This window comes from Bidens hawaiensis, unplaced genomic scaffold (assembly GCF_021521415.1).
Source record: "Bidens hawaiensis isolate Kalapana, Puna unplaced genomic scaffold, B.hawaiensis_p1.1 tig00008797_1, whole genome shotgun sequence".
Classification (NCBI taxonomy): domain Eukaryota; kingdom Viridiplantae; phylum Streptophyta; class Magnoliopsida; order Asterales; family Asteraceae; genus Bidens; species Bidens hawaiensis.
The window spans coordinates 217422-289510 of record NW_027491635.1 but is presented as its reverse complement, the minus strand read 5'-3'; positions in this window follow the sequence as shown (position 1 = coordinate 289510).

Sequence of the window (72089 nt, the reverse complement as noted above, 5' to 3'; positions counted from 1 at the left end):
CCAGATTGTGATCGAGAATCATCTCGATCAGTTTGGAAGCTCGCATCTGTGTAACCTTTTATAGCGAGTTCCTCCTCACCAGATCCATATATCAGAAACATATCCTTAGTTCTCCTAAGGTATTTCAATATGCTCTTAACAGCCATCCAATGACTGTCTCCTGGATTCTGTTGGTATCTGCTTGTCATGCTCAAAGCGCATGACACATCCGGTCTAGTACATATCATCGCATACATGATGGATCCTATAGCAGAAGCATATGGGATTTGTTTCATCATGTCTTGCTCACCCTTTGAGCTTGGACATTGAGCTGAACTCAATATGGTCCCTCTTTGAATAGGTACAAAACCTTTCTTGGAGTTTTCCATCTTGAACCTTTTCAAGATTTTATCAATGTATGTACTTTGGTTCAAACCTATCAAGCGCCTTGACCTATCCCTATAGATCTTTATTCCCAAAATATAGGCAGCTTCACCTAGATCCTTGATGGAAAATCTACTTCCAAGCCAAGCCTTAACGCTTTCCATGGTTGGAATGTCATTTCCAAATAGTAGAATGTCATCGACATACAATACTAAGAAGGTAATTATACTCCCACTAGCTTTCTTATACACACAAGCCTCATCAGCGTTCTTGATGAATCCAAAACTTTTGATTTCTTCATCAAAACGATGATTCCAAGTTCTAGATGCTTGTTTCAATCCATAGATTGATTTCTTTAACTTGCATACTTTATTAGGATGTTTTGGATCGACAAAACCTTCAGGCTGAACCATATAGACATCTTCCTCAAGATATCCATTTAGGAAAGCGGTCTTGACATCCATTTGCCAGATTTCATAATCATAATGTGCAGCTATGGCAAATAATATCCTAATAGACTTTAGCATTGCCACAGGCGAAAAAGTTTCATCATAATCAACCCCTTGAGTTTGAGTGAAACCTTTAGCTACAAGTCTTGCTTTATAAGTATCCAAGTTTCCATGCATATCAGTTTTCCTTTTGAAAACCCACTTACTTCCAACAGCTTTGGAGTTGAGTGGTGGTTCAACCAATTCCCAAACTTGGTTGTCATACATGGATTGCATCTCAACGTTCATGGCTTCAAGCCATTTGTCACAATCATTCTTGGACATTGCATCACGGTATGTGGTCGGTTCATCCGAATCTACCACGTAGCAACCTTCTACAAAAAATCCATATTTTTCAGGTGGATTGCTAATTCTACCAGATCTGCGAACGTTTTGTGTGTTTTGATCAACCACTTGATCACTTTCAACAACCTCTTGTTGAGTGCTAGTATCAACCAATTGTGTATCATCTTGTGATTCTTGATCCTCATCAAATTTCACTGTTCTACTATTAGTTCCTTCCTCAAGGAACTTAGTTTCCAAGAACTTACCCTTTCGAGCAATAATAACATTTTGCTCACTAGGATCGTAAAAGTAATATCCTAAATCATCTTTAGGATAACCTATAAAGATACACTTAGTGGATCGGACTTCTAATTTGTTTGGGGTGTATTGCTTTACATAAGCTTCACAACCCCAAACTTTTAAGAATGATAGCGATGGAGCCTTTCCATGCCATACTTCAAAAGGTGTCTTCTCCACTTTCTTGGTTGGAGCCATATTCAATATGCGAACAGCGGAAAGTAAAGCATAGCCCCAAAATGATAGAGGTAAAGTGCTTCTAGCCATCATCGATCGAACCATATCTAATAGGGTACGATTTCTCCTTTCAGACACACCATTATGTTGTGGTGTTCCAGGTGGAGTAAGTTGTGAAATAATTCCACAACTCTTAAGATGATCTTGAAAAATACCACTTAGGTATTCACCTCCTCTATCACTACGAAGTACTTTGATTGTGGTCTTGAGTTGTCTTTCTACTTCAGCTTTGAAGTCTTTGAACATTTCAAAAGCTTCATCTTTGTGTTTCATTAAGTACACATAACCATATCGACTATAATCGTCAATAAAGGTAATGAAGTATCTTTCACCATTCCTAGTCATTGGTCTAAAAGGACCACATACATCCGAATGTATGATACCCAATAATTCTTTTGACCTTTCAAAAGTTTTATTAAAGGGTTGCTTTGTCATTTTGCCTTGTAAACAAGATTCACATACATCAAATGAATCAAACTCATTGGTTTCTAGAATACCACTCTTGCGAAGAGTTTGCATGCGATTCTTGTTTATATGTCCAAGGCGACAATGCCAAAGATAGGAATCACCCAAGTCCTTCTTGAGTTTTTTGGTGTTGACATTGTACATTGAACTACTATGTGACATACCACTTTGATCTATTTCATATATACCATTCATGGGTATAGCTTTAAAATAAAACATGCCATTCATCAAAACATGAATATCACAATTTATAAATTTAAGATCAAAGCCACATTGTTTTAAAAGAGACACGGAAATAATGTTTCTCCTTAACTTAGGAGCATACAAAACATTCTTCAAAATTACTTCCAAACCACTTGGAAGCTTTAACAAGTAGTCTCCTTGGGCTTGGACTTCAACTCTTGCTCCATTGCCCATAAAGAGACTAATGTCCCCTTTGTTGAGTTGTTTACTTCTTTTGAACCCCTGCAACAAATTGCAAATGTGAGTTCCACATCCGGTATCAAGTACCCATGTATTTGAAGAAATAACATTTAGTTCAATATGTATAGTAAAGATAATACCTGAGGTATGCCCCGCATCCCTCTTATCTTTTAACGCATTGAGATAGGTCGGACAATTCCTTTTCCAATGACCTATCTCTCCACACTCAAAGCATGGATCTTGCGCCGCAACCTTTTGCTTCTTTTCCTTCGGTTTGGTGGGCGTGATGGCTTTCCTCTTTCCCTTTCCTTGGACGTGGCCCTTGCCCTTAGCAACACTTGCTTTGGGGTTGGAGTTATGTCCCCTTTTTCCTTCATTGATTGTTAGAACGGGTAAAACCCTTTTACCCATTCCCGCTTCGGCCGTTCTTAGCATTGCGTGAAGCTCACCAATGCTTTTGTCCCACCCGTTCATGTTATAGTTCATGACAAAGGTTTCAAACCTTTTGGTCAAAGAGTTGAGGATCAAATCCGTAGCCAACTCATTTGAGACGGGACAATTCAACCTACGAAGCTTTTCAATGTAGCTTTTCATCTTTAGGACATAAGATGAGACGCTTTGGGTTTCCTCCATACGACATGCATGAAACGCTCGAACCGTTTCGAAACGTTCCGCTCTAGCTTGTTGAAGGAACATTTCCTTCAATTGAGTTATCATGTCGTATGCCCCATGATGCTCGAAATCCTTTTGAATTTCGGGAATCATAGTCGCTAACATGAGGCAAGAGGCTTGCACCGAATCTTTGGTGTAGTTGACCCAATCGTTATAAGCCTCCTCATCTTCCACGTTAGGCTCGTCGGGAATGGGATCGTCTAAGACATATGATATCTCTTCTTGCTTGAGAACTATTCTCAAGTTGCGATACCAATCCATAAAGTTATTATGGTTTAGACGATCCTTTTCAAGGATGGTTCTTAAGGATAGGTTACGGGTGTTATGGGTAGAGGTGTTTGCATTGTTAGCGGCCATCTACAAAATTTAACAAAGTTCCTTTTAGTATTATAAACAATTTAATTATTAATACCCTCTTATTCCAAATTTTAAAATAATAATTAAATTCTAGAATCCAACGATAAATCAAATTTCGGTTAGGTGACCTTTATCCCGTTATTTGATTTAACAAGGTAGTCAACCTTGACAATTGCAACCCTTTGCAACTTCTAGAGGTATGGGACCATTCGAAATCCTTATTTCGTGTTGGCATGTTTATCCCATCAACACCATTGGACCCCATGCTTAGGTGACCTTTATCACATGGTTTCCAATTCAAGTCATCCTACTTGTATAAACGTGTAAGATTAACATACAAGTGGTTAGGTGACCTTTATCCCACAAATATGTTAATATTACCTTAAGTATATTAGTTTGCTCTAAAATGGTTAGGTGACCTTTATCCCATTTAAAGTTTCCTAATACGTTAAGTGTCTTACAAAAGGATGGTGTTAGACTTGTTTCCTTGGTAATTATGAAAAAAAGGGATTTTAAGTTTTCCAATATTCTAGATTTAGGAAACTATTTACCATGTTCTAACATGCATTTAGTAACACGGTTATATGAAAACGATTTTCATCGGTTCTAATTATAATAAAACCATTTTTATTATAGGCGTGAGACGGCTATTTAATTATTTTATAAATACTACGTGTCACGTCAATTACCAATAATTATTAGAACCCATTTTATATGTTTGTTTTAAAAGATCTATGTGACGGATTGATATCCTATATCTACCATTCAAACACAATCAAACATAATCATACAAGCATACAAACATCATAAGGTCAACCATAAACACGAGCCTCTAAGCGGACCACACTTGTTGGCCGAAACAAGTGTGTGTCCTAGTCTTATCCTAAGGGACAAAACATGACACAAGGATGAGTGATATGCTCCCACTTGATCTTGCATCCAATGCTTCAAGTGTCTCCTCTTTAATTTGTTGTGATTTCAACTTGGGTTTCTTAGTGGGCCTTGGACTTCCATAAGCTTCCTTGAGCCCAAAATGTGAATTTGGGCTTTAATGGGCTTTGAATCCCAAATTGGGCTTGTGAGGCCCAATTAACCCAAATAAGCCCAATAGGCCCAATCCACCAAAACCTTGTAATTCTTCAATTTACAACAAATATATCCTAATACATTTGGTCTAAAAATAAAGAAAATTACAAACAACCTATTTACTATTACAACCATTTGTAAAAAATAAATACAAGCCCTAATTACTATTACATTCCAAATGAGTAATAATATAGATAAATCACAACACACAATCACAACATCCACATCGGTCTAGGCTCGGTTTAGGGACTAACTTACAAATAAATACATATCCAAATATATATTTAAAGACTAAAAAACCCCTCACGGTGGTTATTGGGCTTCGGCCCAACAAAAGTTATTGGGCTTCGGCCCAATTAAAAAAAACGGCCCAAAGGGCTTCGGCCCATTTTAACCTCACGGCCCAAATGGGTTTCGGCCCATTTGGCCAAAAACCAAATTTTTTTTTTTTGAACTTTAACATCCATATGTTAAGATCTTGGGTTTTATAAAATCTCATGCATGTTAATTTTATAAAACCAAAGGGGAAAAACTAAAAGTAAACCTATGTCCTTGTAACCGGCTCTGATACCAATTGTTGGGTTTTAGTATCTATTTTAGAGTATTAGTTGAAACATTTTTACTAATCTAGCAACGGAAGCATGATAATATCAACAACCTATTGTTAATTTTATGAAACATACCAATATGTAACAAGGCTAAAACCCGAAATAGGATCAATCTACAAGAACAAAAGGCTTACAAAATAAATAATAACAATAACTCTTTTACCTCAAAAGAGTAGGATGATATGAAGAGGAAGATGGACTAGCCTCCAAGAGTAGGATGCCTCAAGAGGTGATACCCACGAGCAACACCGGATGAGTGTTAGGACAAGAACACTAGAAAACCGAGCACCCGAGCCCTCCTTCCTTGCTTGTTTCGGCCGAGAGGAAAAAGAGAGGGAGAGTGGGAGTTTTCTTGCACTTGAAAAATGAAATGAAAGGTACACCAATGCATGTGAAGGCTAGTGGGATTTTAACCAAAAATATAACCAAGAGACTTTGATCATATTGGCTTGTTGGGGTGGTGATGGGTCCCACCCAAAACCGGCCACCCATTTCCTTTTTTTTTTTTTTTTTTTTTTTTTTTTGATTTATATATTTATATATATCACATATATAAAACTAGCCTACACTATTATAAAACTATTTTATAATCTTTTCTTAATTATTTAACCAATTAAATAATTAAATAAATAAATAAATAAATAATCCAAATTATTTATTTTAATCTTTCAAGTGCAATTTTAGAAAAACCGATTTCCTAAACTTTGTGTTCGGTATTCGTTTAAAGATCATATCTTAAACAAATACAATCCGGTGTCTATCTAGCTCGTTATTGGGTATGACCCGACTTGGATCAAGCACAGTTAGCCACATTAATCTAAATACGTGTCTCGGGCATACGTAATTCCAACAAAAATATCATTGGAGATATAAATGAAAGAGTTATTAGAAGTCATTCTAAATCTACAAACATCTATTTATACTCCTGCTTTCTATCCCAAATAGAACCAAAGAACATTGTTCAAGCACTAAAAGACAGTAGTTCGGTGGAGGCAATGCAGGTGGAACTGGCACAGTTCAGAGATCTACATGTTTGGGATCTTTTTGACAAGCCAAGGAATAGATCTGCAATTCGAACAAAATGGGTTTTCAGAAACAAGAGGGATGAGAGGGGTATTGTGATTAAGAACAAGGCTAGACTTGTGGCATTGGGATTCTTTCAAAAGGAAGGAATAGACTTTGAGGAAGTCTTTGCACCAGTTGCAAGACTTGAAGCAATTAGGATCTTTCTTGCATATGCTGCCTCAAAGAACATTAAAGTGTTCCAGCTTGATGTAAAGTCTGCATTCCTAAATGGAAAGATTGATGAAGAGGTGTATGTTGCTCAACCACCAGGTTTTGAAGATCCAGTGTTTCCAAACAGGGTGTATAAACTAAATAAAGCCCTTACAGATTGCATCAGGCTCCAAAAGCATGGTATGATGAGCTGTCAAATCATCTTCTTAAAAATGGTTTCAAAAGAGGAGCCATTGACAAGACACTCTTTTACAAGTGAAAGGGATCAGACTTGCTGATATTACAAGTCTATGTTGATGATATCATCTTTGGTTCAACAAATGAACAAATGTGCACGGAGTTTGAAGGGGTAATGAAATCCAAATACAACATGAGTTCAATGGGGGAAACGAACTTCTTTCTTGGATTGCAAGTTCAACAGAAAGCTGATGGGATTTTCATCTACCAGTCTAAGTATGTGCAGGACATCTTAGACAAATTCAAATGTAATGATTTGAAGACTGCTTCAACTCCAATGGACACCAAAGAAAAGATGGTAGCTGATGAAAAGGGGAGCCAATAGATGAACATTAATACATAGCAAAGATTGGGTCTCTATTGTATCTTACTGCTTCAAGACCAGATATCATGTTTGCTGTATGTGTCTGTGCAAGATTCCAAGCAAGTCCAAAAGTCTCCCACATGAATGCTGTTAAGAGAATATTCAAATATTTGAAGGGAAGACCAGACTTAGGGATTTGGTATCTAAAGAACCAATCTTTTGACCTTATTGCCTACACAGACAGTGATTATGATGGCTGTAACATGAGCAGAAAGTCAACCTCAGGAGGATGTTAATTTTTGGGTGAAAGGCTGATGTCATGGCAATGCAAGAAGCTGTTGGGACATATATTTTAGACCGACTGATCGAATTTATATGTGGGTGAAAAATATATTATTTGGTCTCAACCAAGGGTGGATGGCTTGAAGACCAAGTCATGTTAGACTAGTATAAATAGATGTTTTTATTCATTTGTCTAGTATGAGTGACTGTATTGTGTATGTGTGAGATTTAGGGTTTTATCCCTTTGAGAGAGTCTCCGCCTCCAGGATGAGCTCTCCTGGTGGCGGCTGATATTTCTTAATCGATTGTATGTATGAATGTATATATGAGTGTTTCATCTTAATGAGAATCATTAGGCTAATATTATCATACTACCATTTCTATCTTTTGTGTTTTGATTACAATTTTTCATCCTACTTTATTGTTAATTGTTAATCAAATCAGGCTCTCTCCCAATACACCTCATCCGTCCAAACATCATTCAAGAGTGAATACGAGTGAGATTCGACCCTAACCCAAGATCCGAGCTCCACACCGCTGTTTAATAACGACTATTCACGCTTCCGCACTGGGGTTCGGTTCTCACAATTGGTATCAGAGCATGGGTTACCGAATCGTTCAGACTAACCGCTGAATAGAATCATTTCGCTCTTGAATCCGCCATGGACGTTAAACGATGAAGTTCGTTGAAATTAATTTTGGGGGGTTTTGAAATTATTTGATAATTTGGAGAAAGTTTTATGGATTGATGTTTGGGTTGATGATTAGTTCGGAGATCCAACATCAATTTCATGTTTATTTGGTCAGAATGGTCCAGATCTGATGTAACATTGTTATTTGGCTCGTTTTGCGGCAACACTGTTCATCTGATTATTTCTAGATCTAAAAAGGCTGATTATGATATGAAGATAGGTTTCTTTGATTTTGAGATGACTTGGATGATGCTACAATGATTTATTTCAGATGCCGAAACTTGTTATTGGATTTGAAAAATTAGGGTTTTGTGTGCTCGTGCTGCACAAACAGTAGATGTTTGTTGAAAAATATTGCCGATGGTACAAACTAATAAGGAGAATGTACAAGTCAAGAATGAACAGGTACTAAAGGCAATTTCATCATTGTTTGTTGCAGCAGATGCAAAGTGAATATTCGAGCAGGTTCTGCAAGGGCAAATCAGTGACTGATGACGCAGAAATGAAGTTTTGATGTCTCAAGCACACTATGAAAAAATAAGATTGGACTCGAGTATCGAAAATGAATAAGTGTTGCTTCGAGCACAAGAGGTGTTTTGCCCAAGCACATCTTTGTTTGGCTCGAGCACATGTTATTTCGAGCACATCTTATATCGAGCACATCAAATCCGAACACACTTTGTGAAACCTAGAGCTTATCATTTGTCTTCTCAAGAAAACTATCTTCTTTAAGTCTCGAGCACACTTTGTTATTTATTCGAGCAGACTTTTTTTTCGAGCATACTTTGTTTTGTCTTGAACAATTATGCTTATGAAGAGAAAACTCAAGTTTGTGTCGAGCACACCCTTGCTACCGATCACACTTTTGCTCCCGAGCATGTTTGGTGGAAAATGAAAAAGCACTAAGTAATCCGAGCACACTTTTGTTTCCGAGCACTAAGTAATCCAAGCACACTTGTGCTTCCGAGCACAATTTGTGCTAGTTGAAAATTGAAAAATCACAAGTGTTTTGATTTCCGGGTACACTTTGTGCTAGGAAAGTGCTTCCGGGTACACATTGTGCTAGTGCTAAAATTGAAAAATCACAAGTGTTTTGCTTTCCGGGTACACTTTGTGCTAGGAAAGTTACTCCGAGTACACTTTGTGCTAGGAAAGTGCTCCCAGCACACTCTGTGCTAGGAAAGTGATCCCAAGCACACTTTGTGCTAGGAAAGTGATCCCAAGCACACTATGTGCTAGGAAACAAAGTTTGTGAAACATTTCAAAGTTTTGAAGAACTTTTGAGATTTTTGGTGCCGTTAACCGTTTGACCAAGCTGTTCTCTACGGAAGATATATACCAGGGGTATTTTGATAATTTTTCTCCAATCATCAACAAGCTTATGGAATTCAAACCTCATCAAATTTCACGACTTCATCAAGAGCTTTACAAGAACAAGTGTTGACCAAGCTTATGGATTTAATCACTCTTAGTGTCAACCAACATTTGAATATGTTTATCTGAGATTTTTACAATCTTGATGAGGATAATCAATATTGTTTCACCCACACTTGATTTGAAGACACATTTATTAAAGACAATTGCAACGAAATTGGGGGAGTAAAAATCTTTGAATTTCGTTGCAAATGGCATGCTTCAAATCAAGTAAAAGACTCGAGTTAAGGAAAAGTTGATCAAGATTAATAATCCAAGGTTTTTCAAAGATGTTTCATCGTTTGTCAGTTTTCAGATTTACTAGTACGGATGAGAATATAGAGTCGTCTCAAGCCACAATATTGAAAGGATGATCAGTAGAGTTTAACCTCCTATGAAATAGTCACTTGAACAGTTAAGAACGGGTTATGGTTGACTTGAATGCTATCTTGATTCAGGGAATGGTTTGAAGATGATTTACAAGGGAAGAGACAAATTTGAAGAATTGAAGATTATTTGACGATCACAATGAGTTTATTTATTTTTGTGATAACCTTGTTACTTGAATTAGATCTTTGAAGTTCAAAGCCTCCTTCATATTCCCATACAACTGTATCCAAAAGTGATATAAGAGTGATGATTCGACATGAACAACGGGAGAAGCTTAACGTGAGGGGGAGAATTTCAACGAAAGACAACGAGCTATGAGGTGATCATGGAAGAAATTCGATGGCATCGGTCTAAAGGGGAGATTGTTGGGACTTATATTTTAGACCGACACATCGAATTTATATGTGGGTGAAAAATATATTATTTGGTCTCAACCAAGGATGGATGGCTTGAAGACCAAGTCATGCTAGACTAGTATAAATAGATGTTTTTATTCATTTGTCTAGTATGAGTGACTGTATTATGTATGTGTGAGAGTTAGGGTTTTATCCCTTTGAGAGAGTCTCCGCCTCCAGGATGAGCTCTCCTGGTGGCGGCTGATATTTCTTAATCGGTTGTATGTATGAATGTATGTATGCGTGTTTCATCTTAATGAGAATCATTAGGCTAATATTATCATACTACCATTTCTATCTTTTGTGTTTTGATTACAATTTTTCATCCTACTTTATTGTTGATTGTTAATCAAATCAGGCTCTCTCCCAATACACCTCATCCGTCCAAACATCATTCAAGAGTGAATACGAGTGAGATTTGATCATAACCCTAGATTCGAGCTCCACACCGCTGTTTAAATACGACTATTCACGCTTCCGCACCGGGGCTCGGTTCTCACAGAAGCAGACTACTGTCTCAATCTCAACTGCTGAAGCTGAATACATTTCTGCATCTGCCTGCTGTGCCCAAGTTCTATGGATTCAGAACCAGATGCTGGATTATGGTTTGAATTTTCTGAATACCCCTATTCTCATTGATACTACTGCTGCATATTTTACTGTTAAGAATCTTGTCCAATGTTCAAAGACTAAGCACATTGAAATCATACATCACTTCATTAGAGATTGTAATGAAAATGGTTTTATTGAAATGAAGAGAGTTTATACAAGTGACAACTTGGCTGACCACTTCACCAAGCCACTTGACAGAACCAGATTCAACTTTCTTCTGAAAACTCTGGGTATGATCAACTCAGATGAGGTCTGATTGAGGATGTATGCTAATTGACTATTCTTACTTGAGGTCACATACTTTGAATATTGAATGAATATGTTAAATGAATATGTTATGAATATGACTTGTTTGATGTTAACTGTTGTGTGCTCAACTGATTATCTGTGCTATTTATATGTCATTGATGCTAATGATTGATTATTAGTTAACTTTTTTGACAGTATGATAAGTAGTTTGGATTGATTAAACTAATTAAATGCTTATCTGATGTCATGAGTAATCACCTAATTATGATTGATTGAATATGTATGTTATCTGATCATCTTAATGTTATTAGGATAGGTTAGACTATGAATGTTAAGAATGTCTACTTGTTTTAATGAGGTTAAGAATGATTGATTTAAATATGTTACAACTGTTTGTGTCAAAATATGTCTTTATGTCAAATTTTAAGGTTTTAAATGAATTATCAAATGAATTTTTGTATAATCACAAATTTTGATCTAAACATGAGCAAGTTGTTAATTGTGTGGAGATATGATAATACTATTCAGCTCAAGCTTTAAAGAAGCTTAAAAGAGGATTTTTCAATGAAAAGTCTCAGGTAGTAATCTTTGCTGAAAATTATGTCATTTTCCCAGTTGGAAGGACATACACTTGTGTATGTTTGGTCCTGCAATTTGCAAAGATTAAAATGATAGCCATTAACCAGTGAACTGAAAGCATTTGGGACAATTAAAACTTGTTTTCTATTCCTTCACTTAAAACTAAGTCAATAGCTCTGACTTTGAAAGGACATATATTCTGTCACACCCCGACTAGGTAGTTGCGGAAGCGTAATACGGGAATGTAACAGATAACACTGGTATCAACAACATTGTTTATAAAGAAATTCATAAACTAATTTACATCATATTACATGGGTTGGTTCTAAGTTTACACACTAGATGAAAAACACATAACCGGTTTACGAGCTTCTTATTCAGTAATATAACAGCGTCTATTCACAGCTATTCAACTTTCCTTCTAACACCAAGCACGTAAGCAAATCATTCCACTTTTGCTTTACCTGAAAAGCATGTTAAAACGGGTCAACTACGTCTAGTTGGTGAGTTTCAAGTTTCACGAGTATCAATGAAATCAGTTCACGAGTTCGTAAAGTTTACAGTGTGTATGTATATATGTCTGTGTATGATGCATTATACTAAGCCACAAGTGAAACCGAAATGAGCTAAAACACATGGCCTCCACTGCCCATGCACTCCCGTTGGCATTTAACAGCCATTTTGCCCCAAGTATGTACTATGTCTAACACCACATAGCAGTATGTAAAAGTATAATGACAATGTGCAACTGGGTTTACATATGTTCCGGCATACCCCTCCGTCTCTGTCAGTTGGGTTTGTCAAACCGATAGTACTATCCACACGTCACCGGCACGAAGTTAATCACTTGTGTTTGTGGGGACTTGTCAAGTGTTAGTACTTAGATAATCCACATCATCACACGTTTTCAAGTATATCAGTTTATGTAAACATGCTTTTCACCCCAAAAGTTCGTAAAACAGTTTAGAAAGTGGGGGTCGTGAAACTCACCTTATCGTAGTTCGCACAGAAATCACGTATCAATAAGTCAGATGCCTCGTTTATAGCCTGATTCCTATAAACGGTATTGTATCGTTAATACTAGTACAGTGTTCAAGCTAAGTCGGGCTGTATAGATAATCTGGGTATAGCTGTTAGGCCCAGAACATGACCATAGTCTTAGATTGTGACGTTGTATACTATGAAATGTTTAAAACTGGATTTGGCTCAGTTTCACCGTTTCCTGAGCCTAGCTCAGTTGATCGTTTATACGTTTCGGGATTAGGTAAGATCACATAAAACTAAAGTATATATATTGATTGATAAAATGATTTGATTTATGAAAGAATTTTAAAGTTTCGGTGTCTGGTTTGATTGCAGGGTTCGTTTCCGTTTTTACACGTGTTTGATTATACAAAACGCGCACAATCCATCCGAATTGTCCGGAATTCTCGTAAAAAGTTTGTTTTTATTAATATCATTCAAAAATATGATATTTGGCCACTTTTGACATTTTGACATACCAGTCAGTCCGTTAAACACAAAACTGCCGTTTCGTTAAAACAATTATAATTTAAATCTTTGATTAATCATAACTACATATGTACTTATATATAAATTATGTAAATTTTTGTAAAAATACATTAAGACATGGAGAATTTTATAAAAATATTTTCAGAAATTTTATGATTAATTATTTATTTATAAAAATTCATTTAATAGGTTATAATCGTGTAATAAATGGCCCGTTTATATCAAACGACCTCCGAAAAATCTGATAATTTTTACCAATGACCTCAATGTTATTAAATATCCCCTGAAAAATTTCCAGAACCTAACTCTTTTGAAAAAATGCCTTTTTGTGCGTTTTTCGGCTGTTAAAATTCGGTTAAGCCATGATTGCACAAACCATACTTAGACATTTCCAATGATTCCCAAACTTTACCAGTGATCTTACCATCACATATTAAACTCCAAAACCAATTTTCATAATTTTTCAATATGTTTAGCTATTTTTCCCAAATAAACGCTCATAAACGGAAATAAATTCACCAAATATTCTCCGTTTATCGAAAAATTACCAAATTTGAACAGGGACTCATTTATATGATCCCTAATGTCCCTGCAAGTTTTCACAAGCTAACAACAAGCACATCACAACCTAATACTAAACAGCCCCTAAACGAGTATTACGGGTTTACCTTGTCGGTTTTCGATGAATTTTGCTAGCTTAAACGACTTTCCGGGTCTCGGGTTGCAAACTCAGTATATCTACATATCATATAACATCAAACTAAGCATAAATCATCCATGTAACAGCCTTGATAATTAGGGTTTCGGTTTTGGGTTCAAACCGAACTTTCTAACCGTAAAAACGTTGTATTCATGTTCTAATCCGCGTTTTTGACCAAAAAAGTATATGTTTCTGGTTTGTAAACATGTTTAACATCAAAACATGGTTTTACTTGATTTTTAGGGTTTTTGGATGGTTAAACATGTTTAAAACTAACTAAAACATGTTTATATGTTAATTATAGTTAATGAAATCAAGTTAAAAATGATGAAATAATCAAAATACCTAGAGTTTTGAAGGATAGTTGATAGAGCAGAGTTTGAGCTGCTTGGACTTCAAATCTTATAAGTTAGAATGAATAAGAATACTTAAGATGTAAGTTTTATAAAACAAATGTATAGTTTGGTGGCTAGCGATCGGAATTATGTAAAGGCCCGTAATGGGCTGTTTTGGCCCATTACTCCAATCATACAAGCCCAAACACGAAAAGCCCACTTCAAATTTAGTTCGGGTTCGGTTTTTCGCAAGAAAATTAATTCGGGTGTGAGAAATAGCGCAAAAACGCGTGTTTTTCAGCTTATTTTTGTAAAATAAGAAAAACGTACTGACTCGTTGTAAAATTCCAAAATATTTTCACGGATTGCTTAGAACATGTTATATAAGTGTTTTATAAATCTTTTTCGGCTTAACGGATGCTACAATGCTTGTTTTGATATTAACGATTGCGTTTAAGCTTATAGCGTATCGATAAACGAAACCTTTTTCGTTTAAAGAGTTTTAAACGTACCGGGGCCTAAATATCAATATGTTAGCCTCTATAACATATATATAACTCGTATATGACCCCTCAGTATGTATACGGGTCATAATTAGTGTCGGTCGGTTACTCGTTTAAGTACTACGAATTAACCGATTTATCGTTTACTTGTTACGTAACGAATATAGTATACCTCGTTTTGTCAAGAATGTCACATTCTCCCCCCGTTAAGAAATTTCGTCCTCGAAATTTAATGTGTTATCGGTTTTCTAGGGAACAGGTGTGGGTATTTCTTTCGGAATTCGTCCTTTCGTTCCCAAGTATATTCGGGTCCTTGTTTTGAATTCCACCGAACTTTTACCAATGAAATTTTGTTATGTCGTAACTGTTTGGTTTTCCCGTCTACAATTTCTACCGGTTCTTCTACGAAGTTGAGCTTTTCGTTGATCTGAACATCTTCCAGTGGTACTATTGTCGTTTTATCAGTCAAACACTTTTTCAGATTCGATACATGAAACACGTCGTGAATAGTGCTCAGTTCTAAGGGTAGTTTTAATCGGTAAGCTACGGGACCAATTTTTGCGACAATCTCAAAAGGTCCGATGTATCTCGGGGCTAGTTTACCAGTCTTTCCAAATCTTATAACACCCTTCCATGGCGATACTTTTAAAAATACCTTATCACCTATTTCAAAAGATAACGGTTTTCTGCGAACATCGGCATAACTCTTTTGTCGGTCACGGGCTGCTTTCAATTTTTGTTTAACTTGGTGAATCTTATCGGTGGTTTCCTGAATTAAATCGGATCTTGAAATTTGAGTATCACCCACTTCTGTCCAACATAGTGGTGATCTACATTTTCGCCCGTATAGAGCTTCATAAGGTGCTGCTTGTATACTACTGTGATAACTGTTATTGTAAGAGAATTCAATAAGCGGGAGGTGTTGATCCCAGTTCTCTTTGAAGTCCAGTACACAAGCACGAAGTAAATCTTCTAAGGTTTGGATGGTTCGTTCGGATTGACCATCGGTTTGGGGATGGTAAGCCGTACTTAGGTCAATTCGGGTTCCCAAGGCTTCTTGTACTGCTTGCCAGAAATGTGAAGTAAATTGACTGTCTCTATCGGAAATAATCGAAAGAGGTACTCCATGTCGAGATACTATTTCATCAATGTAAATTTGAGCGAGTTTTTCGGTGGTGTAGTTGTTACGGATGGGAATAAAGTGTGCGGATTTGGTTAATCGGTCCACAATTACCCAAATTGCGTTGTGTCCTCGAGAGGTTTTAGGAAGGTGTGTCACAAAGTCCATGGTAATTTGTTCCCATTTCCATTGTGGAATTTCGGGTTGTTGTAACATTCCCGAAGGTTTTTGATATTCCGCCTTTACCCTTGCACATGTTGCACATTTACTTACATACACGGCTATATCCTTTTTCATACCAGGCCACCAGTAAAATACTTTAACATCCTTATACATCTTATCAGTACCTGGATGAATAGAATATTTGGATTTGTGTGCTTCATCAAGTATCAGCTTTCGGAGTTTATGAAGTGTTGGAATCCAGACCCGGTTTTTGTAATAATATACTTCATCAATTTTCTTCTCAAAATTCCTTTCATTTCCATGTAGTTCTTCTTTTTCTAGCTGATCTGCCTTCAAGGCCTCATCTTGTGCAACGCGAACTTGTTCGGTTAGGCTACTTTGAACAATCATTCCGAGTGCTCGTACCCTTAATGGTTTGATTCTGTCTTTTCGGCTTAAAGCATCGGCTACTACGTTGTCCTTACCCGGATGGTATTTAATTTCACAATCATAATCATTTAACAGTTCTACCCATCTCCTTTGTCTCATGTTTAGCTCTTTCTGATCGAATATGTGTTGTAGGCTTTTGTGATCAGTATAGATGGTACATTTAGTGCCATACAAGTAATGTCTCCAAATCTTCAATGCAAAGATAACTGCTCCCAATTCCAAATCATGGGTCGTATAATTCTTTTCATGTACTTTTAATTGTCTGGAAGCATATGCTATTACTTTCTTTCTTTGCATCAGTACGCATCCTAAACCTTTACGAGATGCGTCACAATATACCACCAATTCATCAGTTCCATCTGGAAGGCTTAATATTGGAGCCTCACATAACTTCTGTTTTAACATTTGGAAGGCCACTTCTTGTCCTTCTCCCCATTCATATGCTCGATCTTTTTGAGTTATGAGGGTTAGAGGTTGTGCAATACTTTAAAAGTTTTCAATGAATCTTCTATAATACCCGGCTAGTCCTAAGAATTGACGAATTTCTCTTGGTGACTTAAGCACTTGCCAATTCTTAATGGCCTCAATTTTACTTGGGTCTACTTGAATCCCTTGATGGTTCACAATGTGTCCCAAAAACTGTACTTCTTGTAGCCAAAACTCACATTTGGACAACTTTGCGTATAACTTCTCTTGCCTCAATAATTTTAAAACTTCCCGCAAATGTTGTTCGTGTTCCTCCTTACTTCTCGAATATATCAAAATGTCATCGATAAACACTCTCACGAACTTGTCAAGGTAAGGTTTGCAAATTCGGTTCATGAGATCCATGAACACTGCGGGTGCATTTGTCAACCCAAACGGCATAACCAAAAATTCATAGTGACCATACCGAGTTCGGAAAGCTGTTTTTGGTACGTCTTCTTCATGAATTCTTACTTGATGATAACCAGATCTAAGATCAATTTTTGAAAAATACTTCGCACCTTGGAGCTGATCAAACAAGTCATCAATTCGAGGTAAGGGGTATCTATTCTTTATAGTCACTTTATTCAATTCCCGGTAATCAATACACATTCGAAAACTCCCATCCTTCTTCTTTACAAACAATACTGGTGCTCCCCACGGTGAGTAACTAGGGCGAATAAAACCCCTGTCCAGTAATTCTTGTAACTGGTTGGACAGTTATTGCATTTCAGAAGGTGCGAGTCGATAAGGTGCCTTAGCAATGGGTGCTGCTCCTGGTATCAAGTCAATACGGAATTCTACTTGTCGGGTCGGTGGTAAACCAGGCAACTCATCGGGGAATACATCTGAATACTCGTGTACCACTGGGATGTCTTCCATTCGTTTTTCCTCGGGTTCCTTAACTGTTACGCTCGCCAAGTATAAAGTACAACCTTGGCGTAAATATCTCAATGCCATAAGTTGAGATATGAGAGGCAGTACCTTACCAGATTTCTCACCTTGAACAATCATAGCTTCATCATTCGAAAGAGGTATCCTAACGGTCTTATCCTTACAGACAATTTCAGCTTTATACTTAGATAGCCAGTCCATACCGACTATAACATCGAAACTTCCCAATTCTACTGGAAGTAAATCAATAAGGAATGGGTGGTCGTTTAGGATAAGGGAACAGTCTCGGACTATTCGGTTAACAAGTATAGACTTACCGTTAGCGAGTTCTATAGTATATGGTTTTGTTAGTTCACTAACCGGCATATTTTCTAAAGGTAAGAAATTAACAGATACGAAACTTCTATCGGCGCCCGTATCAAACAAAACTAAAGCATACTGACCTGAAACTAAGAATGTACCTGTCACCACATTCGGATCATGACGCGCTTCACCCGGTCCTAATACAAACGCGCGTCCCTTAGCTGCATTGGAGGTTGATGCTTGTGCTTGGTTCTGCCTTCTCACTGTACCCGGGTTCAAATTGGGGCAGTATCTCCGAAAATGTTCTGTACTGCCACATTCATAGCAGGCACGGAGGTTCGTAGTTGGTGGGGTTTGTTGGTTGAGTTGTGGGCGGGTTGGTTGAGGTCGAGGGAGTTGAGTTGATTGCGGTGGACGGTTAACAGTGTTGGTGGGGGTTCTACAGTTAGGGGCATAGTGTCCCGTTCTTCCACACTTTTGACAAATGATCGGTTTGCAATCACCCACATGATGAAAGTTACATCTTCTGCACTTCGGTAACGTCCCTTTATAGATCTCTTGTTTAACATTAGAACTGTTCATGGCATAACTTCGGGTATTCGGACGAGTCCGCTTGTTTTGAGAGTTTCCTTGCATTCTTGTCCCATAATCAGTTCGTTTTAAACTTGTTGTTTCACCTGGCATCCTTATCACTCCACTTCTCATCAGATCAAAAGTAACGACACCCGTTTGAGATATAGCACTTTCTAATGTCGGGTGGGCAACTGAATTCACTATACTTCTCACAGCAGGGGTCAATCCCCAGATATAACGTTCAATTCGCTTCGCTTCCGGTGTAACTAACCACGGAACTAAGCGAGACAGTTCGTTAAAATGATTCGCGTATCCCACATGGTCCGCTCCTTTCATTTCCAGATTCCATAACTCGTGTTCCAACCTCTGAATCTCACTTTTAGGACAAAAATGCTCTAACATGAGGGTTTTTAATTCAGTCCATGACATACGATTAATAGCATCTTGTCCCCTTATTTGGACTACCGTGTTCCACCACATCAGCGCTTGGTCTAGAAACATACTGGTAGCAAATCTGACCACGCGGTTCGGTGGACACTCACTGATATTAATTACTGATTCGGTCTTTTCTATCCATTTGACCAGTCCGCTAGGTCCTTCAATACCCTTAAACTCAATCGGTTTACATGATGTAAATTGTTTGTATGAGTACTCCTGACGCGGGGGTTCTCGGTTATTATTATTGTTATTATCGGTATTGGTCCGAGTATTATCATTATTAGTTGTGTTAACAACCGGTACAGGGTTCGGAATATTATCAGGGTGTACAACAGGTTCTGGGTTCCCAGTGACATTCATAGTTGGGAGAGTGTTATTATTATTTATGACATTATCAGTATTCACCGGGGTGGTAACACCCGGGGCTACATTAATGTCCGGCGGAGGTGTATTAACAGTGGCCGTGGTGGTGCTCGTAGGTTGATTAACAGTATTGTTAGCACGTATGCCTGCAGTGACTTGTGCTACAATTGTTGGTATCACTGCTTGTAGTTGACGAGCAATCATTGCGGCCACTTCCGCCTCAGACAAAGGGTTTGTTTTCTTTTGGGCCATTCTATAAAATAATCAATTATATAATAATCACTATCGTTTCACTATGATCAACACAACTTTACAATATTACAATTTCACAACACATAACTATGCCAAAGAAAACACGTTTGTATTAATTATAATCATTACTGTACATATGCATCCAAAATTAGCGCATAGGCTTAGCCTGGTATAGACCAGCGCTTGTATATGCGTATCAAAATTTGTCACTAAGTGACATGTAGACTTAACCCGATAAGGGCCAGTGCTTGAAATAGTACTAAACCATAAACAACTCCCAAGTCAGTCCAACACGCTGTAACAAAATGCTGCTTGGGATATCAAAAGACTATATACATAAGACTAGACTATTATGTCCTATCCATTCTTTGCAACATGGAGCCACAACCAAACAACAGCAGCCACTAGGGCCGCATTAACTGCTAAGCATACCCCCAGTAGTATCATCGCTCGATCCTGACGCCCGTGGCTGTGAGCACTGGATCTTTGCACAATTCTGATTTCTTGCTGCATGTACCGCATGTGATCTTGCATATCATGTCTATGCAGGTTTAAGTTATTTATAGAATGTGAGTGGTCTAAAAGCTGATCAGTCGCTAAACCAAACCATGCTGAATCAGAATAACGAGGTGGCTCGGGTACCTGGGCGGGTAAACCCCAAGTAGGAATAGGTATCTCAGTGACCTGGACACGTGATGTTTCTCCCCTATGGTACGTAGATCGAGGTGGGAGAGAAGTGTGCTCAGGTGGACGCACTGAAATACGAGCGGTCTGACGGTTTCTAATAGTGGGTGGGGGTACTGGTGTATGCTGTACAGGTGGAGTAGGGGATCTGGGTACTCTAACAGGTGAATGATAAGCACTAGTAGCTCCCTGTCCTGCAACATTCCTAGGGGATTCCCTAGGGGGATAGGTGTCACAACGGTAACCCGATAAGTCGGGTTGATCTGGGGGTACTTCGCGTGGAATTACCGCATCTGCACCTTCTTCCATTTCCTCTGGTTCCTCCTCCTCCTCCTCCTCAGGCCCTGTTGGTAGGGTATTAGGTAATCGATCAGTAGATCTTGACATATTCCTGCACAATTGTTAGTGATAAGAATAATATCCTTCTATATTAATCATAGTAAGATACGTGCAGGTATTTATACACATAAGCACAAATAATCGTTTACATACACAAATATTTATCTATTATTATATTTTATACACATATGTTGTTGTTTTTACCTATTCGATTGTTTATCGAATTCTTCTCGAATTTCCTCGTACAAACAAGTCTGTTATTACGTCCGGACCATAATAACCCACTTGTCCATTCGCGTTCATCACGAGAATCATTCGTGTATATTATTTAATAATATTTTATTCCCAGAGTTAATCGAGCCTACGGTTATCTTAGGGTATCCTAAGGGACATCCTAATTCTTTATAACCAATGGCTCTGATACCAACTTCTGTCACACCCCGACTAGGTAGTTGCGGAAGCGTAATACGGGAATGTAACAGATAACACTGGTATCAACAACATTGTTTATAAAGAAATTCATAAACTAATTTACATCATATTACATGGGTTGGTTCTAAGTTTACACACTAGATGAAAAACACATAACCGGTTTACGAGCTTCTTATTCAGTAATATAACAGCGTCTATTCACAGCTATTCAACTTTCCTTCTAACACCAAGCACGTAAGCAAATCATTCCACTTTTGCTTTACCTGAAAAGCATGTTAAAACGGGTCAACTACGTCTAGTTCGTGAGTTTCAAGTTTCACGAGTATCAATGAAATCAGTTCACGAGTTCGTAAAGTTTACAGTGTGTATGTATATATGTCTGTGTATGATGCATTATACTAAGCCACAAGTGAAACCGAAACGAGCTAAAACACATGGCCTCCACTGCCCATGCACTCCCGTTGGCATTTAACAGCCACTTTGCCCCAAGTATATACTATGTCTAATACCACATAGCAGTATGTAAAAGTATAATGACAATGTGCAACTGGGTTTACATATGTTCCGGCATACCCCTCCGGCTCTGTCAGTTGGGTTTGTCAAACCGATAGTACTATCCACACGTCACCGGCACGAAGTTAATCACTTGTGTTTGTGGGGACTTGTCAAGTGTTAGTACTTAGATAATCCACATCATCACACGTTTTCAAGTATATCAGTTTATGTAAACATGCTTTTCACCCCAAAAGTTCGTAAAACAGTTTAGAAAGTGGGGGTCGTGAAACTCACCTTATCGTAGTTCGCACAGAAATCACGTATCAATAAGTCAGATGCCTCGTTTATAGCCTGATTCCTATAAACGGTATTGTATCGTTAATACTAGTACAGTGTTCAAGCTAAGTCGGGCTGTATAGATAATCTGGGTATAGCTGTTAGGCCCAGAACATGACCATAGTCTTAGATTGTGACGTTGTATACTATGAAATGTTTAAAACTGGATTTGGCTCAGTTTCACCGTTTCCTGAGCCTAGCTCAGTTGATCGTTTATACGTTTCGGGATTAGGTAAGATCACATAAAACTTAAGTAAATATATTGATTAATAAAATGATTTGATTTATGAAAGAATTTTAAAGTTTCGGTGTCTGGTTTGATTGCAGGGTTCGTTTCCGTTTTTACACGGGTTTGATTATACAAAACGCGCACAATCCATCCGAATTGTCCGGAATTCTCGTAAAAAGTTTGTTTTTATTAATATCATTCAAAAATATGATATTTGGCCACTTTTGACATTTTGACATACCAGTCAGTCCGTTAAACACAAAACTGCCGGTTTCGTTAAAACAATTATAATTTAAATCTTTGATTAATCATAACTACATATGTACTTATATATAAATTATGTAAATTTTTGTAAAAATACATTAAGACATGGAGAATTTTATAAAAATATTTTCAGAAATTTTATGATTAATTATTTATTTATAAAAATTCATTTAATAGGTTATAATCGTGTAATAAATGGCCCGTTTATATCAAACGACCTCCGAAAAATCTGATATTTTTTACCGATGACCTCAATGTTATTACATAGCCCCTGAAAAATTTCCAGAACCTAACTCTTTTGAAAAAATGCCTTTTTGTGCGTTTTTCGGCTGTTAAAATTCGGTTAAGCCATGATTGCACAAACCATACATAGACATTTCCAATGATTCCCAAACTTTACCAGTGATCTTACCATCACATATTAAACTCCAAAACCAAGTTTCATAATTTTTCAATATGTTTAGCTATTTTTCCCAAATAAACGCTCATAAACGGAAATAAATTCACCAAATATTCTCCGTTTATCGAAAAATTACCAAATTTGAACAGGGACTCATTTATATGATCCCTAATGTCCCTGCAAGTTTTCACAAGCTAAAAACCTGCACGTCACAACCTAATACTAAACAGCCCCTAAACGAGTATTACGGGTTTACCTTGTCGGTTTTCGATGAATTTTGCTAGCTTAAACGACTTTCCGGGTCTCGGGTTGCAAACTCAGTATATCTACATATCATATAACATCAAACCAAGCATAAATCATCCATGTAACAGCCTTGATAATTAGGGTTTCGGTTTTGGGTTCAAACCGAACTTTCTAACCGTAAAAACGTTGTATTCATGTTCTAATCCGCGTTTTTGACCAAAAAAGTATATGTTTCTGGTTTGTAAACATGTTTAACATCAAAACATGGTTTTACTTGATTTTTAGGGTTTTTGGATGGTTAAACATGTTTAAAACTAACTAAAACATGTTTATATGATAATTATAGTTAATGAAATCAAGTTAAAAATGATGAAATAATCAAAATACCTAGAGTTTTGAAGGATAGTTGATAGAGCAGAGTTTGAGCTGCTTGGACTTCAAATCTTATAAGTTAGAATGAATAAGAATACTTAAGATGTAAGTTTTATAAAACAAATGTATGGTTTGGTGGCTAGCGATCGGAATTATGTAAAGGCCCATAATGGGCTGTTTTGGCCCATTACTCCAATCATACAAGCCCAAACATGAAAAGCCCACTTCAAATTTAGTTCGGGATCGGTTTTTCGCAAGAAAATTAATTCGGGTGTGAGAAATAGCGCAAAAACGCGTGTTTTTCAGCTTATTTTTGTAAAATAAGAAAAACGTACTGACTCGTTGTAAAATTCCAAAATATTTTCACGGATTGCTTAGAACATGTTATATAAGTGTTTTATAAATCTTTTTCGGCTTAACGGATGCTACAATGCTTGTTTTGATATTAACGATTGCGTTTAAGCTTATAGCGTATCGATAAACGAAACCTTTTTCGTTTAAAGAGTTTTAAACGTACCGGGGCCTAAATATCAATATGTTAGCCTCTATAACATATATATAACTCGTATATGACCCCTCAGTATGTATACGGGTCATAATTAGTATCGGTCGGTTACTCGTTTAAGTACTACGAATTAACCGATTTATCATTTACTTGTTACGTAACGAATATAGTATACCTCGTTTTGTCATGAATGTCACATATTCACAATGTATGTTTGGTACTGTTGACTTCTTGTGGTCAAACAGAATAACCATTTATCTGCCAATTAAGAGACATTGGGGTGATTGAATATTAAACTAAATATAATGGGAAATGATAGTACATTGACTACTTAGCCAATCATATGGATTTATTAGGCTAAAAGGACTCTTAGTACAGTCATTACATTTATGGTTGCTTTCTCATTATATGTAAAATCTAAGGTGATATAAACATAAAGCAAATGCCAAAATTTATGTGGAGTTACATTGTTGTCTATGTATGTTTCTATATAACTCTTTTCAAATGATAGGCAGAAAAGTGATTATCCAGTCATACACAAGCCTGTTGGTTTTTGGTTACACAAAATGTATCATCTTTTAAAGAATGACAAAGAACAGTTGTGAACTACTTTCATTTTCGATATTTATTCAACCAAAAGTTGATACATGTTCACAAAGTTATAATGAGTAAATGCAAACATGAGGGTTAATTTCAGAACTACAAGGGTGGAGGCAATAATATAAGTCCTTTAAACGTCCTGAATGAAAGGCCTGTAAGTCCGATTTGCGTGGCATGTAAGTCCAACGTTCAACCTCACATATGTTTGTAGATTTGAAAAGATATATCTTAAAAATTTTCAAAATTATGTTTTGTCATTATAAGTTTTAACCAAAACCAGGGGGTCAAACTCAAATTGGGGTGATCTGGAGAAAGTCAAATAAGCCTTGAGGACAAATAAGGAGCATCAGAAAACAATATGTGTTATCCATTAAATTATCTGCAAGCGTAATTGAAACTTAATAATATCACCAAAGAGATGAAAATCATGTTAAGTCTAGACCTGCTGTTGACCTGTCTTTGTAGTCATAATAATGCTGAGAATGAAGTATTGAGAAAGCTACTGAGTCAATATGATCCCATTCCTGAGATCTTTTCAGTTTATAAAAGAAATTGTTTTGAAAAGAAACATAACTGAAATTTGATCTCTAAATGCACCATTTGCTCTTAAACTATGGTCTGAAATGTCTTTGACAAATGGTTCAAGTCAAAAAGTGTTGCACTTTGCCTAAAATAGGTTGAATATGTAAGTTCGGGCAAGGTTTGATGTTTTCTAACCTTCCTGGGCACAAAACAGTTGAAAATGATTGAATATGTATTTTCAGGTAAGGTTTAATATTTTATACCCTTTCCGAGTACACTTAGATGTTTTTATCGAAGTTTACCATTTTCGGGCATGCTATTTGACACTTTTCGGGTAGAGTTACTATTTTAGTCACTTTCCGGGCAAGCCTGATTGCTTATGATTGTATACTTATTTTCAGGTAAGGTTTGATGCTTTATAACCTTTCCGGGCACACTTAGGTACTTTTATCTAAGTTTGTCCTTTTCAGGTATGATTTGATAATTTAAATTGTCTCGGGTAGATTAAACAGATTAATTTAGTTCCCAGGCATACCTGATGTTTGAATATGATTAGCCTAGCAAGCTTTGAAATTTTAGCCTGTAGCACACTTAGATGTTTTATATTTAATCTATTTCCGAGCATGCTATGTATTGTTTGTGATTATGATCTCTTTGAAATTACAATTTTTTTTAGCAGACTTTGTCGTCCGGGCACACTTTATATTCCGGGTACACTATTGTTCCCTCAATATACTTGGTAATTTCAAAATCTGACTTTTCGAGTACACTGTCTGCTTGATATCTTTTCGGGCACACCTTCTACTCAAGTAAAGGTTATTCGGGTATACTTTGTTTATGGAGGTTGTTCGGGCACGCCATACATTAGGAAGGTTGCCCGGGCACACTGTTCATCAAAGTATGTTTGATTGAAAGTGTTTCTATTTTGATAGGGTTTTTGCTAGATTGAGTTACTTGATTTATATGTGAGAAATTAATTTGGGTATCTTAATTGATTCCTAGCAAGGATGCTCATTTGATATTTTATATTTGATTGTTTGTCTTGTGATTAAGTTATCAATAAATCTGGTATTTCGAGTAAGCTTTCTTCATCTTTACTTGACTTTAAATTAGTTAACTTGACCAAGCAAGGTTTGTAAGTGGAAGATGCCGAGTAAACTTTGTCAATTAATAATGAAACTTTTTCCGAGCAAATTTTAACTTATTAATATTTTTGGGTAAGGTTTTAAAGTGGATAAAATTATTATGTTTGACAACTAATAATTCAATACACGACAAAATGCATTTAAAACCCACTTTCAAAAGGTATAAAAGGGGGAGTTAAGGATATTTTCAACATTATTTTCCCTCTCTCTCTCTCTCTCTCTCTCTCTCTCTCTCTCTCTCTCTCTCTCTCTCCTTCCACTGCAACTGCTTACTCTCAAAGAAACCTAACCGACTTATCATATTCATCACTAATACAAACCCTAATTTTAATCAGCCCCTAATTCTGACTCGGTAAGCAATGATAATGTGTTTTCCAATAACGATTAAACTATAACGGGCTTATTTATGTACTTGATTACTAATACTCTGTTTTTGTGTTTAGGTTATTAATATTTCGAATATCAGGTTCTTAATAAAATTTCTCTCTTTCTTCTACAAATTTATAACTTGAAATTGCTTAAAGTAATGAACTTTTATGCTAATTTCACTTTGAATATGTTTGATTGTGTGGTTCAGATATGGCAGAAGAAGAAGCAGTTCAACCAAAGTATGCCTTTGAACCAAAGCATAATATGTGCGCACTGCTAGAGGTCACTCCCAACAATGAGCCAGTGGAAAGGATGATTTCTTGGATGACTAGATCCAATGTGAGATTTGCTTTCACATAATGCCCAATCATCTATAGAAATCATTCCCTAGATTTCTGGCGTTCTGCAAGACTTGTGGATGACATACATGGGAAAAGAATTGAAGCAACTATTGCGAGCCATGAGATTCATGTTACAGAAGGAATGATAAGAAGATGTCTGCAGTTACGAGATGATGACAAAAACCACATTAATTTCAAGACTGACCATTTGATGAGAATCTTTGAGCAGACAATGGGGTATCAGGGAACTGTCCATGATGGACAATTTCAAAAGGGGATGTTCCCAATGTTGTATAGATTCTTGATTCACCATGTGATACAAGGATTTGCACCCAGAAAAGTATCATGGACTCTGATGAGTCGTGATTTAGCAAATGCCACTGTGGCATTATATATGATCTTCCTTTCAATTTCTCTAAGATGATATTTCATGGTATGATTGGAAATTTGAAGAAGGCAGAAGAGGATAGATTCTTGCAATACCCTAGATTCCTGCAGATAATCTTTAATAGGGAATTACATGATTTTCCCACAATTGGTATGACACATCAGCAACAGGATCCAGACACATATAGAAGAATTGAAAATCCAGGAAGGGCAAACATATTCAATTCCAACACTCCTTTTGAAATATTACCATGGTTGTTGAACCATGATCTGGAAGTTATGCCGGTGCCTGAGTTAAGTTTGGAGGAGGAAGGAAGTGAAGATGATGTTGAAAGAGAGGATGATAGTTTTGAAAGTGGAAATGATGATCATGATGGAGATGAAGGCAGGGCTGGAATAGCCATAGATGATGTTTCCCGGGATCAGAGGGAGCAAATTGATGAACCTGAACAACCATCACAAACCCCACCACACCAACCATTACCAACTGACTTACCTATTCCAACACCACCACAATCACCATTACACATTGATCAACCCATTATACCATCACCACCACAAACTCCATAACACCAAACCACTCAATCACCACCTCAAACATTAACCTTGAGCCAACCTAACACAACAACTCTTATATCCCAAACATCACAAACACCACTAACCACTAACCCAATTCACACTGACCCATTTATTTCAAGCCCACCTCATACACAATCACCACACCAATATATTATTCAAACCCAAATCACAACCCAAGAACAACATGAATATGAACCTTTTTTCTACATCACCACCTACAACCCCGCAGATAGAAACAGATATATTCCAACGAAATTTGGATTTAATGGTTTAAAATGCTGAGTTGAAGAGAAGAAATGAGGAGGTTACCAATGAAAATGTCATGTTGATAGATCAGTTGGTACGTGCAAAATTGAGAATTCAAGCCCTGGAGCAGGAGGTTGAGAAGACCTCAGCTGCCCCAAAAAAGGGGGAGAATGAAAAGATGGCAACTGACTCTGAGGTAAATGTTAAGAATGTAGATAGTTTGAAATTGATTCTGAATGCATATAATGATGGTGAGGAAAGTGATGAGAGGAGATTAGAGGATGTTGATTATGAAGGTGATAAATCAGATGTTGGAGAACAAAATTATGATGTGAATGATGAAGTTCTGAATGTAGTATGGAGTGAGGATGAGGAAAAAATGTGAAATGAAGAAGAAACTGGAAATGAAATTGAAAAATTAAATGATAAAGATACTGATGTTCTGACTGATGTGGCTACTGATAATCTATCTGATATTCAAACTAATGTAATGAATGAAGAAGATGCTGCTACTGAGGAGTTGATACTCACTGAACCAGAAACTGAACAAACAGAAACCTCCAAGACTGTAGAGCATGATGAAGAGTTGGAAAGACTGGATAGAGAAATTGATGATGTTGAACCTGAAATTGAAAAAGAGATCCAGAGAAGATTAAGTAAAGGAAAGGCTAAAGTAACTGAAAAATAGCATGTTGAGACTTATCCAGAGAAAGATATTTTGTTTAGGGATGATTCTGAAGCTGCTGCTGCTGCCAGAAGAGAACAAGAAAACTTATTGAGAGAGACAAGGGAGAGGGAAATCTTGTCCCAAACCTTGATTCCAGTGGAGCTGGAAGAGCAGGAAACCTTGATCAACCAAGCCAATTTGGCAAAAGTAATTAATGAAGAGGTGGCTGATCAAGATGTGATTGAGGCTTTGATAAATCTGAAAAGAGATGAGGAAGTAGATAATTCCTTAGCCATAGTGGTTAGCATGTTTCAAACCCAAAGTCAATATGAAAAGAATTCAAATGAAGCTGCTGAACCTAAAAATCTGAATACTGAAATGATGAATGAAGAAGAGATTGGTGAGTCCATTGCCTCAATGGCTGCAAAGAAATGGGCTCAACAGATTAAAGATGACATTAGACAAAACCCAGATGAATGGGAGTATGTGAATGATCACAAGTATGGAAAGAAATACTCAAGAAAGAGGCATAGACCAGAAACATTTATGCCAGCTGAAGGTACTGAACCTGTAATGAAAGGAAGATGGGATGATCAAAATAAATACTATGTAGAGACTCCTGATGATGAGGCAAGTCCAATCAGGGCAATACCTTTGCAAGCATTAAGGCCTGAAGAATTTATGCAAGGAGTGCCAAATGTGCCAATCCCAGAACATCCACCTTCAGATGAACCCAAGATAGATGCAGTAAATGACTCAACTGAGGATGAGTCCGATGAATCTGATAATAATAATGACAGTGATGGAAAAGGTGTTAAAGATGCCAGTGTTGTGTCCCCTCAAGTCACAATGACTGAGGAACAAGGGCAAACATTGAGCTGAGTTTGATGGAAGCTAAAAAGAAACATCCATTGGTTGTGGAATTGAAAAGATTTGGGATAAGTTTGGAGACTCTGGCTGCCATGAATGATGATGAGTTGAATCAGAGACTTGAGGAAGAAAATGAAAAGATTAAAAGAGCAATGCAACAAAAGAATAGAGATGCTCAGAAACATAGAGAATATCTAAGGAGGCATGGATATTCTGAAAAAGTTTTGAGCCACTTCAATCATGATAAGCTCCAAGATCTCTACAATAGTGAAAGAGAGAAAGTAATAGAAAAATGTGTAAAAGAAAATGAAAAGATTGAAAAGTTGGAAACTTTGAAAACGAAGTTTGGAGGTATGTGTGGATACCTGCTGGAGAAAGGGTTAAAGCCTAAGATTGTTGGGAACTTATCAAGAGAATCAGTGTTGGACCAATATAATAAACTTAACAGAGAGGAAAAATTGAAAAGGGTACAAACTGAGAGCTCATCCAAGCAGTCTAAACCAAATGATGAACCTCAAACAAAGAAAACAAGAATTCAAACCTTGAGGGAAAAGTCAAAAGAACAAGTTAGACCAGTTGAAACCCCAACTCCTCAAGAAGTTAAGCCTGAACCTAAAGATGAACTAATTGTTTTCTGGGAAAATGAACAGATGATAAATATTCTAAGGGGCATAATGATTAATCAAAGGGGAATGGATGAAGCTTCATTTAATGCCTTCGAAAAGCAAGACTTGAAAGAACTTTTCTACATGCAAAAGGCTGACTGGGAAAAGGCTCTATGGGAAAGTGATAACCCTAGAAGCTTTGTTGATGGAGTGTTTATGCCTGCAGGATTGTCAAACAATCCTGGAATACAAAAAATGATAAAAATTCTATGGAAAGAGGCAGGACACAATGTTGATGAACTTATTCACATTCCACCTGAAATAGTAGAATCAATCTACATTAAAACTTTCAACTTGGAGCTTAAAAAACCCAAGAAGTCTATTCCTTTCAGGCCTCCAATTTCAAGAAGATATCCACAAGGTGTAAGAGGTGGAAGAGGTGAATCAAGTAGGAGTGTATCACAAAGAACAGAAAGGCCACAATCTGATGTGGATCTTCCAAGACAACTCTACTATGATTCTGTTACTGAGTCTCTTAAAATAATTATGGAAAGTGGACATTGTTGTGAGGAGTGATTTTCTGGAGAGAATGGCAGGTCTCAGTTTGTATGATTACAGAAACAGAAGCAGGAGAGCTGGGAGATAATAGAATGATCTATCCAAGTACCTGAGAGAAGAATCTGACAAAGGTTTCCCATTCCTGAAAGAAAAGAGAAGCTGGAAAACTGTCCAACTTCATAGGTCTAAGAGAACTGCAAAGTTAAGAATGATGTACATTGCTGAAAGGAACTACAAGATAATTGTCAAAGATAGAAATTCTTTATCAAATATGAATACATGCCTCAGTCTTCAAAGAAGAATGACACGCCCCAACTACACAGTTCAAAAGAATGGCATCATTACTGAGATTGACTATAAAGAAGATGTTCACCAGTATGTGCTAAGGAACTCTGATGGAAAGGTACTGAAGATAATCAAAACATATGAAGACTTGACTTACCTGCATGATGAAGATCTGATGGATATAAGGGATTTGGTTATTCCAGAAAGTCACACTCACTACCAGTTCCTTGATATCTTTAAGCTGAGAGCTGCATCAGTAATAGTTGACAGAAGACAGGCTGCCTACAATGAGAGGAAGAGACAAGACTCATAGAGTAGGATTTACTTTTTAATGTATTTTGACAGCTTCTTAATATGTAATTGTTTATGTAATTTGATTATGTAACTTTGATTTTGAATTTGATATGTATTTTTAATCTTGTGTAAGTAACTATAGATGTTTTTTGGGACAGCTGAGATGTTCCAATCTAGGGGAGATTGTTAAGTAAAGATTTGACCCAAGAATGATCATATTGAAGATTGGAATCTTCTCAACCTCCTCAGAATTAGCTAAGTATGGAACCGGGCACACCTTAGACTTTCGAGCAAGATTTCACTTAGCCGGGTACGATATCTTGTCTATCGGGCAGGGTTACCTTCTTAAAGTATTCTTTAGTGGATATCCGAGCATGGCTTGCAAATTAGTGTATTACCGGGCAAGGTTCACTAGTTTATGCAAGTCCGGGCAAGGAGCACTTTATCAAGCAAGGTTGTTCTTCATAGCCAAGTAAAGCTCACTTCCGAGTAAGCTTTAGGCTAACCAAGCTCATGAAGCCAAGTGATTGGAATACCGGGCAAGGTATTCATTAATAAGTATGGTCCAAGTATGCTTGATGTATGAATGGAATATCTTAAGAATCATCGGGCAAGGTTCAACAAAAGCAAGGAACAGTGCCACCTAGCACTCTTTGCTAATAAGCTTTTCACTAGCGAAGGGTTGAAGGGACCATTAAAGAACAAGGTTGCTCGTAAGGCTTTGTCGGGCAAAGTCTGGCAAAGTCAAGAAGATTGAAGTCTACCCGGTGTGTATTTTACTTGGTAAAATACTCTTCAAGTAAAGTCTACCCGGAAACTGATCTCGGGCACACTTCTATGTTACCAATTAATGAAGGATGGCAGAGCATACTCGGAAAGACAAAATTGATGCAGAGCCTACCCAGAAGACTTGTTTTACCCTTAAGATTATTTCTGAATATGTAATTTTGAATATGTTTTATCATTTAGGGTGTCTAAAAGTAATGACAGCTGTCCAAAGGTGTCGGCCTATAAAAGAATAATTAGGGCACACCTGAGGACAGAGATGACACACGGAAAATAGGCGGCTAAATACGATAGAATATTTATTGAGCCACTGCCGTTTTCTTACAAGAAACCCTAAATAGGTTATCCCTTTTGTATGATGATCTTCGTATGAATGGAAATATTTTGAGTGAAGTTTGTGTGTGTTACTTACATATGAATATCGATAGCAACTACCCTGTTTACTATTGATTCCGCCTTTTGTAAACAGTAATCTTTCTAAATATAGCAACCCGTCATTAACTTCCTTGTCGACAAATTTATTTATGTGAGTTATGACAATATTGGAGTAAGATCTAGCTGAATTCGGGGACCTGAAAATCTATAACACAAAATTTTTGGTAAGAATTTACCCCTTGGATGTATGTTGGGAGTTTGATGTCCCCCAATGTCTTATTGGTTTCGCCGCTGAAGCCAACTAATACCGACGTTCTCGGGATGATCTTTGAATCAAATCGTGTTGGATTATGTTGATCGAGCTTCCACCATCGACTAGGATCCTGCGTACATAATGGTTAGCAATAAACAAAGTAACAATCAAACTATCATGATGTGGACCCTGGATGCTTGATTTATCTTATTCATCAAAGAAGATCCTTTTGTTAGTCGTTAAAATGGTAGATATAACCGGTCGTTCCCCATTATCCAAATTGGTTTCCTTGGCCAGCCTCTTAGCTGCAGAGAAGGAAGTTCCACATATATCTGAGTCACCGGAAATGAAGTTGATTACTTGAGCATCTGGTGGGGGCGGAGTTGCTTTTCGAGGAACCTCTTCAGGATCTTGGATCCTGGACTTTTTTCTTCCCAACAGTTCCTTAAAATGGCCCTTACTTAGGAGGTATCCAATTTCCCTCCTCAAACCGATGCAATCGTCCATCATATGGCCAAAATCCTCATGGAAGGTAGACCATTTGGATTTTTCTCTGAAGGTGGTTGACTTCTCGTTTTTTCGGGGCCACCTTGCGTTCTCTCCTAGATCCTTCATGGAACAAATCAAGCCATGGGTGTCTACGGAGAAGCAATATTTCTGAAATGCTGGGGTAATCTTCATCATCATCTTCTTCAATAGCTCGAACGTTTTGATTGTTTAATTTGGAGTATGGCTTCGAATTGTTGTTTCTGTATGAGGATCATTTATTCTTGTTAGAGGATTCTTGCTTCGTTTGAGCTCCTAACCGTTCCTGGATCCTTTTATCATCTTCCAGCCGTATGAACATCAATGCTCTATTCCTTACTTCATCTAGAGTCCTGCATGGAGTCATCACAAGAACATCATAAAATGGGGAACCCTTCTGAATTCCCATCTTGAATGCTTCAACAGTAGTAGTCATCTCAAGATTAGGGATTTCTAGAGCTTCCCTGCCAAACTTTGTAACCAAATCCCTAAGGGATTCATCACTGGGTTGGATAACGCGGTATAAATCACTAGTTAACCTCTCAAATTTCCTGCTACAGGAAAATTGACTGTTGAACAAGTTAACCAAGTGTGAGAAAGAAGTAACAGAAAAGGGAGGAAGACTTAGCAGCTATTTCAAAGCAGATCCTGATAGTGTAGCACCGAAACCTTTGCATAGACAAGCCTCCTTCAGCCTCTCAGGAATTTGATTAGTTTCCATCCTTTCCCTGTATTGAGCTACATGCTCTTCAGGATCAGTGGTCCCGTCATACACTTTCATGTTGGGGGATTGAAAGCGTTTCGGGATTTCCTCGTCACAGATTGGTGGAGCAAATCTGGACAATTTGTGGCTTCCCTCAGGTATCTCAGGAATTGGACGGATCACCCCTGGTACGTTTGGATATCATATCCTTGAGTTTCTGCAGTTCCTTAGCCATAGCTTGGTAGATACCTACATCCTTCATGGAACCACGGTTAGCATTTAAGGATTTAGGATCGTATGAGTTACCTCTTTGTTGTGTAATGGTCGGCATTCCAGAGGAGTGACTGAGGTAAGAAGCGTCTGCTAAATGAGTTGGTCCACCATAAGCTATGGTTTGCATGGGGATTATATCTCCTTCATGGTCCTAAGAGTATCCTTGATGTTGAATCCCTGAGGATCCTTGATCCTGGTAGAAGGATCCTTGATTGGGGATAAAGGATCCCAGTGGTTGAGGGTTGAAGGATCCTTGAAGATATGATCCGGAGGATCCTAGTTGAAGGATCAATGGTCCTTGCTGAAAGGTTGAGGATCCTTGAGCTGGTTGACCCATGGACACCTACTGAAGTATAGATGATCATTGCTGAAAAGTTGCGGATCCTTGAACCTGTTGACCCATGGACCCCGAGTTAAGGATATATGATTCTTGTTGAAAAGTTGAGTATCCTTCAGCTAGCTGACCCATGGACCCCGGTTGAAGGATGGATGATCCTTGTGCATGTTGAGCCAAGGATCCTGGAGTAATAAAATCCAGCATCCTAGGCACTAGAGGGGGCTGATCCTCTGCTGGCCTCTTAGTCCTCTTGAGATCTTCTATCTCCCGAAGGATCCTCTGTTTAGTCTTGTTTTGTTGCTCCATGTATGCTTTGACCTGCGAAAACATATTAGAAATATCATTGTTAGTAATAACTACCGAAGTGGCTACGGTAGTTTTCGAGCTCTGGAATACTAGTACTTGCGTCTTGTTTCCAGCAGCAGCAACAGCCCTTGGAGCTCCCGTCAATGGAGGAGGCATCGGTGGCAAAGTTCTTGAGGAGAGAGGAGTCGAAGATAGCATGGTTGATGAAGCAGAGGTTGATTGAGAGGCCATTGAATGTGATATATGGGTATGAAAAGGTTGAAAATCGATAGGGTATTTTTTGGACTATAGCACCAATTGCCCCACGGTGGGCGCCAAATTGTTTTGGTCAAAAATCTGCTAAGGATAATGTATCCGAATCTGTAATTGTGAGGTATAGTGCTATGATGTTAACAACGATTGTATCAATGAAATAAGGATGAACAACGTGATTTGTTGCGAGGAAAAACCCCTTGATCTTGATTAGATCAAAGGAAAAAAACCCCGGGTGATGAAAAATCATCTATCATCACTTTATTAATGTAAAAATCGGGTTACAAGGGTGGAGTTTATTGTCAAAGATTACAAGAAAGCTAAGTGTGTGTGTGATTACAGAGAGAGATCTGAGGTTGATGATGAACGTGTATATTGTGTTGTGTCTACCCTAATTTTGATCATAAACTCAGTTTATAAATAAAAATAACAACTAACTAACTCCTATTTTCATGGCACTACTCCCACTAGCTGCTCCCATCAATTTGACCACGTGCATAAAGGAATATATGGTAGACCAGGTCCTTGAGCCGTTATATCTATCAAATATTAATCTGCACATAAGAAACAATCGTTAGCAATACCAATTACTGAGGATCCTTGATCCTGACATAGCTCTGGAACTCTTCAGAAGGATAATTTATCCAGACACGTATTCAAGAATAACATATCCTCAGTACTCAATTATTTGTGACTCAACAAGAAGTCCTATAAATCCACCATTATCCCCACTAAACGTGTTACAGCCATTTGACCATGTGCCATATCTTCTTGACAGTGAGTTAGTGGACAGACTGAGTCTTCTAACCGTTACACCTGCTAAATACAAGACTACACATGAGAACAAACGTTAATTAGTAATAAATACTGAGGATCCTTGATCCTAATATGATCTGGAATAGATGTTAAGGATAATAGATCCAGACATATGCCAGGATAACGTATCCACAGTGTCAAATTTTTGTGCCCTAACTCCCTAACAACTTCGGCTGCGAATTTTGAAACACGTTGATCATTTGTCAAATACGGCTAGGGTTTATCGGTGTTTTGGTTTTAACATCTAATAACAAGTAACCTTTGTTCTTATGTGTTACAAGTTCTTTACGTCTCTCTAGGATAAACACTCGTATCATATACGTAGGGGATTCCGCACCCTCATGTTACGAGATACTCCCGTGTAGATCCGACTGAGAACCTACACCTATCCTGTGAAACAATCTACAAGGGTAATGTGAAACAATGAAACCTAAGCAAATAAAACCAAGTAATCATATGCATCAATTTTATCAAAGTCAACAATTTACTTAATACATAAAATCCATAACGAACAAAACCCCAATCAAAATTAAACCAAACAAAGGTTCATCATGACCTAGGTAGTTTATAAAGTTTAGCCTATCATCATGTAATCAAAATCAAACAAAGTAATCAAATAAGAAAACATGGTGAAAATAATAAAGAACGGAAAATCAAAGGTGATAAAACCAGTAATCTTCACTCTTGAACGTCTAACTCTTCACCGGATGCTCTATTTCTTCAAAAACTGCCAAGAATCTCAATAATAATAGCTCTCGTAAACTTCAAATTCGTATGGTGGATGTAGGTTACTTTTCAGTTTAAGGTTAAGGGTGTATTTATAGTGAAACAAGGCCCAATACTGAACAAAAACGAGTAAACTATCTGAAATCTGATGGTTGCCACACCCCGTGACCATGTCTAACACCTGGTCGCGCGATGCGGAGATATCAATATGTGTGTGGGGGGGTCAGACCGACCGGTTCATTTTCTGATGCATTCTGGGTTCTTGTTTTGGCTACTTTGACTCGTTTTCGCCCTTCTTTTTTCCACGATCAACTCTCTGAACCTACAAAACACAATAATATTTGTAGTATACAAATCTTAACTAAAACCGAACAAAAACTAATTAAATATTAAATAAAATGTTCAAGGGAAACATATATTTTTTGTATTATATCATACAGACGATAGGGTTTTGACGATGGTTAATAGTTGATGGGTTTTGATAATAATGTAGTGGTTCCCTGTTGTGGAAAGTGGCGGTTTCATGGTGGCAGGTTGATGATGGTCAGTGGTACCATGGCTATTCCATTTTTTTTATTGTGTTCTTCAATTTTTTTTAAATACCACATCATTTAAAAAAATCTCATATCGGCATTAAAAAAACGGAGTTAGTGTCACGTTAGTTTGGGAATGCCAGATGAAAACAAGGTGAACCAGGAAGTGGTGGGAAAAAATTGGACTTGTGATTGTTCTTGGTCAACAAGTGAAAGTTGTGAGAATTTAAATTCAATAATATTTTTAACTAAAATTTAGTTCACAACCCAACCAACCCAACTTTTCAATAAAAAAATAATATATTTATTTTGCAATTAAATGAATCAACCCAAATCAAATTTCACTCACATTCATAACTCAAGCCAATCCCACTTTTTATTATTTGTATATGGTTTATGATTATTTAATATGTATAAAAGATGTATAACTTTTATATAATGATAAGTTTGTGAACCGCTAACATTATATCAGTACGATATTAAAAAATTACAATTTTATTTACAAAACTCTGATTTTAATAAAGTTGAAATAAAAATGTTAAAAATAAATAAAAATAGAAGCCATATTTTTACATTTATACAAAGGTTAAGTAATAACTACCTATTTTATTAAAATAAAAATAATTGTGTTACATGTCATCACCAGGTTTGCGGTTATGCACCACACGTGGGACTAGGAGACCAAGAAAAGAGGGAGTTTTGGGATTGCCTAAATGGAGTAGTGAAGGACGTATCTAGGGAGGAGACCATTTTCGTAGCAGGTGATTTCAATTGTCATATAGGTAAGGACAGTGATGGCTTTCAGATGGTTCATGGAGGTTTTGGTTTTGGGGATAGGAACGAACCTGGTAGGGATCTTTTAGATTTTGCAGTGGCCCATGACCTAGGTATTCTTAACTCTTTCTTTAGGAAGAGAGATTCAAACCTAATCACTTTTACTAGTGGGGGAAGGAATACACAAATCGACTATATCTTGATGAGGCGAAACGATCGAAGACGGTGGAGAGACTGCAAGGTGATTCCAGGGGAGACCGCAGCAGCCCAGCACCATTTACTGGTGGCAAATGTAGTACTGAGAGAGAAACTGACTATGATGGAGAGAAAAGGGCGGTCTAGGATAAGATGGGGAAATTTGAAGGGCACAAAGATTATGTTGTTCAAGGACAAGGTCATCTCGACGACAACAATTCATCCTGTTGGGGACGCAAACCAGATGTGGGAGGATATGGCAGCTTCCATCACTCAAGTGGCAAAGGAGACGCTAGGGGTAACGACAGGCAGGACAACTGGAAACAAGGATTCTTGGTGGTGGAACGAGGATGTGCAGAGCAAGATCAAGGATAAGAAACAGAGTCTTAGGGATCTTTTAAGGTGCACAAACGAGGGGGAGCGTTGGAGGTTGAGGGAGAAATACAAAAACGCTAGGAGAGAGGCGAAGAAGGCGGTGACAGAGGAAAAAAACACAGCGTATAGAAGGATGTATGCACGTCTGGAAACAAAGGAGGGGGAGCATCATATGTTCAAGATTGCTAAATCTAGGGAACATAGAAGACAGGACCTAGGAGTTGTGAAATATATAAAGGGAGAGGATGGGCATGTCCTAATCAAGGAACAAGACATTAAACAAAGATGGCAAAATTATTTTAACAGTCTTTTTAATGGCAGACAGACCGACCAACGAGAAACAGACAACCCAGTTGCGCAGAGACAACAAAGGAATAACTCCTACTGTAGAGGTATCACACAGGGAGAGGTGAGGATAGCACTTAGGAAGATGGGAAGGGCTAAGGCGGTTGGTCTAGAAAACATACCGATTGAGGCTTGGAAGTGTTTAGGGGATGAAGGAGTTCAGTGGCTCACTACTCTATTCAACCTTATTTTCAAGAATGCAAAAATGCCAGACCAGTGGAGGATTAGTGTAGTAGTTCCCCTATACAAGAACAAGGGAGACGCACAGTGCTGTGGAAATTACAGAGGAATTAAGTTGTTAGGTCATACTATGAAATTATGGGAGAGAGTAATTGAGGCCTGAATTAGGTGACAAACGCAGGTTATGATTAACCAATTTGGTTTCATGCCATGACGGTCAACCACATATGGTATTCTCGATACACATATTGAGAAGTCTAATGGAGAAGTATAGGGAGAAAAAGAGGGACCTACATATGGTATTCATCGACCTTGAAAAAGCTTATGACAGTGTGCCACGCAGACTAATTTGGGATAGTTTAGAAGGTAGAGTGTTACCTGGAAAGTATATAGACTTAATTAAAGATATGTATGACAAGACTAAAGCTAGTGTTCGTGCGCCGGTAGGAGATACTGATTTTTTCCAGGTGGAGATGGGACTCCACCAAGGATCGGCGTTAAGCCCGTTTCTTTTCACGGTAGTCATGGATGAGCTGTCCAAGTCGATTCAGGAGCCTGTCCTATGGTGCATGCTCTTTGCTGATGATATTGTGTTAGTGGCTGAGACTAAACAAAGCTTGAACGAAAGGCTAGAGGAGTGGCATGTAGCTTTAGAGGATAAAGGTTTAAGAATTAGTCGCTCTAAGACAGAGTACCTTTGTTGTGACTTCAGTGGTGTTGGTGATAGCGAGGACACCCAGATCACTATCGAGGACTAGGTGGTTCCGCAGATAACGAAGTTTAAATATCTAGGATCATTTGTCCAAAGCAATGGAGAGATAGACAGTGACATAACCAACCGCATACAAGCTGGATGGTGTAGGTGGAAAGCAGCCACTGGGGTTTTGTGCGACAAGCGGTTCCTATCTATATTAAAGGGGAAATTCTATAGACTCGCAGTTAGACCTGCAATATTGTATGGAACAGACTGTTGGGACATCAAGAAGACAAAGGAGCGCAGGATGGAGGTGGCAGAGATGAGGATGCTGAGGTGGATGTGCGGACACACTAGATTAGATACGATTAGAAATGAGGTCTTTAGGGAAAGATTAGAAATAGTTAGCATATCAGAGAAAATTAAGGAAGGGAGATTGATATGGTTTGGGCATGTGAAGAGGAGACCGACAACAACGCCAGTTAGAGTAGTGGAAGCCTTCGTTGTGGAAGGAAAGAGGAGTAGAGGCAGACCTAAATTGACTTGGGATGAGAGAATTAGACATGACTTGACAGAGTTGCACCTCTCTGAGGACATGGTCTAGGATAGAGATTCGTGGAGACGTAGGATTAAGGTTAGCGACTTCTAGGTGAAGGCACCTAGTTAGCTTAGCTTTCTATTTAGGGTCTAGTTGGCTAGTCTTGCTCCTTGTTGTTTATGAATATTTTTTTGTTTTGATGCTGCTTTTTGTTTCTTATGCCCTTTTCTTAGTAGGTTACAGATTCCTTGCTTTTTTGTTAGTTTATTATCTATGTATTGCTAAGTGTCTTTTACTTGTAGGATGTATGTTTACTATGATTACCTGTATGTAGCTTTATGAGTCGGGGGTCTCTCTGGAAGCAGCCTCTCTATTCTCTCGGATAGAGGAAAGACTTGCCTACATCCCACCCTCCCCTGACCCTACCGATAGCGTGCTATGTGGTGGGATATACAGGGCTTGATTGATTGATTGATTGATGTCATCACCATGTTTAATCTAACAATTTTTTAACATCAAAACAATTTTCTTTTATATCTCATATATTAAAATTTTAATTATAATTAATATATATTTGTTATATATAACTTAATCATAATATATTATATCAACCTAAATCTTATATTTAAGTTTAAATTTTAGTTATAAAAGTCAACTTAAGTCTCTATATAATTTCCAAATTTAGGTCATTTTTATTTTATATAAAATTACATTTGGTTAACTAATGTAATTTCTTTCAACAAAAAAAATCCAATAGTTATATTCCGATAGTAAAAAGAATGAAAAGTTCATATTAAATGTTCATTATTATTTAAATAGAACTTATTATAAATAAATAAATAAACAGATAAATAAACGTGTTTTTGATGTTTTATTGATTGGCAAAAATCCAAAATTAATGTTTTTCTTTAATAATGTTCATTTTCTCTCTTTTTATGTTATTTGATTAAAAACCATTTAGTTATATAAATATTTGACAAAACTGTTGATATTCTAATTTAAAGACATTTTTTTAAGTCATGATATATAAAATTTACTATTTAATTCTTATGACAAGTTATAATTTGTTGTATATTTATAACAAGTTATAATTTGTTGTATGAATATATAGGCAAAATGTAGGTCTTAAAGTTAATCAAAAATATAATTTTATGTCTAGGAAATGAACTGTCTAATATGATATGAAATAAACAAAGATCTTTGCAAATTGGATTCTGGAATTAGGTGAATGAAAAATTGAAGGTTTGAGTGACGGAGAGCTGGTTATAGATATACTTGATCATATTCTCATAACTGATTCATTTGATACTATTCCATATCGAATTAATTCTGTTTATCGTATTAATTTTTGTGATGCATCTAATGCATAATATTTTCAAGAACATGTAATACTTTCCCCCAAATTGATGTTCAACAAGTTAATAACCACTTAATGTCAATGACTTTAGAAGATTCAATGTAATATTTATGTGTATATGGTATTTACCAATCGAGCAATTTGATACTTTTAATATTATTAAATGAATTAAAGTATCAGGTTTTTCAAACAATAAATTATCAAATATCAATTTGATGATTGTTCTAAAGGTCAGTGTTTAGTTATGTTATTAAAAGAATGTTGTTTAATAAAATGGTTAATAAAATGGAATAATTCTTTATGTCAAAACAAATGGAAATCATGTAATAAAAGTAGAGAATATATCTTGAAACAACATTAGCCATCACACTTTTATTAAATTCACACTAGAGAACTCCATTTAAATTTCAAAGACGATTTCAGTTTATGTATATTTTGAAATTACTATAAATAAACATCAATCTTAATGTTAAATACTTAGATTTAATTCTTCATGTATGTATTAAATAAGTTTTAAAAGTAAAACTAATTTTTTTTACACTATTTTTATCTACTTTATACTTTGAACATTTTCATTTTATTAGTTCTAACTGTCTATTATATAGTTATTTCATTTGTTTGTTCTTATCTTAAGCTCAATATATGAACCTATGTTTGTTAATTGGGAATGAAAGATAAATACAAAAATAATTAGATTATCACAAATTATTAAGAAGTTTTATATGCATAAGAGTAATTAGTTGTTTAATTTATTACTAACTCAATAGATATTACTCATATTTGTATATGAACGTAAAATGGATAACTCGAAACATAACCCGAACACAACACGAATAAAAAATGGGTTGAGTTAGGGTTGAATATTCTCAACATGCTAACCCACAAACCCAATACCCATCAACCAAACACGATTGACACCCCTGGCGTTTACTAAATGTTAGTTATATGTTGCATTATTTGGAGTAAAAAGTACAGATGGACTCAAGTTATTAATCTTTGATAAATTTGAGAAGTTATCCATACCACTTCAAGTTGTATACCAAGAAGTATATTCAAATATAAATCTTATTGTAAAAACTACAAGACTTATATATTAACGTGGAGTTTATTTTCAAACCTCTATTTTTCAACTTTAATTTGATTAATATTTCATGATGGGTTGCCATAGCGTTCCTTGGAATTTAACAATATTTTATTGATTTTGTTTCCATTTGCTTTTATTTTGAATATGTTTTGAGAAGTTTGCTTATTTTATTCATATGATTATTAGGGTTTCTTGTATTTCGTTAAATTGATTCGTTAATTTGTAACATCCTACTTTTAATTATAATAATAGAAGAATTTTGTTTATTTGATAAGGTGTCGTTTTTCAGTTTAAATCAATAAAATATTAGAGTATGGGCTTCGACACTTAAAAGATGCAATAAGGGATTGTGATGGGACTTAGGTCCATGGGCTTAAAAGAGTATAAATACTTCTTAATCCTCCTTAACCCCTAAAACCCTCATTCTTATCCTTAGTCTCCATACACTCTCAAAACACACACAAACACTCACCTATATCCCCAACCAAGATTCGGAGGAAAAGACCAGAGCTCGTTGGTGCTAGAACGTCGTAACGAACAAAACCTACATCAAGACTAGTTCGTAAACCGATTCGTTTAAAGGTATGTTTTAAAACGAAACATTTGTTCGGCTCGTTTAGTATTCTTAGATCTATACAAATGATAAAGACGAAACAAACGCAATGATTCTCATTAAAATCTGTTAACATCTGACAGGTTAATTAGTCAAATACGAGCCGTATGTATATATATCAATCGCACCATTTAAAACACAATACTTAGATGATTGGTTGATTAGGGTTCATAGGCGCTGCAATTACGAGACTAATGATACCAATTTTATGTTATTTCATCGTGATTTGAGGTTTATTTGCAAATCCCGTTTAGTTTGACTGTTTAGTGTTCATATCAATTTTGACTTTGACATATGAGTCAAAGATTGGATAAGAAATGATGCTCATTCACTATGTTAAATGAGTCACCGGTCATTCGTTAAACAGTCATAAAATATAGGATTCATTCGCGTGTCCTTGATAACGAATGAACCCCTCATTCGTCTTACAGAATTAACGAATGGCATTCGTTATTAGTTATCTACCATTCACCATGTTAAGACAACGAATAAATCCATTCGCTATAAGATACACTTGCATGCTCTTGTAACGAATGAGCCCTCATTCGTCTTATAGAAAGCAAGAATGTCTAAGGCCATTCGTTATGCACTCATTCATCTCATATCAAGCCATTCGTTATAACGAATGGAACCATTCGTCATAAAGAATGGGATAGCGATTAAGACAATTATTTAAAGAATTTTAATGAATATTTTAGTAAATGACTTTTAACGGAAATAAAATTTTCCCAAGCTAACATGGCAGCTCGACTACAGCTAGGGGCTCTGCCCCTTGGACCCTGCTAGGGGCTACCGCCCCTAGACCCCGCTGTCAGGGACGCTGCCCCCCGGACCCACATCCGTTGAGAGTTATATTAAACTAGAAATACGATATAGGTTGTGATATTTAACTAATACATGTACCTTTTATATAGTTACCCCCCCCCCCCCAGTTAAAGAGAGAAGTTACCATTAACTCGGAAAGGAACCGGCTCATGTGAGTTTCTAGCCCCACTTCCTTATTATTTTTTCGGGGCTGTGTGCGTACTCAATGTGAATGTTAATACACTACCTAAAATGGTAAGTGTATGCTATGTTGACTGATGCGATAATATGGCATGAATGAATGCTTGTCGGTATGTGAATGATCTTCGGATATTGCACGTATCCTCAGGGAATGTACTGTTTAGTATGTATAATATGAGATAAGTATGTATGAAGTACGTAATGAAATGAGTATGTACGAAAGTATGTTTATATAAGAAAAGGTATGTTTAAAAAGGGAACATACCCTAATAATATCTGCGAATGTAAGGAACAAACCCAAATAATATATGCGAATTTAGAGAACAAACCCAAATAATATATGTGAATGTAGGGAACAGGCCTTAATAATATCTGCGAAGTTTATAGGGCGAAATGCTCTTTAAAATGTATATGTATGGATGAAAGAAAGGTAATAGGCTAAGTATGAATACGTATCTTCTGATACACACACACACACACACATATATATATATATATGTAAGAATGTGAATGTATTATATGTTGCCTGATTAACTAGAACTCACTAAGCGTAGCTGACTTTTAGTATGCACGCAGGTGAATAGATTGAGGCAACTCGATTGAAAAAGGACACATGACATTGGACTGAAGACACAGGCATCTTGAGGAATATGTTATGATGTTTATTTAACTATGTTTTATTTTGAAAGACAAATTTGAAAGATGATAAGACAAGATTTTAGATGTTATGTAATATATATATGGTTGAAGTTTTAAACTCCGCGCAAGTTTTAATTAACACCGATATTTAGAAAGGTGTTTATAAGTAAATCCAACATTAAAGTAGCGCACTAGGATCAGGGCCTTACATAATTCTTAACTTGAACGTGTTTTATTTTAATTGAGTGGTTTTATTGTTATTTTTGTGTTGTGAAGTTGGGTTTTGTTTCATTCATAATGGGTAGAATAAGTTAACCTACATTTTTAACTAAAATGAAACAAGTCGAAAATAATCTAAAATATGTATTTAAGTTTACTACTACCTTTTAATGTTTTCTGTGGAAAAATTAAATAAATTACTTTGTAGTATTATAGGTTGTGGTCATATTAACACATTATTTACGGATATTTTGGTATTTTCGAATTTTATTTGGTAGGTTCAACTAACTTTTATTCAATGACATAATTTATATTTGTGAAATCATTTCAAAATTTCAATTTTAAAATAATATACAAGTAATACATTTTTTTTTCATATACATTATGTACATATTGATTAACATCATTTGTATTCATATTATTTAGATCATTATGTGTAATACACGGGGTTTAAAACAAGTAAGTTATCAAACAAAAATCAAGTTTTGTACTTTTGTAGGAAATTAATTGATAAGAGAAAGACAAAGAATTTTAAATTCAAAACCTATAGTTTCATGCCATTTATCAAAAATGTTTATGAAAATATGGAATGGCCTAGGGTCGGTAGAGCAACCAGGTTGTGAGGATAAGGAGATTTTTTTTCATTTATTGGCCGACTAACGTTTTTATTGGGACATCGATGACCATGGTCTTTGAAACTTGTTTACCAAATAGATGTTGTAAAAATATTTATCAAAATGAGTACTTTTAAAAAGTTTGCATTTGTTTCTCTTAATCTAATAACACAATACATAATAGTTACTTAATATTATAATTTTCTTCTTATACAAATATATTTTGTTGAACCTTGCAAAGAACTAGTGTCCAAAAACCAAACAACTGATGGTACAAACATCAGTTGTTCACCGCTATTAAGTTTCGGTAAACTACTGCTCTAAACATCTGACCATGCAAACTGCTGATACGAAAGAACTGAAGATATGACAACCGATTATCTTATTGAAGATTCTAACAACTGAAAAGACTAGCAACTGATGGAACAAACATCAGTTGTTTCAAGCAAAGATCAGAGTTACCATATGACTCTCTTTAGTCAGTTGTTTGTAATTTATTTATCATTAGTTTGTAACCATTTTTGTTAGATGTATCTTTCATATTTTGCTCATCAGTAGTTTAATACTTGCATATAATGAAGAAGCCAGTATCTTCTTCATTAACACTTTTCACGTCACAATACTCACCTGATCGGTGTACTCTTGTACTAGAAAGTCATAGAGAATGATAACCTAGAGTTGATGGGGGAGCAATAGAATGTAATCATTCAATTATAGTTAATACATATTTTTTCTTCCATATGAAACTTGTTAATTAGCTCAAATGAATTATGTTGCTTAGCTTGTTTGTTTCATAGTACTAATTGAATTGTAGTTCAAATTTTATTTCAATTAAAGTGATACTAATTCATTCAAAGAATTAGATAATATGTTTACTTTTTCATTGATTTTGAATTGTGTTCATTAGCTTTGATTGTGATCTAGAATCCTAACAATTGGTATCAGAGCTCAAGGTCTCTGAAATTGATCTAACAATCAATTTACAAACATAGATCTAAGCTCAATTTATTGTCTACTTGTGGATTTTAAAAGGGATCAAAAACCTGTTTAAAACTTTGTTGTTAGTGAAAAACAAGTTGAATTTAGAATCATGTCGATTGTACAGGATCCTCACAATACCGGTTCAACCCCCAAACCATCTATGTTGGTTCGAGGTCAATACAACATTTGGGCACAACGTTCACCATCTGTGCAACCAAAACATCGGTTGTTGAAAATCAATAGTTCACGGGCCTCATACCCCTGAAACTGTTGATCCATTGGATGAAAAAAAATGATTAAGAAGTATCCTAAGGATTAATCTGATAAGGATATGCAGCAATTTGAATTGGATGCCAAATCTCATGCAACGCTTACCATGCCAAATGAAATTTATGGTGGATTAATTCATCACAAGTCTGTTAAGGCATTATGGGATGAACTGAAAGAACAATATGGTGGAACCCCACAAGTCCTTAAGAATACTCGTGAAATTCTCAAGCAGTGGTATGAAGCATTTTGTCATTTAAGAGGAGATAGTTTAACTAAGAAATATGAACGATTCACAACACTAATCAATGAATTAAAAATGGTTTGTTACTTTCACAAACGTTGTTCTTAACAACCGTTTCCTAAGGCCACTTCTAAAAAATTGGGACACTCATGCTAAAATATTAAGAAATCTACCAAAATTTCAAGATCTGAGTCTGATTGTTCTCCATGGTTTGTTACTTATCTTTGAGAGAAAGATAAGTCAGAAGAAGAAGTTGATATTGACTGGTAAATAAGCTGATGATTTTACCATCGGATCAACATGTAACACCCGGGCTAAAGCGGAAATGTTTGTGTCACACCCCCATCTAAGGCCTAGGAGTATGACCAACAGTTGGTACCACAATTGTAAATATATCAGATTTACGTGTTTAAGCAGAAGTCTTTTTAAAACTTGTGGATTTAATATTTACTTAACAAAAGACGGGATTATAAAATACCCGTTTAAGTTATAACAAAAGCAGTACTTGTTAATTACAAACCACCATTTTAATGTTTTAAAGTTTATACAAAAAGATCCGAGCCATTGGATATCTTGAGCACTTCGTTCTTCAAGCTCTAACTTTGGTCACCTGCAAAATGTTAATAAAATACGTCAGCAACGAATGCTGGTGAATATGCTGACGCTAAAATATTTCTTTTACTTTGTTACCCCTCGAGGGTTATGCAAGCCTCGGCCCATCTTGGCTTAGGAATACAAAGTCATAATACTATTTACAAACTCAAGTCTCTACCTAAGTACCCCAGCAAACACCGCAGCGTTCAACTTAGTTAAGTACCATTCGTATACACATGGTCGTGCTCCACGAAGGAAAGTGTAATACGACCAAGTGTGGTGCGATGCGCACACCGCGTAATACCACATATGTAAGGATCTAGACAAACGTACACGACAGCATGAGGGATAGGCTTTTACTTTTGTTTATAAATTTTTTAGAGACACGTACTCCCATGTAAACCTTTTTTCATATTACACGTTTGACTTATTTTAATACCAATTGTAAAGTTTGGGGCGTATTCACCTTTTCTATTTGGATCGGCTTCAAACACCGTCCGAGGGTCTTTCCCGTTGATATCTCGCACATATAGTACGAGTATAACCATTTGTTAGTTGGATATACAATCCGGCTTAAGACCTTCAGTCTTATTTTATAAACTTTACCTCGATGAACCTTTAGTTCAAAATCTCTTTTACTTTAAAACCTTTAGTTAAAAAGTAATATTATAAACCTTTAGTTTATTTATAAAACCCTTACATTTCTTCTTCTCTAAGAAACATATTCCTTTCTTTTTTTTATTATTTAAGAATAGTTATTATTACTTAAATAATATTTTTATTACAAAGAATCACATATAATATATATATATACTAACACATATATACATATTTATAAATATTCATAATTTCTTCTTGTATTCTTTCTTTGTTATATTATATTTTATTTTATCGACGTATCGAGTATAACCTCGACTTAAGGTTTAAGCCTTTATAATATTTTATTATTATTTTATTCAGGCATTATGCCTACCTTTGCTCAGCTTACACAAACTCTAAATACTCAAGCAGCACCTTAACAACGTTTCACCTTCTTTATATTCTTACTCAAACGTCTTTCTCATCACCCTTTCCTTAGCACGCCAATCGATGATTACCAAAACTTCACCACTTATCGGCACGCTTTATGAGAATGGTCGTCATGATGTTGAGAGATAACAAACTCCTTCTTGATTAGTACGTCGGTTGAAAGTGGCACAAACTTCGAAGAAATTACACGGAAAACTAGAAATCGTGGCACGCTTTTCGAGGGGGATCGATGGTATGATTGTGGAATTCTAGAGAGATGTTAGAGAGAGAAATGTATGTGTGATTTTAGGTGTGAGAGGGTTGTACCCGTAGCCTTCTAATTATAGGCAAACTCAGGGCCCCATCGCGATGCGCGATGGCCCTTTGGCAAAGCCCATCGCGTATCGCGATGTAGGCTTGGCCAGTCACCATATAGATCTACCACGTGGCAGACGGTGTGCCACGTGGCGAACGGTGTGCCACGTGTAGCCACATGGCGGGACACGTGTCAGATGGTGTGCCACGAGTGGCCACGTGGCATGCCACGCGCCTAGTTGTCAGACAACCCATCGCGATCGCGATGGGTCTCTCTTCTGATCCATCGCGTATCGCGATGGGTCAGGAAAAGAGATTTTTCATTTTTACTCCTAAGGTTTGAAATTGACAGGATTTATCCCTATACTTTGGAAATTGACACTTTGAATTCGAAATTTTCACGATGTTACGTCCTCTCCACCTTGAAATAAATCTCGTCCTCGAGATTGCTTCTTTAGAATAGAAGGGGGTATTTCTTTCTCATTCGGATTTGAGTTCCCACGTATCCTCAGGGCCTCTTGGTGAGTCCCATTTGACTTTTACGATTTTCAACGTTCGTCTTTTAATTTATTTGTTTTCGAATTTTCTATTTGAATTGGTTTTTCAACAAATTTTAAGTTCTCATTTATTTCGACATCTTTTAATGGCATAGATAGAGATTGTCGGATAAACATTTTCGCAGATTCGAGATATGAAACACATCGTGTATCCCATCAGTTTGTGGATGATAGGTGGTGCTAAGGTTTCACTTTGTGCCTAAGGCTTGTTGGAAGCTTTTCCAAAAGTGACACGTGAAACGACTGTCTCGATCAGAGATGATAGACAACGGTACCCCACGCAAATCAAAGATGTTGTTCACATAGATACACGCTAATCTAACCATTGAGTATGATTCGTTGATGTGTATGAAGTGCACGGATTTTGTTAGTCGGTCTACGATAACCCAGATAGCATTATGTTGTTGAGTCTTTTTTGGAAGTTTAGTGATGAAATCCATAGTGATTAACTCCCACTTCCATACGGGAAGTTCGGGTTGTTGAAGTAATCCAGAAGGCTTTTGGTGTTAAGCCTTGACTTTCAAATAGGTTAAACATTTCGCCACATGCGAAGCGATATCCTTTTTCATCCCATTCCACCAGTAGTTTGGTCTAAGATTTTGGTACATTTTGTCACTACCAGGGTGCATCATGTATTTGGACTTATGAGCTTCGTTCAAAATTTCTCACTCAAGTCCCCAACAATTGGTACCCAAATCCTATTACCGAGTCTATGGATACCATCGTCACCCTTGACTAGCGAGTCAATGGTGCCATTACGTTTTTCGTCGGAGATTAGGTTTTCATTGATCGCTTGAGTTTGGGTAGATTTGATTTGTTCAAAAAGATAAATTTGAAGTTCTAGCCTTAACTCTCGGAATCTTTTTGGCTTTTCATGTTCTTTACGACTTAAGGCATCAGCCACAACGTTGGCTTTGCCTTCGTGGTAGACAATTTCGCAGTCATAGTCGTTTAGAGTTTCCATCCATCGTCGTTGGCTCATGTTAGAGCATTCTCATCCAACCCCTCATATTATGTGAGTGGTGTTTTTATAATTTAGAGAGTGATTCAAGGTGTTGTGAGTGAAGAGTTTTTATATTTTAGAAAAAGTAGTGATTTTTCTGTATATTTGAAAAGTTACTGTTCATCCCCTATAATTTTTTAATATATTTTTAAAGTGGTTGTGAGTGAAGGAAAGAGAAAAGGTAATGATAAAAGGTATAAAAAATATTATTTAATTGAAATGGAGAGAGAAAATAAAGTGAGTTTTAGTATAATTTTTGGTTTGGAGATAGGGGGTGGGATGAGAATGCTCTTAAGCTCTTTTTGATCAAAGATATGCTTTAAGCTTTTATGATCGCTATACACGATAAAACTTACTCCATAGAGATAGTGCCTCCATATCTTTAATGCAAAGATTATGGCGCCTACCTCTAGATCGTGAGTTGTATAGTTCTTTTCGTGCACCTTGAGTTGACGAGAGGCATAGGCGATTACTTTCTTTCGTTGCATCAGTACGCATCCTAAACCAGAATGAGACTCGTCAGTAAAGACAACAAAGTCCTCAGTACCTTCTAGCAAGGCCAGTATAGGTGCTTGGGTAAGCTTTTGTTTGAGTATATCGAACGCCTCTTGTTGTTTTGTTCCCCATTCATATTTGATGTTTTTGCGAGTTAGAGAAGTTAGGGGAACGACTATACAAGAAAAGTTTTCAATGAACCTTCGATAATAGCCAGCCAAACCCAAGAAACTTCGAATCTCGGTTGGCGACTTTGGAATTTCCCACTTCGAGATGGCTTCGATTTTACTGGGATCCATTTGAATACCATTGACGTTGATGAGATGCCCCAGAAATTGTACTTCTTGTAACCAGAACTCGCATTTTGAGAACTTGGCGTACAATTTTTCAGCTCTAAGTATCTCAAGTACGGTTCGAAGGTGAATTTCATGATCAACCTTAGACTTAGAATAAATAAGTACATCGTCGATGAATACGATAACAAATTTATCCAATTAAGGCTTGCAAATTCGATTCATCATATCCATGAACGCAGCTGGAGCATTAGTAAGTCCAAACGGCATCACCGTGAACTCATAATGTCCATACCTTATTCGGAATGTGGTTTTCGGAATATCCTCGAATTGGACTTCGAGTTGGTGATAACCAGAACGAAGATCTTTTTTAGAAAAGAAACTCGCGCCTCAGAGTTGGTCAAAGAGATCATCGATTCGAGGGAGTGGATAACGATTTTTGATTGTAACTTTGTTCAACACTCGATAATCGATACACATACGCATAGATCCATCCTTCTTTTTGACGAAAAGTATCGGTGCTCCCCATGGTGATGAACTCGGTCGAATGAAGCCTTTCTCGATAAGCTCGTCGAGTTGTTTCTTTAATTCCTTCATCTCAGTCGAAGCAAGACGATATGGTGTCTTTGCGATCGGAGCGAGTACCGGGAATAAGATCGATCCTAAACTCTACTTCACGATCGGGAGGAATTCCAGGAAGTTCGTCAGGAAAAAAATCAGAAAAGTCGGAGAAAATAGGTACGTCTTTTATCTCCTTTGGCTTGGATTCTTCAGTGACGTAGGCCATGAATGCTAGGCATCCTTGATTCGAACATTTGTTAACCCTAATCATTGAAATTATGCTAACTTGGCCAGCGTCTTTGTCCCCTTCAATTCGAATGGTTCGTTTATAAGGGGCTTCAAGTTCGATGGTTTTGCTATTGAAAATGATACGAGCATGGTTGTCGGATAACCAATCCATACCAAGTACAATATCAAAACCAGCAAAAGTCATAGGCAACAAATGAATAGGTATAATATAACCAGCTAGAAGATTTTTTCCGTTTTCAAGGGCTTCGGATATTTTGACTATTTCGCAAATAGCAGTCTCGACGCTTAGAGTTTTATTTAGTTTTCTTAAAGGTTCGTTTAATAGACTACAAAAGTTATAATCTATAAAACTTAAATTAAACACAATTTTATTCATTATAACTTATATATATCAAAAGTTGATATATATAATTTTACAACATATACATTTATATATTTATCGTTATCTGATATATATATATATATATATATATATATATATATATATATATATATATATATATTTTCTATCCTTAATACTTAGGACCTTTTAACGCCCTTTATTACATGTTTACACACACATTTTACAAAAATATTACACAAACTTCTTTTCCATCACTCATCTTTAGTCCTTCATAAACTTCTTTACAACCTTGGTCAATTTGTTACATTTCCGAAGAAGCGTGTCTCGTATCTTCTTCTTTTTCTTCTCATCCACGATATCTTCTTTCTCAATTCATCTGTTTCATGCAAAGCTCGATCTAGGTGTTCTTCCTACGATTGGGGAATATTATTGGGGTATCCGTATCTTGGCGGAGGGTCACGGTAACCCATCATTACTACATCATAGTGATTCTTCGGGTACGAATATGGAGATGCAGTCATATCAGATGAGTAGTTGAAGAATGCCTCTGCAACTTCGTTATGTTGGCAGATTTCGTCCGCTTGTTACTCCTCCGTTGGGATTGTGCCTTGGTAGGGTAGGAAACTTGATGGTGCTTTGTATCTCATTTCCTCAAGGTATTGCATATACGGGTTGACTAAGCCATAACTCGGGATTTGGGGAGAGAGCGATTTCTCCATTGGGGTTGACACTTCATTTGGGTTCTAAGGGTATTCCTCTTCCGGATCCTCCTCGGATTCTTCCTCCGGATTCTCTTCTTCCTCGGGTTCTTCTTCCTCCATTAATTGAGCAGTCTCTTTCACAATTGGGGGCATTCGGAAACTCTCGTAGGGCATCATTACTCTCATCTTGGGCTTGCAGGATGGTCCTTCACCTTTGATGGGACGGGGGTCAACTGAGTCAAAGGCAGAGCTTCTGGTGTGCCTCTACGTTGGTCAGAATGGCATTGCATCTAGCCAGATGAGGGAGATTTTGGTTCCTCCATGATTAGTCGATTGGAGAGGAAAGCGTATGATGGGTGAGGATTTGGTGGTAGGTATGTCGAAACTCCAATAGGGTAATACGGTGGTGTCTCGGATGGTTGATATGTTGGGATCTCAGATGGATGATATGTTGGAACTTCAGATGGGTGATACATGGGTATGCTTGGCGGATGGTAGCTTGAAAGCCTCGGCGAAATCTAACATCTTGATATGTTCAGTACCGTGGAATTGAAATGGTTTGGGTAGGTCATGTTCCACATCTTGAATGAAAAATACTTCATAATAGTCTTCATTCATATTATCTTTGGGTAGAGGTTCAGCAATTCCAGCCTCCTTTGCTTTACGTACATAGTTCTCCATCATGTTCATGAACGAAATCTAACATTTTGGGTGGTCTAGAGTGAGGAGGGAAAGAAAAGGTTTACCAGCCTATCTTATCCTTATTTCAAATAAAACAAATAATGAAAATATTTTTCCTATACATGGATCGAAGCTCAGGTATTATCATGTAATACCTAATTCGCTAAGATCGATGGCTCTCAACCTGTCACACCCCAATCTAAGGCCTAGGAGTATGACCAAGAATTCGTACCACAAATGAAAATAAATCGAAGTTACGTGTTTAAGCGGAAGTCTTTTTAAAACTTGTGGATTTAATATTTACTTAACAAAAGAAGGGATTATAAAATACCCGTTTAAGTTATAACAAAAGCATTACTTGTTCATTACAAACCACCATTTTAATGTTTTTAAGTTTATACAAAAAGATCTGAGCCATCAGATATCTTGAGCACTTCGTTCTTCAAGCTCTAAATTTGATCACATGCAAAATGTTAATAAAATACGTCAGCAACGAATGCTGGTGAATATGCAGACGCTAAAATATTTTCTTTTACTTTGTTACCCCTCGAGGGTTACGCAAGCCTCGGCCCATCTTGGCTTAGGAATAACAAAGTCATAATACTATTTACAAACTTAAGTCTCTACCTATGTACCCCAGCAAACACCGCAACGTTCAACTTAGTTAAGTACCGTTCGTATACACATGGCCGTACTCCCCGCAGGAAAGCGATATGACCAAGTGTGGTTCGATGCACACACCGTGTAATACCACATATTTAAGGATCCAGACAAACGTACATGACAGCCTGAGGGATAGGTTTTACTTTTGTTTATAAATGTTTTAGAGACACGTAGTCCCATGTAAACGTTTTTCATATAACATGTTTGACTTATTTTAAAACCAATTGTAAAGTTTGGGGCTTATTCACATTTTCGATTTTGATCGGCTTCAAACACCGTTTGAGGGTCTTTCCCCTTGCAATCTCGCACCTATAGTACGAGTATATTCATTTGTTAGTTGGATATACAATCCGGCTTAAGACCTTTAGTATTATTTAATAAACTTTACCTTGATGAACCTTTAGTTTAAAATCTCTTATACTTTAAAACCTGTAGTTAAAAAGTAATATTATAAATCTTTAGTTTATTTATAAAACCCTTACGTTTCTTCTTCTCTAAGAAACATATTATTTTCTTCATTATTTAAGAATAGTTATTATTACTTAAATAATATTTTTATAACAAAGAATCACATATATATATATATATATATATATATATATATATATATATATACTTACACATATATACATATTTATAACTATTCATAATTTCTTCTTTTATTCTTTCTTTGTTATATTATCTTTTATATTATTGAGGTATCGAGTATAACCTCGACTTAAAATTTAAGCCTTTATAATATTTTATTATTATTTTATTCGGGCATTAGGCCTACCTTTGCTCAGCTTACACAAACTATAAATACTCGAGCAGCACCATAACACCGTTTCACCTTTTTTATCTTCATACTCAAACTTCTTTCTCGTCACCCTTTCCTTAGCACGCCAATCGATGAACACCAAAACTTCACCACTTGTCAACACGCTTTACGAGAATGGTCGTCATGATGTTGAGAGATAACAAACTCCTTCTTGGTTAGTACGTCGGTGGAAAGTGGCACAAACTTCGAGGAAACGACACATAAAATGAGGAATCGTGGCACGCTTTTCGAGGGGGTCGATGGTATTATTGTGGAATTATAAAGAGATGTTAGAGAGATAAATGTTTGTGTTGTTTGAGGTGTGAGATGGTTGTACCCGTAGCCTTCTATTTATAGGCAAACTCAGGGCCCCATAGCGTTACGCGATGTCCATTTGGCTAAGCCCATCGCGTATCGCGATGTAGGCTTGGCCAGTCACCATATAGATCTGCCACGTGGCACCACGTGGCAGACGGTGTGCCACGTGTCGACACATGGCGAACAATGTGCCACGTGTGGCCACGTGGCGGGACACGTGTCAGATGGTGTGCCACGTGTGGCCACGTGGCACGCCACGTGTCTCGTTGTCAGACAACCCATCGCGATACTCGATGGGTCCCTCTTCTGATCCATCGCGTATCGCGATGGGTCAGGAAAAATGATTTTTCATTTTTAACCCTAAGGTTTGAAATTAACACGTTTAATCCCTATACTTTGAAAATTGACATTTTGAACCCGAAATTTTCACGATGTTACAGTTTGAGTGTGACGTACAGATTGCTCAAAACACACGTGACACTATAAAGTGACAATATTATCCTTAATTAATTTAAACATCAAGTAAACAAGTTTGTAACAAAAAATACAAGGAAAATACAAGAACAATTAACAACTTGTCCATTATTAATATAACCTAAGTCCTAGTGTCTTCTCCGTTTCATCCTCTAATATTTGTACCTATAACATATACATATATAATAAAGTCAACTAAATGAATAGTTGGTGAGTTCACACAAGTTTTGATATAAGTACATAAAAATCTACAATTCCATGAACAAGTGTAAATGAGCAAGTAAGGTCCTTTCCGGTTGGGATTGTGCACCAACGTACTTGGATAATAACACAACTAAGTGTCTTTTCCAATTGGTTACAACCAATGTACTCGGATCGGGGGTCCCTATTCCACTCATAACATCAAGGTCCTAAGTTCATAGGGGGACGTATGATCATACTTATTATGGAAACCATGAGCAAGTAATCTTTGAGCAAGTAAGGAAATAAACACACAAGTCAATGTAACGAATTGTAGTTTGTAAATAATAAATAAACGAAATTGTAATGTTGATAGGATGTATATGCTACCCCCAAAATGTGTAAAAGCGTTAAAAAAGGGGGTGTGAGAAACTCACCTTTGAGATTAAAGCTAAACTTGGAATGACAACCGAAAGCACATTAAAGAAAATGATCGATCGAACCTCACGAACTATAAATAAATAAAATATAATAATTAAAGACTAACTAATGGATTGTAAAGTTTAAAGAATACTAAACTAAATGAATATATAATAATATAAAAACAAAGAAAAACTCAAAAAGGAAGATGAAATACAAAATCGTTTTTTGGACATGAAACTGTTCTGTTTTGTTTAAGGTATTTAAAATATCAAACAATTTTATTATAAATCAATACTTTCCTGCCTACTAAATTAGAATGTTTTGAACAACTTGCATTTAGAAAAGTTATACAAATTCAAAACCTAAATATGCCAAAACAGGCATGTAAATCAGAGGGTACGAATCTGCGCACTGTTTATAAAATATTGATTTCGAATTCGTACAAATGAATTAAAATGCGTAAAAATAGTTTTTAGAACCGTTTTTCAATGAAGTGTATGACAGAATCTGGTATTGCACTTTTTAAGTTAGTTATGAACAATATATTCCAATTTTATTGACAGCTATATCTAATGTCAAAACTGAAATATTGCTAAAAGCAATATTTAAAATGATTTCGAAAATGATTTTGATGAAATAAAATTATGGACTTTTTTGGATATGATTATATAACATTTATGAGTATATATCATCAAAAATCCTTAGGTCTTTTGAATAAAAAAATAAAAATTCAAAACAAATAAATAAAGATGTAAGAATGTGTCAAGTGTGACCTTCGTCTAATCGATCATCTCCTTGTGTTATTTGCCTCATCCACCCTATACACCATGGTGTATGGATTATGTGGATTCCTAGACATGATTTTGTTATGGTCATGTGACCATTTGGTTAACTAGCATGAACAAGAATTAAAATAAATAGAAATAAGATGAAGAAGACTTGAATAATTAAAATCCTACATTTGAAATGGAAAAATAAATAAGTAATTCTCTTGAACTTTTCAAAGAGTGGTGCAAAGAATGAAAGGGATGGGAGTGACTTCTTATTTATACTAAAATGAGGAAGTTACTCTTAAAAATATTTTAATGAAAAAACTGATTAGAAGAGTGCTATGGGGAAGGAGGTTTGACCAAAATTTAAATGGTGTAGAAAGATATATTTTATCTTTTAAAAATAAATAACTATAGGTAATAAATAGAAATAAGATGAAGAAGACTTGAATTATTAAAATCCTAGCTTTGAAATGGAAAAATAAAAAAGTAATTCTCTTGAACTTTTCAAAGAGTGGTGGAAAGAATGAAAGGGGTGTGAGTGAGTTCTTATTTATACTAAAATGTAGAGGTTACTCTTAAAAATATTTTAAATGAAAAAATTGATTATGAGAGTTCTTTGGGAAGGAGGTTTAACCAAAATTTAAATGGTGTAGAAAGATATTTTTTCACCTTTTAAAAATAAATAACTTTAGGTAAAAATAAATGTGACATAACTAAATTAAAAGAATATACTTTGGTTATGCATCAATAATGTTATTTATGTGATATTTGAATAAAGAAAAAAAATCATAAGTGTTATAATTATATATATATATATTAGTAATGATTAATATTATTAAATAACTTTAGGAAAGAAAAACTATTACGTATGAAATATGTAACATATGGGTATATGTATAATTAACCGAATCAACTCGAAAAATTAAAATGGGTCGGGTTTTCGTGTTTGAAAATTAACGAATGTTACACAACATTTCTATGTCAAGAGACTTAATCTGTCTAAATTGCTTAGAAAGGTTATGGCTACCACATAAACATAACAACTGGTATTAGTTCAGTAGTTGAAAACGAAGCCTTTGTTGTTTAAGAGAATTTTCCATATGTGTCTGACAATCTATCATTTATTATGGAAGATTTGCAACACATAGATGCAATCAATTTGGATGAAATGGAGATTCTGAATTCTTTGGCATTATTGACAATTAATACAAACAAATTTTACAAAAGCTCATGAAATAAATTCCCTAGAATTAATAATAGGACCAAAGTTGGTTATGACAAGGCAAAAACGATATGTCGCAAATGTGCCAGACTATGACACTTTTCATGGGAATGCAGAACTCAGACACTGCTTAGTCCCAATCAAGTTTATCCCTTTTTAACCTATCCAAGTTTACCTCTCCATCTTCATTCACAACAACAATCCTTCAATAACCATCCCACAACTCATTTTGATCAAATCTCAACAATGCATAATACTAGTTCTCAATATCATTATCAGTATGCATCCAAACCTCAACCTATGCAGCATATGTAATTTGCTCAACCTTCTTTTATGCCACCCATCAACACACAAGTTCAGCCTGTCACATTTACCTCACCCGGACAACTTCTTCTAGCCATGACAACACCAAACCAAGTTTCTTCACACACAAAAAAAAATGTTAACTGGAGTTATGCCTGAAAAGAGGAGTACAAAAGATCTGTCTCTTGTAATTATTGATGTTGAATCAAGTGAACAAAAGGAGATGGAGAATGATTTCAACAAAAAAAAATTTAATGTGCTACTGACCAGTGATGTTTCAGCAGATACACAAACTGCTGATGAGGTAACACCTGAGATTTGTCAAAAGTTATGCTTTAAGACTGCATCACTGCATTTTCAAACATTAAACTGGAAACATAAACCTGATAAAGCAAGTGGCTACTTGAATCAACAATTTCAAAATCCATAGATAACTAAAAAGTTAAATTAAATAAAAAAGAAAAGGAGATCTTGAAATTGAAACATGTTTTGTAGGATAAAAACGCTTATACAGAAAATTTATTGAAAAAGTACAATGAATGCAACAAAACATTAGAACAAACTCAAGTAAATTATGGTTTATGGATCGAATTTAGTAAAGAATTTCAAATGTTGTTGAGCATGAAATTAAACAGTAATGTGAAATTGGGTATTGGATAAAACCACACTGAGCAACCTCAGAATTATACTCCAATTACTCCCCATATGATGAATTTTAGGAATACGCAACATTTCAAAAACAAGTTCCATCAGTTGTTTTACCAAATATTATTCCTCTGAAACTTGCTAATCAACATGAGATGGGGAACTTGTATCAAACAATTGATGCATCACAAGGGTTCAAACCAATTTCACTTGCTGAATTGAGTGGTCAAATACCAGTTGTTGATCAAAACTCTTCACAAGTTTCTCAAAAGTTGAATGGTTCAACCAAATTCTTATTTCGAGATGAAATTGGGAATTCGCATCAAACAACTGATTCACTCAATGGAGTCAAAGAGATTACTATCAAAACATTAGATGGTCAAAAGTCAAATGTTAACCAGAATTCTTTCGAAGTTTCAAAAACAACTATTGATTCAATCAAAACAACTAATGTAAACATCACAACAGTTGTTTCATATCAAACATCTGATGTTCCAAAAACATCAGCAATTACAAAAGAGTTGTATCAAATAGACTAGTCGCAAATACACTTGCATTTGTTCCTAGATTAGTTGTTACTCAAGTTAAGAGAAATGTTTTAGATGCTAAAAAATCTGAAGTTCATCCAACTTTAGTACCTAGATATAAATAACTAGGAATGCTAGTTCTTGATAGATATGGTGTAACAAAGAAAAATAAATCTAAAAATGGTCAAAAGAAACATTTGTTTCCTAATCCATGTGATGTATGTAAGAAAAACCATCATTTAACTGAGGATTGTAAATTCTTGAAAGCTGTTCATCACACAAAAACCGTAGTAACTCCAGATGTTTTCATTAAAACTCAAAGTTCTACACCCAAAAATAAAGTTCAATTTGAATGTATTGAAACACATGTTACTATGGCTTTGAAGAACATTCCAAATACAAGAATTGTGCATGTAACGGATACTCCGCCAATAAGAATCTTTCCAAAGAAAACTGATGTTTCAAACAATTCATCAGCAGTTTCACAAACTGCTGAGATCAAAATGTTAATCGAAAATAAAAAAAATAGTTAATGAATCTTGTCAACAATCTTCAACAGAAATTTGATTTATCTTCTTTTGATGAGCAACCCAAGACCAACAAGACTTGGGTTAATCCTTCTAACTAATTCTCTTTATATGTGCAGAGAGCTTTCACATATATGGAATGTTTATGGTGTGTGGATAGTGGAGGATCTAGGCACATGACAGGAAACAAATCTCTTCTCTCTGAATTCAAAAAACATGGAGGGGGAGTTGTATCCTTTGGGAATGATGAAAAGGGAAATGTTTTGAGCTTAGGTAAAGTAGAAGAACGTAGCTTAACATTTGATAATGTTAATTTGGTTTATAAATTGATATATAATTTATTAAGTGTGAAACAAATGTGTGTTAAAGGGTAAGGTGTTTTCTTCATTAAGCAAACATGAATAACTGTCAACTCTAACTGCTGTCTGAAACATATTTTGAAAAACTACTTGCAGAGAACACTTTGTTAACTGCAAATAGGGGTGGCAATGTCTATGTTGTAGACATGCATAGAGATAACAAAATTCATATTGCAACACGGTTTCTTGGTAGAGCATCAACCAACGAAACATACTTATAGCACATGAGATTGGGACATGTTAATTTGCAAATAATTAACAAGCTAACCAAGAAACAACTGGTTAGAGTTCTACATGTCGAAAAATATGTCTTTAATAAAAAATTGTGTTGCATGTTTGAAAGGTAAACAACAAAATGTGTCATACAAATCCCTAGACAAAACTACTGCTTGTTTTAATCTTTCACACACGAACTTTTTTGGACCTGTTAGAATATTGAGTCTTGGAAAGAAAAGGTAATGCCTTCTGATTATAGATGATTATTCAATATTCACTTGGATATTCTTCTTGCATTCAAAGGATGAAACATATGAAAAGATCAAAAACTTAGTTGTGCAAGTAGAGAAGCAATTTGATCTACCAGTAAAAATCCTAAGAAGTTACAATAGAACTGATTTTAAGAATAAAGTGTTAGATACTTTTTGTATATCCAAAGGCATTATCAGACAATTCAGCATTACAAGGAAGCCTTAGCAAAATGGAGTAGTAGAAAGGAAAAACATGGTGATAACTGAAGCTGCTAGATCCATGCTTGCTGATTCAGGGATGCCTTTATATTTTAGGCTAAAGGAATTAACACTTCATGATGTGTTCAAAATAGGATTTTAATAAATCAAAGACATAAGAAAACAACCTATGAAATTCTCTATAAATTCAAACCACTAATCTCCTTTTTCAAAGCCTTTGTTGCGCATTTTTATATTGAACTTGAAAGACTCAATTTCAAATTTTGCAGCCAAATTGGATTGTGGTTATTTTCTAGGTTATTCCTTAACTTTTAAAGCTTATAGAGTTTTCAACTTTAGAAAGCTATAGAACAAACATTAAATGTTAAATTTATGAAATGCCTAATTTAAAAATTCCTAATGATCCTGCTTATTTGTTTAATCTTGATATCTAAATATCTAAGCCAAAATCTAATGAATCTACTGACGTAGGTATTCAATCTGAAGAGCTATACTTCTTTTAAATATCAAAAATAGAGAACAACAACACTTTCAATCAAACTACTGATCATGTGCAATCTGTCGAACAAGGAATTCAATGGAGTGTAACTAATGATCTCCATACAAGTGACATGCTAAATGAGTGTTCTCATCCCACTTCCAAGAGCTCATCGGTTGTTTATGAAAAAAATTGTTTACCACCTATGCTACCTCCTTTAACAACTGCTTCCATATCAGTAGTTTCGCAAACATACTCCTCAAACACAAAAAGGACATTATTCCATATATGTTCCATCCTGCTCATTCTCAAGAACATTGGTGAGATACAACATGGTGTTCTCACCAAAAGTAAACAAGTAAATGTTTGCTTCTTTGTTGGCTTTCTATCTCAACTTGAACCAACCAAGTACCAAATTTCCTTTAGAATGACAGTTGGGTTGAGCCATGCAGTTCACTAATCTGCATGTTTGAGAATTATGCCCAAGACCAGAGGGTGTAACTCCTATTGGCAAAAATGGGTATTCAGGAACCAAACTAATGAAAGAGGGATTCTTATAAAAAACAAAGTAAGGTTAGTAGTTCAAGGCTATCTTCAATAGAAAGGTATTGAGTATGAAGAAAAATTTGCACATGTTTCAAGACTAGAAGTTATCCGGTTGTTTCTTGCATATTCAACCACTAATAACATCAAGGTGTTCCAAATGGATGAAAAATTTGCTTTCCTTTATGGTGACATTTAAAAGGAAGTGTATGTTACACAACCCCAAGGGTTTGAATATGCTTTCAATCCTATTTATGTCTACAAGCTAAAGAAAACACTATATGGACTTAAACAAGGTCTAATAGTATGACAAAGTTTCCTTATTTTTTATCTCTAATCAACTTCAAAGAGGACAAATTAATAAAACTTTATTTCTCAAAAGGGAGGGAAAAGACTTATTTCTTGTGCAGATTTATGTAGATGACATCATATTTGGATTCACTAATCCAAATCTATGCGATTATTTTATAAAACATATAAAATCTGAATTTGAAATGAGTAATATGGGTGAGTTACATTATTTTTTAGGCTTTCAAGTCAAACAAGCTAAAACATGAATTTTTCTACATCAATCAAAATATGTTAAAATCCTTCTATAAAAGTTTAAAATAACTGTGCAAAGAAAGTTCCACACCAATAAGTAAAATTGAATCATTATCACCTGATGAAACTGATGAGTATGTTGATCAAACCTTGTATAGATGTATGATAGGATTTTTAATGTATCTAATTACTTCTAGGCCTGATACAATGCATGAAACATGTGTGTATGCAAGATATCAAGTTTCTCCAAAGGAATCTCACTTAAGTAATGTCAAAAGGATATTTAGGAACATGGTATCCACCCAACACAAAAACCCAGCTTGTTGGTTTTACAGATAATGATCATGAAAGTTGTCAAATGACAGGAAAATCAACTTCTGGAGGATGTCAGTTCTTTGGAGAAGCACCGTTGTCATGCGGAGAAAGAAGCAAACTACTGGTTCAAACTCAAATGCTGGACCAGAGTATATTGCCGCTGCACAGCTCAACTACTTTGGTTACCAAACTAGTTGATGGATTATTGGATAACGGCTTTAAAAACTCCATTGAAATTGGACAGCGAAGCTGCTTTGAGCATCATCAAAAATCCAGTTCAATGTTCAAAGACCAAGCACATGGAGTTCAGACATTACTTCATAAAAGACTGCTATGATAAAGGTTTGATTCCAATTGAGCATGTCTTATCTGAAAAGAAATTGGCTGATGTGTTTACAGAAGCACTTGATTAAGCTAATCTTAAAAACTGATTTCCAGGTTGATTAGGATTGTTAAATATTTGAATCACATATTTACAAATGCTAATAAAATGTATTCATTTTATTTAAAACTGTTATTTTAAAAATACTTATCAATGTTAATTCAAACTAGTGATCAGCGTTTTCAAAATACTGTTTTTTTAAACTGTTGTTGCGAACTGATCACTTTTATTCAAAACAACTTATCAACGATAAGCACCAATTGTTTCATTTCTTCATAGTTGTTTGGGTTTATTAGCCATTGTTACAATGGAACAGTGGTTTCTATGGTAACTTTTGATTACTCATCTGCTACAACTGCCTATTCCTTCACTAATCAAAAGATTACGTTACATAATCATCTTTCTTAACCCTAAATAAGATTTTACCGATATTACATATCGTTATCTTACAACTGAATCACTCACTTACTTTCTACCATCATTGTTTTCACAAACTATGCAACCATGGCTCAAAACCCTAGAAACCTTCAATTCAAGTATCTCCATAACCTGTTACCATACCTTATCACCACCCCTAGCCACAATGAGTATGATCACATGATGGGACAATCACTAGAAGCCAATTCTGTAATCTATTGACGATGATCCTGATCTCTATCAACAAACCCTCAATGATTTTCGGAAGAATGCTAAAATTCAATATGTTGAGGATGACAAGACTTCATTGTTTATCAAAACAAAGGTAGGAAAAACAAAGATAATTTTATCATCTTCACTCATTTCTAAACATCTGGAGTTGAATGATGCTGATTTTCCTTCAAAAATTGATGCACAGACACTAAAGTCTGAACTTATTAGGAGATCCCATTTGGGTTCTACCAAAAAGGCTACACTTTTCAACATATTTTCCCCTTTCCAATAAAGTTCGTTTTTCATACTCTACTTCAGTGTATGTTATGCAAAACCACTGGCTGGAATGAATTACCATAAAGTGTTCAATATCTGGCTTATTCCATTCTAACTGGTGAATATTACTGCTTTTCAAAATTACTTTTCAATGATCTAGTTATCAATGTAAAAGCAATGACTACAAAAAAAGGAAAACCATTTTAAATATTTCCAAGATATGTAATGGTATACCTCATGAAGGTATTAACAAATCCAGATTTGATCCAAGGATCACCAGTTCAAATTCAAAGTCTCAGCTACGAGATATTTGCGAAAATGAAGGATTCCAAATCATCAACTTTGGTTGATGAGTAGGAACCTTCTCAAACTGTTGATGCTCCAACAACAACAGATACATAAACATAACCTACTGCTCTTGGTAACCAAAGTGCTCATTCGATCACTTTGCAACCCACACCAACCACCACAAAGAAACAATCCAAGAAATCTCCAAAATCCAAATCCACAAAGAAACCAAAAAAGGTAGTTTAGAAAGATAAGGTTCCTGAATCACCTATGGTAACACAAAGGTCATGAAGAAAATTTACTATTGTTCCTTCCTCACAACATGTCGCACCTTCACCTAGGAAAACCCCCCAGTATTCCTCACAAAGGAAACTATTGTAAGCGCAGGGGGCCCAAATCAAACGGTTGAAGGGCTAATCAACACTCCAACTCCAAGCCCCTCTCCCAAGGCTACATCTCAATCACCTCCCTTGGATAATCATATCATCACCTCAGAATAAGTTTTTCAAGTAATTACTAGAGTATCCAACATCACTGAAAGCATTTCTTTCTTCACCACATCAACTGTAAGGAAGACCGCACCTCAAACTGCTAATGTTGAGATATCGATTACTAACCCAGAGCAAAAGGAGGATGATATCCCTTTCAGTACAGTCTAAAAGAGCATGCAAAGTACAAGGTATCTCTCTAAAAATTCAAAGGATGGAATTATGAAGAGTTACCAGCTGAATGTGGTAGAGTAGAAAAACTCAATAAACAAGACCCTAATCAAGATCACCCTGAACCTGATTGTGATGTAGTAAAGGCCATGATATATTAAAAAAAAGCAAAAGGACATCGTAAAAATGAGAATGGAATTAGTTGTGGCTAATTTCGATTCAAGAAAAGAGACTTCTAGATGGGGGATTGATAAGATGAGGGTTGCTTACAAGAATCTTGTACAAAAAATAAAGAAGATCCCAAGCAAGTTCCCTAAACAAAAAGATTTATCTACAATTAAACTCCCTAAAAAGCAAAGAACTACTCAAAGTACTGCTCTAATCCTCAGTTCTGCACAATAAGGAACTAAAGAAAGAAACTTGGCATTATATACTAAGAGAAGAAGAAGAAGAAGAAGAAGAAGAAGAAGAAGAAGTGCAAGCCATCAAGGACATTCACAGAGATGCCAAAATGGGATTTGTATATGATATGAATCTGTTGCCCTCTTTATCTTCTTTACCTACATTGGTTGTGTTGCAACTGAAGAACCAAACCAGTTAGGTTCAAAACAATTAAATTGAGCAAATTTAAAAAATGTTCCTATCTGATTTTGGAATTGTAACGATTCCGGCAAATTCAGGTATACCCTAGCCGGAATATACTATTTACGTGTTATTTAATACCGAATATATGAATTATAATGTGTTTATATGAGTATATAAGATTCACAGTACGAATTATACTCGAATGTACAACTAGTCATATTGAAATTACGATTAATCGATGAACGGTTATTGAAACCCGAACGAATCGGGGATTACGTTATAGACGAAATATATAATGTTTAGTGATGTGTACGAAGTATTAAGGCTTCGGGATAATTGAATTATAGCACAGAAAAAGGATTTCGATTTATTAGTACGTCGGTACGTTAAACGAAACCTTTAACATCAAACCAAGCAAGAGACGATCGATCAAGCCGAAAAAGATGCACAATGACCGACAATATGATGTGTTGAGTCAATAAATGTCACGGTTTAAGTTTTTAAAGATTTTAAATCGGTTTTATATAAATTTTATTTTTAAGCCGAAAAACGACCGTTTTAGCCTCGTTTTAAGCCTAATTAAGTGTTTAACCGAAAAACGAACTGAACCAGATTATCCACAACATTATCCGGATTACACAATCCAAATGTGTGGCCATGGTTTGAGATGTGGGCCCCCCCCACACATACATGGACCGATCGGTCCATGGATCACACACACACATTTCATTTTTCTTTTTTCTAAGCTCCCAACTCCACAATCCTCTCAACACACTTCAACATTCATCCAAATCCTTGTTTTTTAACAAGAATCATAAGGTAAAAACATGGTTTTAATGGTTGATTCATAGTTTTGATTCCATGATCTTAAGTTGTTTGCAAGAGAATGAAGTTTCAAGTGAAAAATGGGTGAAAACCCGAGATGAAACCGATTCTTGCGTGATCAAGTGATGTATACAAGTTATACAAGGGATCTTGGTCCAAGAAAGGATTTAAAAGAGTCAAAAACGAATTTTTACGGTTAAAATCATTGTTTTGATGTCTTAACCGAAACTATGAAAGAAATGGCTTGATTTTGGGTATAACTTGCTTGGTGTGGTGTTGTTGTGCTTGTAGGTGTTGTATCTAGTTGCTAGCAAAGGCTAGAAAGCAAGATCTTTGCGATCTAAAGCTAGAAACACAAGGTAGTTCGGTTTTTCGTATGATTTGTAAGATTTAGACAGATTGTGGTAGACTTAGAGTTGAGTCATGAAATTTCATAGAGATTATCTACACATGAAAATATGAGATCTGTGAAATTTTGGTAATTTTTGGATAAAGGATGAATATTTGGTGAATTTAATGCTCGGTTTTGGCTAAAAATGGTGAAAAATAGCTAAACATCATGAAAAATTCTGGACTAATTATGATAAGCATTTTATAACATATAAAAGTCACGCACAAAATTTTAGGTCCATTGGAGAAGTCTAAGTAGGCTTTTCGGTAAAACGAGTTCTAGGGTTTTCTAGCTCGGTTTTGGTGAAAATGGCATGAAAAATGAGTTTTTGGTTCTGTAAAAATTACTGGGAACTATATGGATGGCAGGAGTCATCTCAGAAAAATTTGGGATTTTTCTAAAGTCATTTGGTATTTTCGACATATTTGGTGTTTAAATGACGTTTAAAAAAAGATAAATAAATGTTAAATATATATATTAATTCTGGAAATATTTTTATAAAATTCCTTACTGTCAAAAACTGATTTGTGCAAAATTTCAAGATCCGAGACTAAACGGATATTTATTTGTGCTAAATGGAACTTAAAAACAAACTTTTAAAGCTTAAAAAGTGTAAACCGGCAAAGTTCGCCTAAGCGAGCTGACTGGTGTATAAAAACCTTAAAAATGGACTATTTTCATGAAACTAAGTTAGTTAGGTAAAAATAAATCATCCGAAAATAATTCGGATGATTTGGGTAATTTTACCCGATTTAGTCGTTTCCGGTATATTAAAGACGGAAACGGGCCCCGCGCCAAACGGGGTGTCTAAACCGAGCTCTAATTTCACCACTTTAATTAAAATATCAATAACAACTATTTTCAGGTCGTATGTGGCCAAACTCATTTTTGAAAACATAAAGACGAATAACCGTGCTAGGCACGCAAAACGAGAAAACAAACTAATGATAGTTTTGACTAAAGAACTCTAAGTGATATCACAATCTAAGTCCTGAGAAGTGTTTCGGGGTTAACATTGTCCCCGGATCGTGTACGGTACTGGGTTAACAGTGTCCCCAGACGTACCGATTAACACGAATTTAAGATATATTAATAGAAATTGTGTAGTAACGACTTAGGGATCGTATTACAGATCCGGACCGGTAGCTGTGCACGATATTACATCTTTGCTCACAAAAAGGTGAGTTTCACGAGCCCCTTTTTACTGAACTGTTTTAAATATTTTCCCGGGGCGGAAAGCATGTTTTTATCAAAGTGTTTAAGTACATGCCGATCGCATGGAAATGAATGTATTTATATAATGTTTATTGTACGGGAATCGTACGGTAATGTATTAAGATGGTAATTGTCTGAGTTGCTAATATTGTAAGGCCCGAAACAGTGTTCTGGGTTAACAGTGTCCCCAGAGGTTATTAAATGTATTTCTGGGTTAACAGTGTCCCCAGAGGCTATTAAATGTATTTCTGGGTTAACAGTGTCCCCAGAGGTTATTAAATGTATTTCTGGGTTAACAGTGTCCCCAGAGGTTATTAAATGTATTTCTGGGTTAACAGTGTCCCCAGAGGTTATTAAATGTGTTTCTGGGTTAACAGAGTTTTCACTTATAGGCTCAGCATAATTACATCATTAATTTATTATTATTAAAATGATTTGTCATGGTTTATTTAAATTAGTGAAACTCACCAACTATTCGTAGTTGACCCGTTTTCTTTACATGCTTTCTAGGTACACCCAAATTGGAATGAGTAATACGTGCTTGATGATGTGTGCTATTTTGTGGAAGCTTAAGGGTCTATATTTTGCATTAAATATGTTAATGTACTATCGGTAAAACTTATGTGATAACACCTAGATGGTAACGAAACTCGGAACAATGTAATTCGTTTAAATTAATGTAGTGGTGTTTTCTTTATAAGCAATGCTGTTGATATCAGATGTGTCTGTTGCATCCCGTGTACGTTTCCGCTGCGGTTACTGGGTGTTACAGAACTTGGTATCAGAGCCAGGTTATAAAGAATTAGGATGTCTTTAAAAGATACCTAAAATATAACAGTAGCTCAAGTATTATAGGATCTGAATATCAACTAATAATTTATTGTGACGAGGTCTGGATGAACTTGGATGGACAAGTGAGTTATTATGGTCTGGAACATAATAACAGACTTGTCCGCACGAGGGAATTCAGGGGAAGTCACGGGGGACTTTAATAGGTAAAATTGGCAACATATGTGCAAATATATGATAATATTGTGTGTGGTCAAGTTGTATAAGTAAGTGTATATTAATTTGATTATGATTTACACTATGGAAGGAACTATATGTTTGTTAAATTGTGTGCAGGTTAGAATGTCAAGAACACCTAGTGTATCGATGGAGGAGGACCCGGAGAAAGTCGGCTCCGGGAACTCTGGGAGCCTCCCCGTATCATCCAGCTCTGAGCCTAGCGAGGCTAGTGTTAGGAGCTCTAGCCAGTCCTCCCCTGCCAGGATTGCTAGATCTCCTACCCCACCAGCACCACAGGCCGTCCCTATCCCTCCCGGATTCGGACCCCGCCTCACGGCGCGGATCAGTGTTCCGCAGGTCCCACCTACCTCGCCCCCACCCAGACCTGTTACCCGCAGGGGCGAGTCCTCCCGCTCCCAGCCCGAGCCTGTGGCTCCACCTGTGTGGGGTCTCCCCAGGCAGGAGAGGGACGCGGCGGCGTGGCTACGAGTGCTCACCGAACAGGTGAATGAGCACTCCGCCGCCTTGACGGTGGGGGTACAGAGGCGGATGTACCTAGGGGACTGCATACTGGACCACCAGTATGCGATTTCGCAGCTGAAGAGGGAGTGCTCATACTCCCAGTGGATGATCGGCCGGATGGAGACACGGATCCGGGTTATGCTGGCTGTGATGGTGGTGTTGGTGGCGGTGTTGGTGGGTTTGGTAGACCACCGTGTTTAGTTGTGTTAGGACGGGAGTAGACAGGGGCCGCTTTTTGATACTCTATGTAAGCAGTTAGTGGTGATGCTAACATAGAGTGAATCTTGGGTAGTTATAATACAACCACTGGCCCTTAGGGGGTCTCTTTTGGGGTATATCGTTATAGATACTTTTGGGTATCATTCAAGCACTGACCCATTGTGGGTTATGTCGAGATGATGCCGACATAGGCCCTATGTAGGAAAACTTAACTTATGTAATGATGACAGGAAACGTATGTGAACTGATATGGATGTAATATGTACTAATGTTTACTAATGAATGGAATGTTTGTTGTGTTTTATGATTGGAACTTGTATTAATTATATATATTTTCTTGATGTTGTGTAGAATGGCACCAAAACGTTCGGCCCAATTGCCGGAAGTGTACGTGAGCCGTTTGATTGCTCAACAGTTAGAGGCGGCGATACCGGATATAGTATCGCGCATCGCCGCCAGTATTAACAATTCGACCAATCCAGCCCCTCCGAGCAATCAAACGACCACCAATAATGACGGGGAACAAAATGTTAATCCTCCACAGAATGATAACACGATTCCGAGTAATGACGCACCGCCTAGGGTGGTCGTTACAGACAGTAATGGCCCTATACCTACGGTAGAGACGAACCGTACTGAACCGATTCGTGCATCCAGGGGATGTTCGATCAAAGACTTTATGTTGTGCAAACCTCTAGAGTTTAGCGGGTCTGAAGGACCAAATGGGTTGGTTAAGTGGATGGAGAAAATAGAATTCGTTGTGAATATCAGCAACTACCCCGAGGATTGTGTTGTTAAGTATGCTACCTGCATATTCACGGACCATGCCTCGACATGGTGGAACACGATAGTGCAGACCCGGGGTCAAGCAGCGACAAACCGCATGACCTGGACAGAGCTCAAGGCTCTTGTACTGGAACATTTCTGCACGAAAAACGAATTGCAAAAATTAGAAAATGAATTGTGGAACCTGGAGATGTAGGGGGCAGACC